The sequence below is a fragment of the Macaca mulatta genome, chromosome 2 (genome assembly GCF_049350105.2).
Source record: "Macaca mulatta isolate MMU2019108-1 chromosome 2, T2T-MMU8v2.0, whole genome shotgun sequence".
Lineage (NCBI taxonomy): Eukaryota > Metazoa > Chordata > Mammalia > Primates > Cercopithecidae > Macaca > Macaca mulatta.
The window spans coordinates 113,617,088-113,678,035 of NC_133407.1; the positions used below are offsets into that span (position 1 = coordinate 113,617,088).

The 60,948-nt window shown below is 56.3% G+C and overlaps 2 protein-coding genes and 2 long non-coding RNA genes across 12 annotated transcripts; 2 read left to right on the top strand and 2 right to left on the bottom strand.

Moving 5' to 3' along the window:
• Positions 1–10,505: 10,505 nt before the first annotated feature.
• On the top strand, positions 10,506–44,953 carry SEMA3F (semaphorin 3F). 5 transcript variants are annotated; one of them, XM_001103281.5, is made up of 19 exons: positions 10,875–11,012; positions 15,038–15,197; positions 29,173–29,333; positions 29,432–29,494; positions 29,595–29,714; positions 30,459–30,551; positions 32,131–32,224; positions 38,180–38,299; positions 38,537–38,676; positions 38,797–38,911; positions 39,079–39,148; positions 39,297–39,441; positions 40,448–40,670; positions 41,294–41,382; positions 41,517–41,558; positions 41,740–41,897; positions 42,112–42,179; positions 42,464–42,597; positions 43,575–44,953. In XM_001103281.5, exons 2-19 carry the CDS (start codon positions 15,086–15,088, stop codon positions 43,983–43,985), a joined length of 2,358 nt encoding a protein of 785 aa, XP_001103281.2. In that variant the 5' UTR covers positions 10,875–11,012; positions 15,038–15,085; the 3' UTR covers positions 43,986–44,953. The 5 variants fall into 5 exon arrangements, with proteins under 5 accessions (XP_077848958.1, XP_001103281.2, XP_014986354.1 ...); XM_077992830.1 differs by lacking the exon at positions 10,875–11,012 and adding an exon at positions 11,263–11,284; XM_077992832.1 differs by lacking the exons at positions 10,875–11,012; positions 30,459–30,551 and adding an exon at positions 10,506–10,595 and having other exon boundaries at positions 15,155–15,197.
• Positions 36,672–52,290, bottom strand: LOC114676350 (uncharacterized). The gene is made up of 6 exons (XR_013413966.1): positions 52,083–52,290; positions 40,435–40,820; positions 39,060–40,134; positions 38,461–38,944; positions 37,741–38,337; positions 36,672–36,898 (listed from the first exon to the last, which is right to left on the bottom strand). It is a non-coding gene; the product is annotated as an uncharacterized LOC114676350 (long non-coding RNA).
• LOC114676351 (uncharacterized) lies at positions 44,108–47,421 on the bottom strand. 3 transcript variants are annotated; one of them, XR_013413968.1, is made up of 4 exons: positions 46,676–47,421; positions 46,373–46,532; positions 45,724–45,851; positions 44,108–45,488 (listed from the first exon to the last, which is right to left on the bottom strand). It is a non-coding gene; the product is annotated as an uncharacterized LOC114676351 (long non-coding RNA). The 3 variants fall into 3 exon arrangements; XR_013413969.1 differs by having other exon boundaries at positions 46,664–46,958; XR_013413967.1 differs by lacking the exon at positions 46,676–47,421 and having other exon boundaries at positions 46,373–46,668.
• Positions 48,208–53,019, top strand: GNAT1 (G protein subunit alpha transducin 1). Of its 3 annotated transcripts, none has more exons than XM_077992833.1 (9): positions 48,208–48,313; positions 49,641–49,683; positions 49,773–49,914; positions 50,014–50,171; positions 50,254–50,382; positions 50,593–50,722; positions 51,000–51,153; positions 51,265–51,456; positions 51,782–53,019. In XM_077992833.1, the coding sequence occupies exons 1-8, from the start codon at positions 48,208–48,210 to the stop codon at positions 51,453–51,455; spliced, it is 1,053 nt and encodes a 350-aa protein (XP_077848959.1). In that variant the 3' UTR covers position 51,456; positions 51,782–53,019. The 3 variants fall into 3 exon arrangements, with proteins under 3 accessions (XP_077848959.1, XP_014986356.1, XP_077848960.1); XM_015130870.3 differs by having other exon boundaries at positions 52,906–53,019; XM_077992834.1 differs by lacking the exon at positions 48,208–48,313 and adding an exon at positions 49,297–49,468.
• The last annotated feature ends 7,929 nt before the right edge of the window (positions 53,020–60,948 follow it).

Consider the following 60,948-nt stretch of genomic DNA (forward strand, 5'->3'; position numbering starts at 1 on the left):
TGGGTGTGGTGGCACACACCTGTAATCCCAGCTATTCAGGAGGCAGAGGCAGGAGAATCGCTTGAACCCGGGAGGCAGAGGTTGCAGTGAGCTGAGATCACACTACTGCATTCCAGCCTGGACGACAGAGCGAGATTCCGTCTCAAAGAAAAAAGAAAAGAGGCCGGGTGCAGTGGCTCACGCCTGTAATCCCAGTACTTTGGGAGGCCAAGACAGGTGGATCACGAGGTCAGGAGTTCAAGACCAGCCTGACCAACATGGTGAAAACCGGTCTCTACTAAAAATACAAAAATTAGCTGGGCGTGGTGGCATGCACCTGTAATCCCAGCTACTCGGGAGGCTGAGGCAGGAGAACTGCTTGAACCCAGGAGGTGGAGATTGCAGTGAGCCGAGATCGTGCCATTGCACTCCAGCCTGGACAATGGAGCGAGACTCTGTCTCAAAAAAAAAGAAAAAGAAAAAAAGAAAAAAGAAAAGACAAGGCAGAGGGGCACAGGCCTCAGTTTCCCCTCAGGGACTATGAGGACTCCACCTGTCAGTGGTAGGGGGAGGGTGGTTGTCTCCCTCTGTGGCAGCATTGCCCCTCTGTGCCCTCTACTGGTGTCCTGGGCAACCTGGACCTGTCAAGGACTGGGTCAGCCAGGGCTGCTGCTTGAGCCCAGAGACTTCCCTGCAAGCTGTGACCATGACTTAGGTAGGAGCAGGGGGTGGTAAACAGTAGGTGCGCAGGCAGGTTGTGGCCACATGAATGCATTCCTCTGGGTGGCAGGAACTAGATTTCCCTGATTTAGTCTGTGGGTGCTAGAGCCAGGCAGGACAGAGTGTGAAGTCTGGATTTATGATCTCTCCCCATGCAGCCCTCCGCAATCCCTTCCTCACCCCTCCTCTGTCTCTTATCCCTCCATCTAGGTTGGTCCCTGCTCCTTCTGGCAGCAAACATGGGCTTTGCAGAAACTTGTTCTGGGATTAAAGCTTAAACTGCTGTCTTAGGAGAGTGGGGGAGGGAGACCAACCCGGTGGGTCCTGTGTTTGGGGTATATATGAGCCAGGGAGGAGGCCTCTCTCCCCACCTCAAAACTCCATGTCAGGCCCAATGGATGGGCTTCTAGGGAAGGAGGAGGGAACCTGGCCAAGTCTGAAGGTACCCAGTAGCAGCCCCTGTGCTCTAGGCAGACCCTGTTCTCTCTCTCCTGGATACTCACAGCCTCCTCTCTGGCACCCCAGTATCCAGGGGGATGTTTTAAAACCTGAAATCAGACATGGCATATGCCCCGTCACCCTCAAGTCAGCCATTGTCCTTTATTCTTTCAGAGGTTGCAGTCCAACATTCAAGGGGGTCCTGGCCTGGAATCCCCAACAAGGTCATCCAGTCCCTTACTCCTCAAGGTCTCCGCATTCCCCTCTATTAAATAGGTACACAATGATGTTCTGGCCAAGGTGAGCCTGAGGCCTAATTCTTCCCAGGAGTTCACAGATAGCACCTCCAATCCCTGGGTGAAGGGTCAGAAGTCAGGAATGGCCAAGGCCCCCACTCTGCCCAGTTACATTTGAAAATCAAATCCTAACAGGACAGGAAGGCACTAAAACCCCAGGATAGGAGCACAGACTTGTCCTCACTGACCTACCAACCACAACACAGGGAGCAAAGGGGTTCATCTTTTTTTTTTTTTTGAGACGGAGTCTTGCTCTGTCGCCCAGGCTGGAGTGCAGTGGCTGGATCTCAGCTCACTGCAAGCTCCGCCTCCCGGGTTCACGCCATTCTCCGGCCTCAGCCTCCCGAGTAGCTGGGACTACAGGCGCCCGCCACCTCGCCCGGCTAGTTTTTTGTATTTCTTAATAGAGACGGGGTTTCACCGTTTTAGCCAGGATGGTTTCGATCTCCTGACCTAGTGATCCGCCCGTCTCGGCCTCCCAAAGTGCTGGGATTACAGGCTTGAGCCACCGCGCCCAGCCGTCTTTTTTTTTTTTTTTTTTTTTTTTTTTTGAGACGGAGTCTCGCTCTGTCGCCCAGGCTGGAGTGCAGTGGCGCGATCTCGGCTCACTGCAAGCTCCGCCTCCCGGGTTCACGCCATTCTCCTGCCTCAGCCTCCCGAGTAGCTGGGACTACAGGCGCCCACAACCGCGCCTGGCTAATTTTTTGTATTTTTAGTAGAGACGGGGTTTCACCGTGGTCTCGATCTCCTGACCTTGTGATCCGCCCGCCTCGGCCTCCCAAAGTGCTGGGATTACAGGCGTGAGCCACCGCGCCCGGCCGTCTTTTTTTTTTGTTGTTTTTTTGTTTTTTTGTTTTTTTTGAGACGGAGTCTCGCTCTGTCGCCCAGGCTGGAGTGCAGTGGCCGGATCTCAGCTCACTGCAAGCTCCGCCTCCCGGGTTCACGCCATTCTCCTGCCTCAGCCTCCCGAGTAGCTGGGACTACAGGTGCCCGCCACCACGCCCGGCTAGTTTTTTGTATTTTTTAGTAGAGACGGGGTTTCACCGTGTTAACCAGGATGGTCTCGATCTCCTGACCTCGTGATCCACCCGTCTCGGCCTCCCAAAGTGCTGGGATTACAGGCTTGAGCCACCGTGCCCGGCCGGGTTCATCTTTCTAGATGGAGTGCTCAGGAGCAAGCACCAGGCTGGCCAGGGCAGGCCTGGCTTCCCACCCACCTGGCACCTGCCCTACGTCCCCAACCCTCCCCCAAAGCACTGAAGCCATATGCTGTAAAGACAAGATTCTCTGGAGGGAGCATCCCCCATTGGCCAGTCCCGGCACTGCTGTGCACAGAGGTCCTGCTGGTGAAGCCTCTCCAGTTCCTGGCTGGAGGAAGCTGGAGACCAAATAGGATGCTCTGGCCTCAGATCTCTGGTCTGAGATATGAGACAGTGATCTCATATCACAACTCCTCCTTGGGCATGACCTGAAACCAGGCTTAGGGAGGAGGGCCAGGATGGCAGGGTGCCCAGCATCTGCCCACCAGCTCCCCCCCTCCCTTCTGAGGGGCTGCCTTCATCTGGGCCCTACTCCCCTGCTGGGATTGAGGAACTAGGGGAGGCCACACCACCGCTGTCACGGAAGGGACATTCCCCAGTCATTTGGAACTAAGTAAGTCCAGATCCCAGCTTGCAGTCCTGGCTGCAGGACCCTCCTCGGGCCCCCATCCCCCAGGACTGTGGCCACACAGACACATGGAGGGAGTGTGTGCAGCAGATGCAGGCCTGGGAGGCAGCCAGAAACCTCCCAAGATCAGAGCCTGTCACCGCAGCTTTGTCACGGAGCTGCCTAGGTCTCTCCTAGTCCTGAGGAACACCTCTGCCTAAGAGATTATGCCTGCCCCTGGAGAGCTCATGGTTAAAGCTGCAATGCCTTTTAAGTTAAAGCAGAGTCTACCTTGAGTCCTTGCTGCTGCAACTTAAGACCCTCTCTCCTCTGTCCACCTCTTTAGCAGTGCGGGGAAACAGCAAATGGGCATCTCTCCATGCCCAATTCTCAGCTCCAGGTAAGGGTGAGACGGGAGAGCAGTTCACAGCCCCATCGAGTTATTCATTCAATACCTACCATGTGTCAATCTCCATTCTGGGTGCTGGAGAAGGAGCAATACATAAAACAGACAACAATCTCTGCATTCTTGGTTGGCAATTTAGCATGAAAATAAGTAAATTATATCGTATGTTGGGATAAGAAAAAGAGAGGGAAAGTGAGGGAAGGTAAGGGAAGAAAAAGAGAGGGAAGGTGAGGGGAGATGGAGAATGCTGGGGATGGTGGTGGTCAGGATGGGCATCACTGAGGAAGTAATATCTGAGCAAAGGCCTGAAGGAGGTGAGGGAGAAGCCATGGAGGTGTCTAGGACAGGCGTCCAGGCCAAGGTAACAGTTGCTGCAGGGCCCTGAGGCTGGAGTGTGCCTGGAGTGGTAGGAAGAGGGAGGAGGACACAAGTCAGAGAGGTGGGGAAGAGGCATGCAGGGTGCAGGGGTGGTGAGGACCACTCCAAGGATTGGGCTTTGTTTTTTGTTTTTGTTTTTGTTTAAGATGGAGTCTCACTCTGTGGCCCAGGCTGGAGTGCAGTGGCATGATCATGGCTCACTGCAGCCTCAACCTCCTGGGCTCAAGCAATCCTCCCGCCTCAGCCTCCAGAGTGGCAGGGGCCACAGGCGCACACCACCGTGCCCAGCTAGTTTTTTATAGGTTTTGTTTGTTTGTTTGAGACAGAGTCTTGCTCTGTATCCCAGGCTGGAGTGCAGTTGCACAATCTTGGCTCACTGCAAGCTCTGCCTCCCAGGTTCAAGCAATTCTCATGCCTCAGCCTCCCAAGTAACTGGGATTGATTACAGGCGCGGGGCCACCACACCTGGCTAATTTTTGTGCTTTTTGGTAGAGATGGGATTTCCACATATTGGCCAGGCTAGTCTTGAAATCCTGACCCAAGTGATCTGCCCACCTCGGTCTCCCCAAGTGCTGGGATTACAGACGTGAGCCACTGTGCGTGGTCCAAGGATTTGGCTTTGACTCTCAACAAAGTATGGAGAGTGATGAGTGAGAGAGGCAGAACCTGGCTTCCATCTTAACAGGGCCCCTCTGCTGGCCCAGGAAGCGAAAAGCGGCCACCTGATATTTCATGTGTTTTGAGGGTGAAGTTTAACGTATTTGCTTGGCCGGGCACAGAGGCTCATGCCTGTAATCCCAGCACTTTGGGAGGCTGAGGCGGGCGAATCACAAGGTCAGGAGATCGAGACCATCCTGGCTAACACGGTAAAACCCCGTCTCTACTAAAAATAGAAAAAATTAGCCGGGCGTGGTGGCAGGTGCCTGTAGCTCCAGCTACATGGGAGGCTGAGGCAGGAGAATGGCGTGAGCCCGAGAGGCGGAGCTTGCAGTGAGCTGAGATCACGCCACTGCACTCCGGCCTGGGCCACAGAGTGAGACTCCATCTCAAAAAAAAAAAAAAAAAAAAAAAAAAGGCCGGGCGCTGTGGCTCAAGCCTGTAATCCCAGCACTTTGGGAGGCCGAGACGGGCAGATCCCGAGGTCAGGAGATCGAGACCATCCTGGCTAACATGGTGAAACCCCGTCTCTACTAAAAAATACAAAAAACTAGCCTGGCGAGGTGGCGGGTGCCTATAGTCCCAGCTACACGGAAGGCTGAGGCAGGAGAATGGTGTAAACCCGGGAGGCATAGCTTGCAGTGAGCTGAGATCCGGCCACTACACTCCAGCCTGGGCGACAGAGTGAGACTCCGTCTCAAAAAAAAAAAAAAAAAAAGTATTTGCTGTTGGTTTGGGTGTGGATGAGAGAGAAAGAGAGAGTTCAGGCTGAAAGGATAGAGCCGACCCCGCTGAGCTGAAGGAAGCTGAGAGGTTGCTAGTGTGGGCCACCTGTTTGGGTTCCTGATTCAACGTTTATTCCACACAGGCAGGGGCTCCTCAGCCAGGTTCCCTCCCACTTCACCCCTATCACTTTCATGGCTGGGGCTGCCCAATCATTACTGACCCAGGGCCTAAGTACCCAGAGACAAAACCCCTGCCACTGCTCCCACCCCGACTCTTACTGGGGAGGCCTCTCCAGAGCCAGATACTGAGCTCTAGGCCCAGGACTGGGCTCCCCAGTGGGGGCCGGGCAGGCCCAAGGGAGTGAGGGACGGCTGTCTGGCCTCTGTCTAAACAGGATGTGCTCAGGCTGGCCGACAGTCACAGGTCACTTCGAAGCCAGCCTAGCTTAGGCCCACTCAACCCCGCCTCTCTTACTGTCCAACACACACATAGACACACACATGCATAGACACACAGAATGAGGGGTGTGGGGTAACAGGCAAGGATCTCAGTGCCCCGTATCCCTTTCTCTACCACTCGCTCTGAACTCACATGGAAGCAGTTGCTGATAGATTCATGTGGGGCCAACTGGGAGAACACAGAGGGATCTGGGTCCCCAGGGCAGGATCTTTTAGTGTCTGAAAAGGGGTGCAGGACCTGCAGGGGCCCAGTGAAGCTCCTGACCCAGCCATGAGGACTGGCTTCCTGGGAGATGATACCTGTCCAGATCTAGAAGGAGACAAGAAAGACATTCCAGGTACAGGGGAACAGCATGTGCCAAGGCCCAGAGGTGAGAGTCTAGAGCTCCTGGAAGAGGCTCGGGATGCCTGAGGGGCCCAGTGCGGGAGGGGGATGAAGAAGGGAGACTGAGCCTGTGCTGTAAAGGGAAATGTTTATTGGTGAAGGAGGCAGCCAAGGGGCCAGGTCTAGAGGAAACACAGGGTTTAGACTGGTGCTGAAGTCCGGGAAGAACATTCGTGGTAGAGGGACCAACAGCAGAGACAGCTTGGAGGCAGCTTTGGGGAGCGGCCAGGTCATTCCAGCTTTTGATCGGCTCACAGCCAGCCCCTGGGGCAGGCCGGGCAGGAGAAGACTGCACACGGAAACTCATCCTGGCCCGGGGCCACGGTGAGTCCCCATGGCCTGCCCCCTCCTGGTGCCGCCTAACCGGCTGCCCCGAGCCCCCTCTCCAGCCCCCTTCCCAACACTCCCCCTCCCTGAGATCCAGTTCCGGGTGGGTGGGGGTTGGGCCGGAGAGCAGGCAGCAGCGCCTGGGGCAGGGGAGATGAGAAAACCAGAAAGCGAGGAAACCTGAGCCAGCGACGCTGGGGCTGGGCGGGCCAGGGCCTGCTCGGCCTGCCAAGCCCGGGGAACAGGTTCCCCCCAAGACTGGGTCAGGGGAGGAGGTGAGGGAGTGCCAGTGTGGCTGCCACCCTCAACCAATGGGGATGGAGGGTCTCTGAGGCCCAGGCCCTCCAAATCCAGCCTTCGTGTGCGGAGGCCAGGAGGGCAGGCCCCAGTGCACCTCCAGGCTTCCTTCTCCCCACCTGATGTGAGCCATGGGGAGGCAGACGACAGGGACCTGCAGCAGGAGGCCGGAGGCTACAGTTCAGTCCCTATGCATCCTGGAAGAGCCAAAAGGAAGAGAAACAGGCACAACCACTGCCAGAAACAAAGTCCAGGCCAGGGTGAAGGGCAGGGTGTATTTGCGGGAGGAAACCTTCAAGGTTTTCCTGCCCATTGCTGGCACCATCATCCAGGTGGGGCCTGGGTCAATGACTCCCCAGTTGTAACCCTCACTTTTGGCTCGACCCCTCACAAGCTCCAGGACCTCAAGACTACGAAGTCCACCCTGAAGTGACTGGGGGACCTCTGTCCTGAATTCACCCAGATCTGAGTGCAGTGTCTCCCAGGCACCTGGGGCCCATCTGGGAAGGAGGAGGAGGCTGCCCCAGGAGGGGATTCCAGAGGCAGATTCAGTGCAGGGGCTGGACCTGGCCTAACCATCTATGTCTGCACACACCTCTTCACTTGTGTGACCAGCCTAGCACCAGGGTGGGCCATGGGGGAGGCTGAATGAGACCCAGGCCTAAGATCTGGATGTCCTACCCGACAGGAGGAAGGTCAGGCTGGCAGGAAGTCAGCCTGGCTGTCTCCCTTCAGATGACCCCACAGGGCATCCTGGGTGGTTCTCAGGTGGAGTTAGAACAGCGGAGTGGCTTCTGGAGAGGATGACAGAAGGATTATGGGTGTCAAGGAGTGCACATGGTGGGGGGCAGCCAGTTCAGAGGAGCTGGGAGTAGGGCAGGGAGCTGACTCCCTGACTCTTGGCTTCTTGGCTGTGTTCCTTCTCTGATCTGGTGCTGCAGGGATTTGCTCTCTTATTCATTTGATAAAGATGCATGGAGTTCCAGAAGCGCCCTGTGGGACTCCAGCATGCATCCAGCTCCTGTGTGCCTATCAGGGTTGCAGGCCCTTGGCTCCATGTGGGCCCCGCAGTCTGGCCATCCTCTCCTGGAGCTTTCCCACAGCCACTGAAAATGCCTTCTCCAGGCACCACAGCCTTGTGGCTCCAGGCCTCTCGCCACCCTCCCCACCTCCCCACTCTCCTCCCTCTTCCTCAATCAACTGTACAACGGGGACAACAGGGCCTGCTTTTCAGCCCAATTGTGAACCACCTGGGGGTGAATAACTGCAAAACTTGCTGGCATGGAAAGCCTCCCAACCTGGTATCCAGAGCTGGTTTCAAGGGGTCTATGGACCCCTGAAATTAAAGACAAAATTGTGAAAAGCTATGCAATATTCCCCTGATTAATATAATATACCTCGGAAATAAGGCGGGTTTGGTTCCAGACCACCACAAAAAACTCACATTGTAATAAAGCAACTCACAGATTTTTTTGGTTTCCCAGTGCATATAAAAGCCATGTTTACACTATACTGTAGTCTGTTAAGTGTGTGATAGCATTATGTCTAAAAAATGTACACATCTTAATTAAAAAATACTTTATTGCTAAACAATGCTAATGAAGTGAGCACATGCTGTTGGGAAAATGGTGCTGGCAGAAAGACTTGTTCAACACAGAGTTGCCACAAACCTTCAACTGCAAAAAACACAGTATCTGCAAAACGCGATAAACCACAATAAAATGAGCTCTGCTGATATGTATATGCACACACACGCACAAACTATAACAACATATTACAATGATACAAAATGCTCACCCCAGCACTGACACAGAGCAAGGACTCAGTGTGGATTCACTGCTGCAATAACAATTTTTTTTTGTATGATTATTCAGCCCTCTCGAATTGCTTAGGAAGGATTTGGCATTCCACCCTATGTAGCCAGGCTCAATTCTAGTTCTTTGCCCTGTTCCTGGCCCCCTTCCCTGGTCCACCTGCCATTGAAGGCCTCTGTGTGCTGGACCTATTCTGTGTGTCTGAGTGGAACTTCATGAACAGATCAACTGAGCCTCTTTCCTTCCCAACCCAGTACGCTGGAGTCTCTGGCAAGTCCTGACAGCTCTTCTGTGCTAACCAGCATGATGCTGATGATGCTGGGGATGGTGATAGAAGTGGCCAGGCTATAAGGAGACCATGGAGGCTGTGAGAGGATGGAAGGGATGGCGTTGGAAGCCATAGAGATGGTGGCCTAAGCTGTATTGGTGATGGTGGTGCAGTGGTGGTGACCTCAGGAGTGACCCCCATACAGATGAGTGGGGATGAGGAGAGATGGATTGTCACAGTGTTTTCAATAAGGTGTGATAAAGGGGAGAGGTGCATGTGCTGTCACGGCAGCTCCATAACCCCAGGCTGGTGTTTGCTCACCTCAAATGCCCTGCCTTTGCTTGGAGCATGAGGAAGCACTCATAAGTCCTGAGTCAGGAGACCCTCAGCAGGATCCCTAGTGCCCCGCTCCACCCTGCACTTGGAGTCAACCAGTCAATGGATCAGAGGGAGACAGGTCTTTTCCTGGAGGTCTTGCTAGCCAGGAAGAGAAGTGGGAGGAGGAAGAGGGCAGAGAGGAGGAGTGAGAAGAAAAAGAGAAAGGAGAAAGAGGGGAAAGAGCAGGAAGAAGGAGGAGGAAGAAGAGAAGGAAATGCATGGGGTGGAGGAAGAGGAGGGAGAGGAGGAGAGGGCAGAGAAAGAAAAATCCGGGAGAAGGGAGGAGAAGGAGGAAAAGGAGGGAGATGGAAAAGAGGGAGAAGAGGAGAGAGGAAGAGGGAGAAGAGAGGGGAGAAAGCAGGAGAGGCAGAGGGAGAAGAGGAGGAGAAAGGAGAGAGGAGAAAGAGGAAGGAACAGAAGACAGAACAGGAAGAGGATGAAGGAGAGGACAAAGGGCCAATGCTCCTGGGGGCCTCCGCAGAATGCCTGGGGCAGGGCTGAGAAGTGGTCCTGGTGGTGAGGCCATGACCTTGGGAAGTTCAGAGGGTCCCTTCCTAGGGTCACGGTAGGCCCTTCTTAGTTGCTGAGCCCTTGGCTCATCACCAGGCCATTTGAAAGCAAGTGTCCCCTTGAGGAGAGAAGGTGCTAGCTAATCTGGCCTCTCTAAGGTATGGAACTATAAGGAGAGTCTGTGGGAGCTGCTGGCCTGAAATAGGGGCTGGCGATTGAGGTGATCACAGGGAGTCGTTGAATGGCTGGACAGAGCTGTGTGGCTGGGCTGCCCCCGACCTGGCCTAGGCTAGAGGCTGAGCCCGCGGGAAGGTCCGGTGGTGTCAGCCGACCCAGGGGCTGCACCGCCACCTGCTGAGCAGCCCGGGCAGTCAGGGGTTCTGCGCCGCGGGGCCCACGCACGGGACCAGGGGCGCGCCGGCGGCGAGTGGGAATGAGGGGCGCGTAAGGGGGTGCTCAGGTGAGCGCAGGCTCGTTGCTCCCTGGCGCGCCAGCCCTTCTCGCCAGGGAGTTGGGTGCCCGGGTAAACACCAGGCGCGATGTGTGCGGTGTATTCACAGAGAGACAAAGCCAGGGCGGGGCGGGGGCGCCGCCCGCGAAGTGGGGGCGGGGGCGCGGGGTGCAGACTAGCCTCCCCCGGCGCGGGGTGCCCACAGCCTGTGAACCCTGAGCCCGGCCCACGGACAGGTGGAGCGGGGGCGGGGCGGTGGCTGGGCGGGTCCCGCCCCGGGGGTGGGGCTGGGAGGGCCGGGCGGGGCGGGGCTGCGCTATGCAAATATCGCCCACGGGCGGCCAATTGCCGGCGCTCCCCGCGCGGCTCTGAGCGCCCCGTCCCGCCGGCGGCTGCGAGACCAGAGCGAGCGAACGAACCGCGGCCGTCCGGAGAGCCCCGAGCGCAGCGCAGGACCAGGGCACGCCGCGAGGAACCGTGCAGCCCGGCGCGGCCGCCCGGCCGGGGTCCAGCAGCCGGGAGAGCGCAGCGCTTCGAAGCCGAGTGCGCGCCACCGCCCGCGCCCCGCGCTGGGGAATGCGCCCTCGGCGCGCCGGCCAGGGGGCGCCCGCAGCCCGCCCCGTGGGAGGCGGCCCCGAGCGCCCCTGAGTCTTCCCATGGCCCGGGCTGGGGCCCGGGCCCTCGGCTGCTGACGCGCCCGAAGCCCGCGGAACCGGTTAAGCCGCGGCCGCGGCGCCGATCCCGGCTGAGGCGCAGCGGCGAGAGGTCGCTGGCAGAGCCATGGCCCCGGGGGGCCGCTAGCGCGGACCGGCCCAACGGGAACCGCTCCGTGCCGCCGCCGCCGCCCGGGCGCCCAGGCCCCGCCGCTGCGGAAGAGGTGAGTGCAGCGGGAACCGGGAGGGAGCGGGCAGGCGGCCGGGCCACCCCGCGACCCCTCTGGGACCCGCGGCACTGCAACTCCGCAGAAGTGTCCGGGGAGCGGGGCTCGTCGAGCCGGGGGGCTGCCCGCGGACATAGAGGCGACAAAGCAAGGGTGGAATTCTTACCTGTCCTGGCGGCCCGGACCCCTTACCTACGGGGCGGCGTATGGATGTGTAGATGATGTGGCCTGCGGGGTCACCAATGTGCAAAGCAACTTTTTCCTGCAAGGTTCTGGATGGGTGCTTTCATACACCCCCTACCTTCACGCTTCTGGAGCGGGAGTTCCGATCCCCCTTCGCCTGCCTCAGCTCTCTCTCTCATTAACGCCTGAGGCAGCGCTCTTCCCCGTTGGTGCGCCTGCCCTACCTCAGTGTCTCTACTTGAGGACTGGTCAGCCCGAAGGGAAGCGCTATACTGGCAGTCCCCACGTGGGGGGTCTCCCAGATCAGCAGGGTGGGAGGACCTCCAGTCCTGAGGCATTTCTCCCAGCATTGTGCCAGCCCCTTGACTGCCAGCTGCCACCTTGGGTTTGCTTTTACAGCAGAGTACTGCCTGGATTAGGGGCACGGCTGTATGTAGGGTGTAGGTGAGCTTGGAGAGCCTGTGGTCAATCCCTAGTTTGAACCAGGGGTCCCATTGGTGAAGTGGGCAGGGGATGGCGGGGGCTTGGTGGGCTTGCCTCAGCAGATGGGACAGGAGGGTATCGAAGTGGCCTAGGAATGAGGCAGTGCTGGCAGGAGTTGGCTGGAGCTGGGGCTGGGGGCCCCACTAGATAAATAACTCCTAATTCTTGAGATAGCTGTGTTTTGCCACCAGAACATTACTGCTTGGGGGAGGTGAGGGACACTCCAACCAAAGACACTAGTATGTCCACCCTGAAGCTGGGCCAGGTTGGGGACCTCTGTCCTCCTGAATTCACCCAGATAGTCTCCCAGTAGTTGTTATCCTAGTTGCAGAGAAGGGAAAACTGCACCCAGGGGTTGGGAGCCTCATCTCAGCCCAGGGGGTTGAGGCCTCTTCCCAGGCTACCCAGGGGGTGTGCCAGGACCCCATAGGGTATAGTGTCTAAGCAGGCGGGGGCACAGGCACGCCTACTCCTGCTGCTCCCCCTCAGCTCCGAAGGAGCCAGGCCCGGAAGTGGGGAGGTGGGGGCTGGAGAGAAAGCAGGGGCCAGAGAGAAGGCGGCAGCCCAGCCTCAGCCACTCTCTGCTCAGCATACCTTGGGGGGAAGATGGAGCCAGGCTCAGGTGACCTTGACTGGGAAACCCTGGCCACAAAAGGGGGGTTTCAGTCCCAGCTATGCTGGGGTGGCTCTGCTTCCTGGTCCTTGAGGTGTTGGGGGATGGGGAAGCTGAGGAGCCAAGAAGGAGATAAAGCTCTTGTTGAAGCGGGGGAGGGAATCTGAGGGGCTGGGTAGTGGGTGGGGTGCTGTTAATAATCTCCCCATGTTCCCCCACGGCCCCTGTTCCTGCCTCCCTTCCATCCAGGCAGTCCTCAGCTCGGAGGAGCCAACCTCCCTTCCTGGAGGCAGGCCGTCCACCCCCACCCCCAACTCCAAGCCTGGGTGGTCTGGATTCCGCTGGACAGTTTGACCACCTGGCCCCCTGTCCCGCCCCAGGTGCCACCGGACTCCTTCCTCTGGCCGCCTCTTCCCTGCACCCCTTGCCAGCCCCAGCTCCACGTTTCTTTGTTCAAGCGTCTCTCCTCCGTCCCTCCCTCTCTCCTCCCTCTCTCCTCCTCCCTCCCGCCTGCCTCCCTCTCTTGCTCCCTCCCACCAGCTTTTTTCCCTCCTTCCCTGCTTTCCTCCTGGTGGGCTCCCAGGTGGCGGTGGCTGTTCCTCCTCTGTCCACTGACCTGGGCTTGGTGTGACTTGGGGGCTTTTCTGGGGCTGGGGCTGGATGACAGACATCTCGGGACTGGCAGAGGGGAAGGCACTCTGGGAGTGCCCTCCCTTTCCCTCTCTGTCCTTCTTCTCCTTTTCTTCCTTCCCTCTCCTTCTTTCCCCCACCTGCCAGGCTGCCCAAGAAGGGGGCTGGACTTGAGACTGAGGCCCCAGCAGACTTGAGCACCCCCCCATTCACCTCTTTAAAGGGCCAAAGCATTTGGATGGGAAGTCCCTGTAGGGACCCAGTAGAAAGACTCCCCACCTATCTGAACACATTGGGTGACTCCAATCCTGTCCTTGGTGACACTGACTTCGTCACCATGAACATGGATGCAGGAAAAAATGAGGTCATGGGGAGCGGGGAGGTGGGAGGCAGGTTGACACAAGCCCCGGATACATAGTATCGAAGCTCTCTGAGGGACTCAGACAGCATCTTGCGCCAGGACAGTATCTCCCAGCTCCCCTGAGCCCCACCCCACTAGCAGGTCAAGTTCTTGAGCAAACTCATGCTTGTAAGGACGTGTGTGGACCTGCAAGTGTGAACGTGTGCATATCCACAACTGTTATCAGGGCCTCCCAGGTGCACCTGGAGGGTGACGGTGGCTGCACAGCCATTTCTGCCACCTGCCCCCACTTCTCAGAGCCTGCCATTCAATCAGCACTAGCTTTGTGCCTCCCAGACCTGGGAAGGGGCTGGTTCTTTTTCCCCCCGTCCCCCAGTCAGCCTCCCCAGGAGGGAGCATATGTGATGGGGGATCTGGAAGGACCATGAGCAGCGTGCCAGGCCCTCAGGAGAGAACATACACACAGAGGGCACTGCATAAGGAGTGGACCAAGAGGCTGAAGCTGCACTTCCTGTCTGAGGAGCCATGAGTGGTTTGCCTTGGCAGGAGAGGCAAGGGCTGGGGGAGGTGGGTCTAGGGATGTCATCAGGGTCTGATGAGTGGGGCCTAAGAGTCAGACTGCAGCCTGGGCCTCTTGCCTCAGCATTGAGCAGCTATGGCAGCGGAGTCCCAGGCCATAGTACTGCCAACTCCCATCCCAGTGTCCTAGAGATGGGCCTGGGATCCTGCCTGCCATGGAAGAAGGGAGTACACAGGGCAGATCTGGGGGATGGGGCTCATGTTTTCAGTCTGGATGCCCCCACCCGCAGTGCATCCGGTTGGGGGGGATGGTAGGAGTTGGCGCTGGTTTGTGCCGGGAGGGAGCAATATGTTCTGACAACTGGTGCTGGGCTGCGTTTACCCAACAGCCAGCCTGCCTGGGGAGACAATATTTGAAAAACAGTATTGAAACTTGGACCTGCTGGGGCTGTGGAGGATTCTGAAGGGGGCAATGCCGCTGGCCCAGATCCAGCCCCAGGCCCACTGGCCATCCTCTCTTCCCTTGTTTGCCCTCTAGAGGCGGAACTGGAAGTTTTCCCTGGCAGGAAGTCCTTCTGCCTGTCTGACCTGGGTCTCTCCTGCTTTGATTTTAGTAAAAGTGGACTCTGCCATTCTCTGCCTTTCCTTTTCTGACTGGTGCTCCCTCTCTTCCATCTTGGGCTGTCTGCATGTGTTTCATTCCCCCACTCTCTCCTGTGCCTCCCCTCTACCGCAATAATCAGGTCCAGGTTTCTCTGTACTGGGAGAAGACCTGTGGCTGGAGCAGGCAGGGGTGCACCCCATCTGTTCCCCCATTCCTCCAGGTGGGAGGGAGAAGGAGTAACCCACTTTATTGGGCATGGATGCAGGGGAGAAAGGAGAAAGCATGCTGGGAGCTGGAAAGAGCACTAAGATCACCTAGTTGGGCTGGGCCCTGTGAATGGAATTCAGCATGCTATGAGGGGTAGGGTTTGAGTCTCTAGCAGCCCCCATCAGTTCTGGGGACCCCAGGCTGGGGCCCATCGGTACTATCTCCCCAGACAAAGGCAGGCCAAACAACGCATATGAGGTGTGCACACAGGGGCATTCATGGCCCCAGGCTGGGGGTGGAAGCGTGGAGGTACCCATCAACCTCTTTGTTCACCTTGGATAGAAAATGAACAAGGGAAATGTTGGTAGGGTCAGACTCCCCCGTCTGCCTCACACATTCCAATCTTTTTTTCCCCTTCCCAGGTGTCTAGAGAGTGGAGCCTGCCTTCTGGGCCCTAGGCCCCTCCCACAATGCTTGTCGCAGGTCTTCTTCTCTGGGCTTGCCTACTGACTGGGGCCTGGCCAGCCTTCCCCACCCAGGACCACTTCCCAGCCACACCCCGGGTCCGGCTCTCATTCAAAGGTAAGAAGCTGTTTTGTTCTTCCCCAGAAATCATCCTCTCTTTACAATAGCGCTTGGCTCCTCTGCACACGAGAGAGAGGGTGGGTCAGGACAAAACCAGGACAAATTGTACAGCCACATAGGTTGTAGGGGAGAAGGGGGACTAGGGAGGTGGTGACTTGCTGAGAAAGGCTAGAGAACTGACCCACTTAGACACTTAGCAAAAGAGTCCAGAGTGGGCATCTTCCGGAGTCAGACTGTGGGTTCCTGAGCTGGGTGGCCTGGGGTCTGTAGGGCATGTCTCTCTGTATGATAATCGGAGAGGTGGCAATGTCACTCCTTCCAAACTTGTGTCTGCTGCGGCCCCTCCTTGCCACTGCCATGCATCTGGTCCTGCCCTGAGCAGCCCCTGGGGTGGAACGTCAGGCAGTTGGGCAGACACTGGAGCCTCTGGAAGAGCAGGACCTGCTCTCTTGGGGTGTGGATGCTCCAGGAGCCTTCCTACGGTTTCCAAGTTGGAAGGGTTCCTAGAATCTGGGAGGGGACTATTGGCTGTGACTGGCAGGGAGGCCACCGGTGGGTTCAGGCAGAGTACATGCTACTGTTAGGGCCTGAGCTCCTGAGCTCCAGGAGCTCAGGAGAAGTCACTGGGAGGTTTCAGTGATGGGCTGGGGTCTGCAGAGTGAGAGGCTGGTCGCCCACTCCATCACCATTGCACTTAACCCACTGGGCAGGTGCACGCACACGGTACACACATGGGTGTACAGATGGCTCACTTGAGAGCCACTTCCTCAAGAGTGTGTGTCGTCTGAAGAGTCTACCCTGGGCCCAGGGTGAGGGGCAGTGGCCATGCTGGGGCCTGGGGGACCTGGGGTCATTGGGAGTTCTCAGCCTTGGCCCTCCTCTGGCCAGAGGTAACTTCATCCAGCCGCCTGCCCTGGGTGGGGTCGACTCAGCCCTGGCTGGCCAGATTTCCGGGCAGCCATATTGGGGTGAAAGGCTGGGGTGACCTTTCCTTCCTTGGGCTTGGCGGAGGCCCAGCCCCCACCTCACCATGTCCCCCAGCAGGGCCCCTCCCCTGGCCTCGTCCCACCCTGGCCCTTGACGGGAGGAGAGGGGGAGTAAGCTGCTTATCATCCCTCTTCCCAGTCACTGGTTCCTGGAATTTCTGAGGCTGTGCCTGGAAGGAGTCCCCTGCAGGGCCTAAGAAATGGGCCGAGAAGAGTTAATTTGTTTGGGCTGAAAAGCAGCCCCCTTCCCCGGCCCGGGAAGGTGAGATATTTATTCTGCTGATACCTCCACCCTTCCCTGGTGGAATTCTTCAGAGCAGATTAATAAATCTTGAAGGGGCCAGTTCCCCCGACCCCCTCCCTGGCCCAGGGTCTGGCAGTGAGAGTACAGTGTCTCCTCCCCCAACAGTGGAAGGGAGGGGTGGCTTGGTCTCCACAGCCCTGGGACCTTGCGTCCACTCTGGGTGTTGTTTTTGTCATCATGCAAGCAAGCAGGAGGGGCAAGGCAGAGAGAGGTCTTCCGTGTGCTCCTTCTAAGCCTCCCTGGACCTCCAGGGGCAAAGGCTTTTGTTCCTGTTTTCCAAAGAGAGAAACTGAGGCTCAGGCAAGGGCTGGGTCAAGGTCAGGCAAGAGGCAGAGGCAAAGCCAGAAATAGAACCCTGGTGTCCTGGCCTTGCCGGTGCCCACGTTGCGTTGGGTCGATTCCCTCTCAATTAGCTCTGAAGCCGACACCCGCAGTGACTAAAAGCTGAGCTCGCTGGCAGCCAGCCTGGGTGCTGCCTGTCGTGGCTGCCTGGGGTGGGGCTGCAGCGTGCCTGGGGCCACCCATCCCAGGGCCCCTGTGCCTTTGCACAGGCAGGTTCCCCTGCCCTGAATGACCTTCCCTGTTCCGACCTGGCCTTGTGTCCTAATTTTGTGCTTAGACGTCACTTCCTACTATATGGCAGGCCCCGTGCTGAGTGCTGGGGACTCTGTGGTGAACAAGATGGGGTGCTCACAGTCAAGCTGGCAGAAAAAGCAATGGACACCCAGTTGGTCAGGGCCACCTGGGAGCCCAGCACCTGCTGTGTACCAGGCCCTGTGTATCCCCACACACTGGGTGGTCTCAGCCTGGTTATGCATACATGAAGTGGCCCTCAGTGAGGAGCAGGCCCTCACCAAGTGTGTGTGGAGTGAGAATGGAGACCAACACTTCAAGAAATGGCTCCCACCATCTTCCTCCCAGGGTACACATGAGTGGCACAGAGAAGGTTACTCTCAGAAGCACTGCTGGTCACTGTGGCTCCGTGTCATAGTTATTTCATCTGTGCCTTGGATAGACACGGCAGTTGACACCCCAGGCCTACAGGAGCTCAGGCTGGGCACTCCCTGCCCTGCCCTGGGTCCTGCTGCAGTGGGGAGGTGCCAGTTCCCGCCTGGGTAGGGCTGGACCCTCCAAACTGGAGGTCCTGGCATAAGAGGCCATACTGCCCAGGGTAGATAAAGGAACAAAGGCAGGAACTGGGCCAGGCTTGGGTTTGCTGCCCGCCCATCCGCCTGGGCACCCCAGCCAGGTCTAGAGCCAGGAGGGTGTGAGGGTCAAGCAGCCCAGGGTTCCCTCAGATTAGGGGCCTCCTATGGCCCAGCTTCGGGGCTTCAGCAGCACAGCCAAGATCAGGCAGAAGTGAGTCAAATGGAAAAGATTTCCAGGAGCAGGTGAGGGGTTTGTTCATTCCTCACTCTTCAGAGAGTGGAGCCTGGGCTGAAAGCCTGGACAGACCCTCCTTCCTTCACCCATCCATGCCTGGGCCTGGAGTCCCCTTCACCCCAGAATCACTGCCAGGTCTTAGAGAAAAAGCTCTTCCTTCCCCCACCCTGAGATGACCCAGGCTCTGGGGCAACACCTCCTTCTGTGGCAGCAGCAGGGAGGTGTGAGGGCCCTGCCAGGCCCTTTGTTCAGCCTGGGGAGTGTTTACTTTTTCCCAGGAAGCTACCCCACGACACACTGCTGCTGCCTGGGCTGGGTTTGGCCAGGGATTGGGGCCAAGAGATGCTTGGTGGGGTTGAAGGACCCTGTGATGACATGAGATGGTTGTGCTGCTAGGGAAGCTGAGGCAGGAGTAGGGAGAGGGAGCAGAAGGTCACCCTGCCAGGGGAGGTCAGGAAAGATGAACATAATCGAAATAGTAGTAGGAGCCCACGAGGATAACCAAGCAATGGTCCCTCCAAGGCCTGAGGAGGGTCTGCCTAGGTTTCCTGTGAGGAAGGAGGCTTGCAGGGGCCGAGCAGCTTCCCAGGTCACGCAGGAGCAGGACTGAGATGGAGCCTGGATCTGCCTGATGCCTGAGTCTGTCCCAGGACTGAGAGTGGAGGGCAGGGATGGTGGTGGTGCTGGAGGCACAGACCTTTCGCATGAGCTAGGAACAAGGAAGATTCCAGTATTCTGCAGTTCTGGTTTAGCCTTCCTAGCCTCATTTCCCAAAGAAAGGGCTGGGGTTGCATTGGGCAGGCTCCTCATGCCCTCTGTCTGCTGAAGCAACAGAATTGGGGTTTGCTTATTTCCAGCCTATAAATCCAACCCTCCATCACTCCAGCCCTTCCACTGAGCCTCTCATGTCAGAGATGGAAAGCCTCTCATGTCAGAGATGGGAACACCAGGGCCTAAGAGAGGAAAGGGCTCCTGTTCCAGAGCAGCCTGGAGTTTGGGTCCTCTGGGCCAATGGCCCAGAACAGTGCCACTGCTCACATCATTTGCAGGTGGCATCAGAGGACCAAGGTTGTCAGGTTTGGAGATGATGAGGTTAGAGGTTAGGAAGGGTCACAGCCCATTGACTTCCGCTCAGGAGTTGGTGTGAGTTGAGGTGCCTCTAGCAAGCCTTGATGGGGCCTTAGCCCTCAGGCCTGGTGCAGGAGTAGGGGTGGGGCTGGAGAGCTAGAGGATCGGCTCTTGTCCCCCAGGGGCTCCTTGGCCAGCCAGAGCAAGGCATGGGCTTTGGTGGGGGAGGAGGCCCAGGAGCTTTGAGGCCAGTGTGGCACCAGGGAGCTGGGTGGGAGTCAGGAGGCTCTGGTAGCTACAGTGGGGGTTGGAGCTCACAAGCCAGGGAGGGTGGGTGTTCCAGGATGATGAGGGAGGAAGGAAGACTCAAAGCATGAACTTGAGCCCAGATCCCTTGAGCCCAGATCTGGAGTTTCAGTTTTCTGGAAATGGGAGCTGCCTTACTCCTGAGAGACTTGGAAGTAGCCGCTTTGGAGTTGGGAGGTCCTGGAAGCTGCCCATCCCCCAACTGGCGAGGAATTGGTCTTTGGAGAGAATGGAGATAGGGTCCTTGTGCTTGCCTGAGAACCTGCCTGACGCCCAGCCTGGGTCAGCCAGGCCAGGCGCTGGGGCTTTCAGATGTGGCCTTCCAGATCCAGTGGAGCTTCAGATGGGACCGCCACTGGCTGGGCCTCCACAGCACAGGCCTTGTCTCTGGTTCCCTGGCATGATGCCTGCCCCTCCCTCCCTGGCTCCAGCTTCCCTTGGCACTAATCGAGGAGCTGGTGCATGCTCAAGGAGTAAATCATGTTCCTTGGCAGCCCCCGCTGCTTCGTAATCGTAAAGAATTTAAAGAGAAACCGCCAAGATAAAAATCTCACCCCAGCCCATAAAGGCATCTTTCACCCTGCAGCTTGGGAGACAGTGAACCTCAGAGTGGGCTCTTGGCTGTCTGCACCTGTGTGTATGCACCTCCGGCCCCTTGACCCCTCCAGAGGTGGTAATAGCTTAGAAGGTGGCTTTAGGGCCATGGGTACCTGGTCCTTGACTCCTGGGAGACCTCCATCTCCTCACTCAGGAGAGTGGAGTGCTTAAATTTGGTGTAATGCAGAAGTGGTGGTGGTCATGGTTGAGCTGGCTGGTCTTAAAGGCAAAACCCAGTTCTACCAGTGTTAGCTGTGTAAGTCCAGCCAAGTGACTTAGCCCCTCTGAGCCCTGGTTTCTCCTGTGTAAGGTGGGAATGGCAGTGGCCCTGTGGAAGCAGCATCATGAGGGCTCAGACTTGCTTGCATCCTGGCCGCTGGTAGACCTTGCTTGGTGAACATCATTCTATGTTCCCACTGCCTTTTCTGGAAAATGGGAGTAAGAATAATACTGGCCTCATTGTGTTGTCGGGAGGATTAGCTGTGTGAGTATGGTCACTGTGGAAGAAATCTCAGTCACCAGGAGCGATCCTAAGGCTGGTAGGCAGGGGAGGGCAGGTCCAGGGGCACGCCCCAAAGAGTCCCGGACTACCTCACCCCTTCCTCCAGAATTCTAACTTTTGGTAAAGGAGATGTTATTTGGAAATGATTCCAGGAAGGACCCTGAGCCCTGTGGGGTGGGTAGAGTAGGGTCAGGAGGAGGAAAATTCCTACGATGGGTATCTGGGCAGGCTTCTTGGAGGAGGCTGCATCTCGAGCAGGGGAGGGGAGGTTGTGGGGGAGGGAAGAACCGGAGCACAGGGAGGGTGCATGTGGTGCAGCACCTGGGGAAGAGGACAGACGCTAGATGCAGTCTTGCTTTTGGGACAAAGATGTGGAGTTATACTTTCTGTTTCTGGTTTTTAAGCTCTTTTTCCTCATGGCAGAGGTACTAAATATGTATTGTGGAAAAATTCCAGTGATATGGATGCATTTGGCGGGAGTGATGCCTTGGAAGTAGCTCCCTAGAGACTGGCTCCAAGGCCTGGTTGGGGTGCACAGTTGGCTGCAATAACTCCTTCTGTGAATGCTGCTTCAGCTCCTACCGTGTGTGCTAGGGGTGACCAGACCTGGGCTAGTCACTCAGGCATCTGCAGGGCTGGGCAGAAAGCATGTTTGCCTGGCTTGGCCTGGTGCTATCCTGGGAATCTGAGCCCAGCCTCAAGGAGCCCTGGGAACTTTGGAGAAGCAGAGAGGATTCCTGCTGCATTTTTCTTAGAAATAGCAAGAGGGCCTTTGCCAGAGGCCTGGATGCCAGAAGGCTATGGTCTGAATCCAAAGCCTAGCTCACGTGGGTGCCAGAGCTTGGCAGGCCTACAGCCCCCCACCCAGGCTGCTGGGCAGCCCCAGGGAGTGGGTGGAGGCCTCCTGGGCTCCAGTCCCTGACCACTAGTCCTGACCCAGCAAAGAATGGGGTCTGGGCAGTGGCTGCTGGCCTAGGATTGGGGGGCTAGCCTGTTGGGGAAGAAGCAGGGCTCATCCGGGCTGACGGGCTGGGCTGACTTCTGGCACTCTCACCAGGCCGAGAGGAGCACTGGCTATCTGGTGCATCTCTGCAGGGCAAAGACAGACCCAAAGCAACCGGCCCCTCCGAGGATCAGGAAGCCTCAGCTCCGGATCCCCCTTCCCCCACTCTTCTTCCTTCCTTCCTCTCCCTACTCCCCCTTGCCTCCACCCCTCCCTTTGCCACCCCTCTTGGCTTCCTACCCGGACATGCTCTTTCCTCAGACGTCTCTGTACCCAGCCAAGAGCCTTGTTCCTTCCCACTTGGGGCTCGGTGCTGATGCCCTCATTTCCCCCCGGCCAGAGTCCACTGCCTGGTGTATCTGCTGTTCCGCCAGCACGGTTGCCTTCTAAGGGTCATACACTACGATTGGCAGAGCAGCTAGAATTTGGGAGCCCTTTGGGCTTCTACAGCCCCAAGGCTGAGTGGGTAGCACTTCAGGGGGCCTCTCCTGGGGCTGCCTGTACTGCCATTTTTATCAGCGCTGTCCTGGCTGGGCCCGAGGCCTGTGCAGCATGCTGACTGCCTGCCCTTGACTGGCTACCAGCTGAGTCCTGCTGAGGTCCTAACCCAGCCTCACTGCATCCTCCAAGGCTGACCCCAAGCACGCACCTGTCTGCCCTGTACCTTGGTTTCTCCATCAAAATGTTGGGGAGGGGCTAAGACTATCTGGAACATCCTGGAAATCTCTGGCTGGGTGATGTGAAGGGGCTGCAGGGACCACAGGAATCTGAGGAAGGCTGCAGAGATGGGGGCTGGGCCCGGGGCAGGGGGAGGGTCTTGACACCCACCAGCCTGTTGGTCCCATCCTGGCCTGTCTGTCTGGGTGATTTATCAGAGTAAATGAGCCATGGAGAGTTTGTTGTCTTTTGCAGTCATGGGGAGGAGGAGGTGGTGGAGGAAGGAGTGAGGGGTTTCCGGGCCAGGTCTGGAATGTGGGAGGAGGGGGTGGGTCCCCTGGGGGTCTCTGAAACTGGAGGCACTCACTGAATGGCCTTTTCACTCTCCCCACCTGAGAAATGGATCAGTGCAGCCCTCCCCTTCAGAGCGAGCCCCTCTTTCCACCCCGTTCATACTTCTTGGGGCACATTCCTGTGTGATCTGCTTGTCTGGTCACCTCCTCCCACCCCCTGCTCAGGGCCAGGTCTCCATCACAGTGTCCTTCCAAAGCTGAGCCGGAGCCCTGACTTGCCCAGCTGGTGAATGCCCAAATGTGTTCTCACAGGCAACCATGCATGCTGTTAAGTTCCAAGTGGGACGTCTAGGCCTCTGGAACTACTAGCCCAGGCCTAGGATGGTCAGGTGCATGGGACCATGGCGAAGGCAGGGTTCAGTGGAGGTGCTGAGGCCAGAGAGCCCCCATCTTTTGGGACAGAAGGTCAGAAGTCATTGGGTGTCCTTCGGGGATGAGGCGTGGACCCCTGGTTCTGGGCTGGCGAGTCAGGGAGTGATCCTGCTGCTCCATCACTTCTGGCTTTTCCTGGTTTGAGGCTGAGCTGTGCCCTCAGCCTATCCTGTCCTGGGCGGAGTAGGTGAGCGCTGGGGCGGAACGGGCGTGGGAACAGCATGCCTGGACCTGCTGGCCCCAGCCCCCTGCCCTCAGCCTTCAGTCACTGAAATGGGAGGGAAGTATACAGCAGCATTTTGGCCCAGCTGGGCTCTTACCCCTGTATGGTGTTTGCTGAACAGCTGGGATGTTTACAGTAGCCCTTGCAAAGGAGTCCCTTGTTCCAGGGGATTTCCCATCTTGAGGGTCCCTCTGGGGCTCTTCTGACCTCACCAACTCCCTGCACCCCTGGGATAGATGTGTCAGGGATACAGAGACCATAACCATCTCCACCCTTGCCATAGCCAGTGGCGTCTGTCCCCTTGGCCTCTGGCCTTGGCGTCCCTCTGCCCTGGAGGAGCCAACATTTCCCACTGCATTTCCTAGAGTGGCAGCTCTAGGTGGTGAAATACGGTAACTGGGTCCCCAGTTCAGACATTTAAATTAAATTCAGTCAGAGCGATTATTGAATAAAAACATGCGGAGTCATTTACATGTTAATTATGTTGAATGGACTACTAGACCATAATTAGTTGCTAATTGGGTGAGAGTGGCTGTAATTGGTTTTGTTGGCACTGACCTGGCTTACCTACCTGGGGGGAAGTGGGGGTTGGTGTGGGTGGCTCCTAGGGAGGCCCTCTGGGTCTCCAATCTGGAAGGCCTGGCTAGAGATGGTATGGGGGGGTCAGATCTCGAGGGGCTTAGGGTCAGAGGAACCTGGAACCTCTCCCCGGGGAGGGTACAACTGGGGTCTGGCTTGTAGGGTTCACATCCAGAGCATGGAGGGAAAAGGGGGAACTGAGGGAGCTACCCCAGATCAGGCTCCCCTGCCCAACCCCATGTGGGACCTGGGCTTGAACAAATGGTGAGTGCCCAAGAGTGGGTCTGTGGGAGCACAAGGCAGGTGTCACTTGGGTGTATCTCTGCACATGCTGGGCCCTGGGTTGGCCTGATCAGGGTGTCATTGGGGTGTAAGTGGGTGTGCCAAGCAGGGGGAAGGTACATGCAAAGGCATCTGGGCCTCTCTGCCCTCCCCACTTAGCTTGGCTGGGGTTCCCGGGGTTGTAGGTCTGTGGCCATGGACTGAGGCCTTCCGGCTGGCCGCTCATTAAAAGAGGATTAGGCTGAGAGCCAGGGGGCCAGCCCAGTCCCCAGGCCTTCCTCTGGGGCTCCTCACAGCTTTGGGGGAGTGATAAAAGGGCTCGGGCCACCCCTTCCTGGATCCTGTGGGAGTATCCAGTAGGAACCACCTGGGCCCTGCCATGCCTCTTGCTGCCACTGCTACCATAGCCTTGGCTACCTCAGTTTCCCTCCTCAGAAGGTCAGGAGGTCTGTCTTTCTGGTGGATGAAACACTGACAAAGACCCAGGCCTGTGCCTCCCCTTGGCCCCCAGTCCCATCTCTCTTCAGCTCAGGGATTAGGGCTGTACTGGCTCACTAGAGGTCAGAGGTCTGAGCTAGGCTGCAGGGATCTGTCTATCACCCCCAGTCCCCATCACTGCTGGGGGAGGTGATGCTGTCAGTCAGGGCCTGTTGCTTTGTGAGGCTATAACCAAGGGGGCGGGCTGCCCACCTTTGCTCCAAGACCCCTTTTTTGCAGCAGCCCATGCCTCATTGGACACAGACCTGATGTCCTGGAGACCAGCAGCAAGGGGTAGGGGCTGCCCACTTGGGGTCTTCGGGTAAGGGCTGTGGACATGCCTCCTCAGTGCCTGTCCTCCCCTGCCCCCACCTTTAAAGTAAGGCGTCACCAGCTGCTTCTCAGAGATGAGGGACCAGGGGTCCCCCAGGACCCAGCCCCCTGTGCCCTGAGAAGGTCCCGCCTCTGGACCTGCACCAGGCTGCTTTGGGCCAGGACCCCAAGTGCTTGACGGCCACGAGAGAGTCCTAGAGGCCAGGAACGGCTGCGGAAATGAGGTGTCTGATGCCAGAAAAGGCTCTTCCTTCCCGATGACGGGAAAATCTTTCCCGGATGTCACCCCTCCCAACCTGTGCCCAGCCTGGGTGAGAGTATGGGGGTGGGGAGCCCTTCCCAGGAGACAGCACCCAGGCACACCACCCTTCCTTCCCCTAAGGTCAAAGCTTATCCGGGCTGGAGTCCTGATCCCCACAGAACCCTTGATCGTGCCCAGCCCCTCCCTCAACGTTGCCATGGCATTTGAGGAGGCATGGCGTTCCTGCTGCCAGAGCCGGGCGTGGGACAGGTGGAGCAGATATGGGGACTGGCCTGAGGATATGACCAGACTGGGTCTGCATCAGTCCTGCCCCCCATTGATGCCACCTCAGGTCCCAGGTTCCTTTGTTCCTTCTGTCCCAAGTCCCTGTCCCTTAAGGGAGCTGGGGCCTGGTAGGATCTGGTCCCTGCCGACGGCAGGTTTTAGAGGAGGATACACAGGGCTACTTGCCCACCCCCTGCTCTGATCCAGGCTTCTTGGAGGAATGAAGGCTCCCAGTTCCTTTGCCTCATGGTGGAGTGGGGAGCAGGGGACAGGACACCAGTTTTGCCTCTCACCCTGTGACCTGGGGTGAGTACCACTCTCCTTTGGGCCTCAGTCTTCCTGTCTGCAGCTGGGAGTACAGGGCTGTCACAGGGCCTCTTGTTTCAATTTTCACGTACAATCTGGCATGAGTGGGATAAGAAGTCCAGCTGTGGGTTGAGAAGGCTGGAACTTTATACCTTCTTTGCTCTGGGACCCGGGGAAGTTCCCACCCCTCTCCACCTTGGTTCCTCTCTGGTAGTCTGGGTTTGGATGAATGATTTGGGATTTAGCTCTACTCCTGTAGGTTGGGGTTGGGGTAGGGACACCCTGGAGTTGGGAAGGCTGGAGCTGAGTCCACAGGAGGCCCCTTCCTGCCTTATAGCCCTCTCTGCTCCCCAGTCTAGCACTAGGAAATGGGGTAGCTGGGGTGGGAATGGGGGTGAATGTCCTACAAGAGGTAGTGACACCTGGAAGCCTGCTTCCTTGGGGAAGGACTTGGGACCGCATCCCACTGTACTTTCCCTGAAAGACAGACACCCATGAAGGATGGTTTGGGGGAAGACCCGAGGAATGCCAGGCTGTGAGCCTCTCTCTGAGATCAGAACGGGGTCACTGATCCTCAGGGTCACTGTGTCAGTACCAGGAGGGCCTGAGAGATGGTATAGACTGGAGAATGAGGGTCAGAGAGCGAGAGTGCCCCCACCTCAGGTCATGAAGCTCACCCAGAAACTCAAGCCATAGCCAAGGATCCCTGACCCTGGGTCCCACCCCTTCCCCACCATGCACGGCCTCCTGGGGTTCCCCTCTCCCCCCACACTGTTTTCACAGTGATCAAAGCATCACGTCCTGTGACACCAGAGCCATTGACGCCATATCCCGTGGCCACTGGGAGGGGTCCTGCAGGTCCTGAGTCATGTGCCCTGTCCATGGGGAGCGAGTCACCTTCCGGCACTGGCCCTCCTGGCAAGCAGTCTCTACCACCAGGACTGGCTTCCCCTGGGCCTCCCCCTCCTTCAGCCATGGACCTGGGTGGGAATCCCACCCCCAAGCACTCTGGCACGTCACCTCCCTTCCCTGTGCCCTTGGTATTGTGAGCACAGGGCTTTGTGCACAGCGGGTATTTGATAACTGAGCAAGGGGCTCCCTCCACCCCCACCTCCACTAAGGGGCAGACTGGGGGCAGGGGGCAGAGAGGGTCAAGGCTAATCTCTTGCCCCTAAGCTGGGACTCAGTTTCCTCATCCTCTGAGTGTTCTCTACGGCCTTTCTCACAGAGGGAGCTGGAGCCTGGGAGTGCTGGGGCTTTGCGAGAGGGTGGGGGACTCAGACTTGGGCCTTGGGCTCTGGAAGTCATGGTACAGGGTTGAGATTGTAGAGGCCCAAGGCTGGGCAGGATTGGAGCGGGGGGATTATGGCTGATTGGGTTACTGGGGACTTGATGGCTGAAGCTTCCCCTTATCCGGAGTGCCTGTGTCTGAAGGCACCCACTTAAGCCTGTACCCCCTCCCCCTGCCATTGCCCCCAAAGTGCCCCCTAGCCCAGGGGACAGGTAAGGGCACGACCGAGCCATGCCCCCAGCCAGGGTATAAATAACCCGTGGCGGGCTGTCCCAGCCTGGGGGGCCTCCACTGGCAGCCCCACTTCCTCTCTGGCCACTTCCCAGCCCTCGGGGTGGGGGAATGTTTACTTTCCTGTTGTCACTGTGGGTGAGTGGCCAGGCGGTGGACTCCGTGTGGCCCAACAACAGGTGCAGGACAGGTGCCCAGGCCGCCCTGCCCAGGACTTCAGAGGCGCCGCCGGACAGGCGGGCGAGGCCATCGCCAGGCAGGATCGGCCCTTTGATCCCTCGGCGTCCCTACATCCCAGTGGTTGACCAAGGTCATCACCTGCATTCCCTTGTCACCGCATTGTCAGGGCCAGGCAGGGCAAGGCCTTTCTTTACCCGGTAGTTTCTCAGAATGAGGTCCTGGGACCAGACATGGACTCTGGGTCAGCTAATGGAACCCTCTGACCCCAGCCCATCTCTGCCCCACCTTCAGGCTGTGTCTAGGGTCTCAGATCCTAGCTGTTCTCCCCTCCAGGTGCCTTGGGGCCTGGCCCAGGCCTCTCCCTTGACTGCCCCACCTGTGAAATGGGTTACCAGCTGGGGAGGGGAGATGAGACATGTGCAACCCCCTTGGTGAGTGCCTCATGTGTGGCAGGACATGTGTGCGCCGTGTGCATGCCTGTGCCATGTGTATACACGCATGCGCTCTTCTCTGTGCTGCTATCTTAAGCCCCCTTTGTGTGTGAATATTCATCATCCTCATTACAATGTTCCCTCTTCTGCTGAGCTAAAGATAGCTGGGGGTGGGTGGAGAAGGGGCTTGCCAAGGGGACCCCTCGGCTCTCCCTCCCCTTGGAGGCAGGTTCCCAAGCTTCTAGGAGTCCTTTGTCTGTCATTGGCTGAGCCCCCTCTTGTCCTTCATCCTTAGGAAGGACTTTTCCCCAGCATCCTGGAGTTGGAGGGCCAAGGCTGCTGGACTCATGTAAAAAGGAAACTAGAGGACCCAGTTGAACCCTGACCCCAGGGTTGTAGCACTAGGGAAAGAGCCTCTTTCTCAGAAATGACTATCCTGGATCATTCAAGGTGGCCTGAGAGTTCCACCATTAGCAGCCTTGTAGGGTCTGGGGGAAGCTGGGGTCTGTAGGGCAGTACGTCCAGCAGGGCTTTCTGGTCTCCTGGCTAACCTGCTTCAGACCAAGTGAGGACCTTGCTGTGCACCAGCTGTGCCCTCTGCCTGGTGGGCAGCCAGGGTAAGAACAGGGCATCCAGGCTCCATGCCAGAGTCTGCAGGCTGTCCCAGATATACCCGGCCACACCCCATCTGCTCATTAACCCTTTTAAGCCCCTGTGTGAAGCTGGCCCCACCCTGAGCGTGGGAGCATTAACCCCCACCTGAGCAAAAACTCTTTGATGCTGTTGCGTACCCTGGCCCGCACCCACCACCCCTTTCTTTGGGTCCCAGAGACTAGCTAGGGCTGTCTATGAATCAGGGGTTTAGCTTTGGGTGTGGTGCCTTCCCTGGCCTGCCTACCTGTCCCACTTTGTCCTCCCAGTCTGTCAGGGACTGAAGAGGGAGCTGAGAAGGATCCAGGAAGGGAAGCTGGAGGTTTAAGACCACTGTGTGAGCTGGGCACAGTGGCTCATACCTGTAATCCCAGCACTTTGGGAGGCTGAGGTGGGTGAATCACGAGGTCAGGAGTTCGAGACCAGCCTGACCAACATGGTGAAACCCCATCTCTACTAAAAATACAAAAATTAGCCAGTCGTGGTAGGGTGCGCCTGTGATCCCAACTACTCAGGAGGCTGGGGCAAGAGAATTGCTTGAACCCGGGAGGTGAAAGTTGCAGTGAGCCGAGATTGTGCCGTCACACTCCAGCCTGGGCGACAGAGTAAGACTCCGTCTCAAAAAGCAAACAAACAAAAAAATAAGCTGGGTGTGGTGGCTGACACCCGTAATCCCAGCTACTTGGGAAGCTGAGACAGGAGAATCTCTTGAACCCAGCAGATGGAGGTTGCAGTGAGCCACAGTCTCGCTACTGTACTGCGGCCTGGGCAGCAGAGTGAGACTTGATCTCATAAAAAGAAAAAAAAAAAGACCACTGTGTGGTGGGGGTCCTGAGGGGAACCTCAGGGCCTCAGTCTCCCCTTTGTCAGAGGGGGTATGGCTGGATGGTTTTCTGAAGGTCCTAATTGGTGTCCTGCCCTCCACCTGCAGAGTTGAAGGCCACAGGCACTGCCCACTTCTTCAACTTCCTGCTCAACACAACCGACTACCGAATCTTGCTCAAGGATGAGGACCACGACCGCATGTATGTGGGCAGCAAGGACTACGTGCTGTCCCTGGACCTGCACGACATCAACCGCGAGCCCCTCATTGTAAGGGCTGACCCTGATGTGGGACGTGGGGTGGGCATGGAGCCCCAGGGCTCAGGGCATGTCCAGAAGGCTGCACCCTCTGACTCCCCTTTCTGCAGATACACTGGGCAGCCTCCCCACAGCGCATTGAGGAATGCGTGCTCTCAGGCAAGGATGGCAACGTGAGTTTGGTGGGATCCACAGGTGGGAAGGGGGGCAGGTGACTCCAGTGAGGGTGCAGGCCTGGCCAGGGCACCTATGCAGCCTTCCCTCTGGCCCCAGGGCGAGTGTGGGAACTTCGTCAGGCTCATCCAGCCCTGGAACCGAACACATCTGTATGTGTGCGGGACAGGTGCCTACAACCCCATGTGCACCTATGTGAACCGCGGACGCCGTGCCCAGGTAAGCCCCAGCCACCCTGGCCCTGTGTTTCCCCTACTGGTGGCTGCATCCCAGGGTCCTGATGGGAGGAGGGGCTTCAGCTGCAGCCCTGCCACTTCCAAGCCTTGTGATCTTGGGTGAGTGACTTCTTTCACCTCGCTGAGCCTCAGTTTCTTCACTTGAAAATGGGGCTAACCGCTGCCTTTCTCACAGGTCGGTGCGAGGAGGAGGCAGTGAGCTAAAGCTCCCAAAGCTCCTAGCACTGTGCCTGGCACATAGTAAGCACTTGCTCCATACGTGGCGACAGCTCTCTTGGCTATGCCTGTGGACCGTGCCCCCACGGCTGAGTCAGAGGGCCTGGTGGGGGCCTTGCAACAGGAGACTGGACACCTGGGTCGGCTTCTACCATGTGGCCTGGGGGAGAGCTGCCTTCTTCCCCCAGGGCCGGGGTTGTGGGGAGCTACCCCTTCCCCAGCTCTGCCCCTTCTTGCCTGCTTCCACCCTTTTCCATTTCCATGTGGGCATGTGTGTGAGCTGGCGTGAACTTGTAGGGCATGTGTGAGAGTGACTGGATCTGAGGGGCACCTGTGTGTGCAGGAGTGTGCCAAGCCTGTGTGTATGTATGTGCACATGCATAGAGGTGCTCTGGGGTCCCACGTGTTCAGGTGTGTTCCTGGCCTGTGTGGTGTTAGAGGCTGGCAGCCCGAGCCCGCTCCCCCAGCCCCTGCCACCCTCAGCTCTAACCCCTGTTCCTCATCTTCTCAGGCCACACCATGGACCCAGACGAAGGCGGTCAGAGGCCGCGGCAGCAGAGCCACAGATGGTGCCCTCCGCCCGACGCCCACAGCCCCACGCCAGGTGGGCCTCATCCCTCCAGGCCTTTGCCAGGCAGCACTGCCTCTGAGCGGAACTCACCCTGGGGCTGCACCTGAGGCCAGCCTCCCCAGGGCCTCCCCTCTACCTCTGTGCCCACACCCTGTCCCCATCCCTTCCCCTGAAGTGCCCTCAGGCTCAGAAGCCATGCCCAACTGGACTCATGTCAGCCTCAGTGTGACCCCTACAGGCAAGAAATAATGAAGCCGCCAGGTGGGGAAGACAGGAGCCCTGGGGACAGCCATGCCTTAGCCCTCAGAACCCATGCGTGTAGACACACAAGAGCACACAACAGTGTGGATGTGGGCCCTCCTCACTCAGCACCCAGAGTGGAAAGTGGCACATGAGTGCAGTCTGACACCTTACTCCCAAGTGTCCGTGCCCCATGCCTCCCATGGGTCATCTGTGGACACAGGTGTCCTGCACACTCACGTGCTTGGGGCGCTCTTCTCCTGGGCGGTATCTGTCCGCTAGTCATGACCTGGGTCTGGTCTGGGAGAGCTGGGGCTGGGCAGGGGCGGGCAGGGGGGCATGGGCTGCCGGCGAATGACAGAGCATGTTTGTGGTGGAGAGTGCAGAAATGCAGGATCATGTGGATTCTGTGTGTGTGTGTCCACAGTGTGAGCAGAGGGTTCCGTGTGCTGGCAGTGATACGTTCAGAGCTGTGTATGCACCCCTGTGTGTGCAGGAAGTCACGTGTGCAGAGTGTAACTGGACGTAGGCCTGTGTGCACCTTCCCATCGCCATCCTGCCACCTGCTGCCACCTCCTCCTGCCTCTGTTCCTCTCCTTGCCCCTTTCCCTCCCTCTGCCTGGCTTTCTCTTGTGGCCTGTGTGCTCACCCCATCCTAGTGCCTTTTCCAGCCTTCTTCCTAGCATCTTCCAGGCTGGGCTGGGAGGCATGGGGGGGCTTTGTGAATTCCATGTGGTCTGGGCTGGACTCCTTGACTCCTGGCTCCCTGGGGAGACGTGGAGCCTGGGGGCTCTGCTGAGGGGCAGGAGAAAGGTCATGGCCCATGGGTCCATCCTGAGGACTACAGGTAGGACACAAAGCCTGAGGATACAGTAACCTTAGAGCTCTCTGGCCTGGCCAGACCTGATGGCAAAGGGCAGGACCCCAGGCCCTTAACCAGTCACTCCTACCCTGGCCAGGTCTACAACTCCTTCTTGACCCAAGACAGGCAGCCACAGCAAAGAGCTGTGCCTCTGTAGCCCAGGGGGTCTTGGCCAATGTCTTTGTGAGCCAGTTGGCATGGAGGGGCTTCAGCCCCTACAAGCCCACTCCATGTCCATCTCATAGCCCCCAAGGCAGGGCCCCTTGAGACTTGATCCCCAGGTCTTCCCTAAGACCTGGGACTAGGAAGCACCTCCCTTGGAGCCCACAGCATGGCTCTGCCCTGGGAGACCTGCCTGGATGGAGTTTAAGGCCAAGGAGCTCTGGGGAGTGTAGGGGGTGGGCTCGGGGTATGCCTGGGGGCTCATTCTCACCCTGGAAGCCTGGTGACCTTACACTTCCTGGCTGAGGGACTGGCCTGGATCATGCTGAACCCCGCTCTGCCTTGCAGGATTACATCTTCTACTTGGAGCCTGAGCGACTCGAGTCAGGGAAGGGCAAGTGTCCGTATGATCCCAAGCTGGACACAGCATCGGCCCTCATCAGTGAGTGCCCCCCAACCCCGCTCTACAGTCTCAATGTGTGACCTCTGCCCCTGGAGATGGGGAATGGCACCAACACTTACCCAAGGGCAGAGACCATGACTAGGCTGTCCCTGAACTCCCCAAAAGGCCCCACTTAGCAAGGGGGAGAGGGTGCAGGCCAGACCCCATTGTGAGTCAAGGGCAGCGACTGGGTGGTAGAAGCCTCCGCCTGGCCCCTTTGGATGGGGGACCAAGGAAGCCAGGTCCTGCCCTGAAACACACAATGTGGTCCATGCAAAGTCCAGAACCCTCCTGACCACAGGCTTCCTAGAAGAGAATATAAGCCGAGTGCATATTGGGGCTGGTCTGAGAGGCAGTCCCATAGCATGTTCTTGATGTGTCTGAGAGGCTGGGAGAGCCCTGTAGGGAAGCACCAGCGGACAGTTCTGGCCCTGTGATCAGACGAGGAGAGCATATTTCTGGTCTGGGTAGGTGTCTGGGAGAGTTGGGGGCTGTTCTCTGAGTAGTGGTCCTGCTTGGGGTCTCAGGAGCAGCTGCTGCCCCTAACTGCAGGTTGGATGAACCCACCAGTGACCCTGGCTCATGCATGCTGCCTGTTTTCTGATTGTTCAACACAGTCTGCCTCTCAGAGCAGCTGTTGGGCACTGTGCCGCCTCCAAGCCTGGGAAAGGCCCTGGGGTCAAGGGGCAGACATTATCCTCCCACTCTTGGCAAGTGAGAAGGTCCTGATGGCAGAGCCCAAATCAGTCTGATGAGGAAAGACAGGGCCTGCCCTGGGGGAGCCTCAGATGTGGTATGTTAGAAGCAGGTATATTATTAAATTTTCAGGAATTTTTTTGAGCCACTTGTTAAAGACAACTATTATTAAAAGTTAAGGCCGGGCGCGGTGGCTCAAGCCTGTAATCCCAGCACTTTGGGAGGCCGAGACGGGCGGATCACTAGGTCAGGAGATCGAGACCATCCTGGCTAACACGGTGAAACCCCGTCTCTACTAAAAAATACAAAAAACTAGCCGGGCGAGGTGGCGGGCGCCTGTAGTCCCAGCTACTCAGGAGGCTGAGACAGGAGAATGGCCCGAACCCGGGAGGCGGAGCTTGCAGTGAGCTGAGATCCGGCCACTGCACTCCAGCCTGGGCGGCAGAGCGAGACTCCGTCTCAAAAAAAAAAAAAAAAAAAGTTAAGGCCAGGCTCAGTGACTCACACCCTCACACCTATAATCCCAGCACTTTGGGAGGCTGAGGCGGGTGTATCATTTGAGGTCAAGAGTTCGAGACCAGCCTGGACAACATGGTGAAACCTGTCTCTACTAAAAAATACCAAAAAAAAATTTTTTTTTAATTACGTAAGTTTACAATTAAACATTAAAACAAAGGTAACAACAATAAAAAGTAACAAACACTCAAAACTAGCCGGGTGCGGTGGCTCACACCTGTAATTCCAGCACTTTGGGAGATGGAGGCAGGCGGATCACCTGAGATCAGGAGGTTGAGACGAGCCTGGCCAACATGGTGAAACCTTGTCTCTACTAAAAATACAAAAATTAGCCAGATATGGTGGTGGGTGCCTATAATCCCAGCTACTAGGGAAGCTGAGGCAGGAGAATCACTTGAACCCGGGAGGTGGAGGTTGCAGTGAGCTGAGATCGCGCCACTGCACTCCAGCCTTGGCAACAGAGTGAGGCTCCATTTCAAAAAAAAAAAAAAAAAGACTTGAAAATTGAAATTGATCTATGGGCTACAGAATGGATGTTGTGTTAGCAGGCATGAAAACAACATGTGTCTCCTTGCACACCTCCATCAGAGCTCTGATGGAGACCAAGTGCATTGTCAATGAGCAGCAATATTTTGAAAGGAATCTTTTTTTCTGAGCAGTGGGTCTTAACAGTGGGTTTAAAATATTCAGAAAGCCAGCCAGGCATGGTGGCTCACGCCTGTAATCCTAGGACTTTGGGAGGCCGAGGTGGGTGAATCACTTGAGGTCAGGAGTTCGAGACCAGGCTGGCCAACATGGGTGAAACTCTGTCTCTACTAAAAATACAAAAATTAGCCAGGTGTGGTGGTGTGCACCTGTAATCCCAGCTACTTGGGAGGCTGAGGCAGAAGAATAGCTTGAACCTGGGAGGTGGAGGTTGCAGTGAGCCAAGATCACTCCAGTGCACTCCAGCCTGGGCAACTGAGTGAGACTCTGTCTCAAAAAAAAAAAAAAAAAAAAAGGGCCGGGCGCGGTGGCTCAAGCCTGTAATCCCAGCACTTTGGGAGGCTGAGACGGGCGGATCACGAGGTCAGGAGATCGAGACCATCCAGGCTAACACGGTGAAACCCCGTCTCTACTAAAAAAAATACAAAAAACTAGCCGGGCGAGGTGGCGGGCGCCTGTAGTCCCAGCTACTCGGGAGGCTGAGGCAGGAGAATGGTGTAAACCCGGGAGGCGGAGCTTGCAGTGAGCTGAGATCCGGCCACTGCACTCCAGCCTGGGCGACAGAGCGAGACTCCGTCTCAAAAAAAAAAAAAAAGAAAAGAAAAATCGGTAAACCATGCTGTAAGTCGATGTGCTGTCATTCAGGCTTTATTGTTATTTATAGAGCTCAGGCAGAGTAGATTTCGCATAATTGTTTTTTTTTTTTTTTTTTTTTTTTGAGATGGAGTCTCTCTCTGTCACCCAGGTTGGAGTGCAGTGGCGTGATTTCAGCTCACTGCAAGTTCTGCCTCTGGGGTTCACGCCATTCTCCTGCTTCAGCCTCCCAAGTAACTGGAACTACAGGCACCTGCCACCATGCCCAGCTAATTTTTTGTATTTTAGTAGAGATGGGGTTTCACCATGTTAGCCAGGATGGTCTCAATCTCCTGACCTCGTGATCCACCTGCCTCTGCCTCCCAAAGTGCTGGGATTACGGGCGTGAGCCACCACACCTGCCCCCATTTCGCATAATTCTTAAGGACCCTAGGGTTCTTGGAATGGTAAATGAACATTGGCTTCAACTTAAAGCCACCAGCTGCATTAGCCCCTAATAAGAGAGTACACCTGTCGTTTGAAGCTTTGAAGCCAGAAATTGACTTCTTGATAGCCATGAAAATCCGAGATGGCAGCTTCTTCCAAGAGAAGGCTGTTTCTTTCTTTTCTTTCTTTCTTTTTTCTTTTTTTTTGAGATGGAGTCTTGCCCTGTTGCCCAGACTGGAGTACAGTGGCACCATCTCGGCTCGCCACAACCCCTGCCTCCTAGGTTCAAGCGATTCTCCTGCCTCAGCCTCTCAAGTAGCTGGGATTACAGGCACATGCCACCATGCCTGGCTAATTTTTGTATTATTAGTAGAGACAGGGTCTCGCCATGTTGACCAGGCTGGTCTCGAACTCCTGACCTCAAGTGATCCTCTCACCTCTGCCTCCCAAAGTGCTCAGATTAGAGGTGTGAGCCACTGGCCCTGGCCAGAAGGCTGTTTTATCTACATTGAAAATCGTGTTTAGTGTAGCCCCCTTCATCCATAATCTTATCTAAATCTTCTGGAAAACTTGCTGCAGCTTTTCCATCAGCACTTGCTACTTCACCTTGCATGTTTATGTTTTGGAGATAGCTGCTTTCCTTAAACCTCATGAACCAGCCTCTGCTGGTTTCAAACCTTTCTTCTCCAGCTTCCTCTCTTCTCTCAGCCTTCACAGAATTGAAGACAGTTAGGGCTTTGCTCTGGATTAGACTTTGGCTTAAAGGAATGTTGTGGCTGGTTTGATCTTCCACGTAAACCAGTAAAACTTTCACCATATCGGTGATAAGGCTGTTTCACTTTCTTATCATTTGTGTGTTTACTGGAATAACCCTTCTAATTTCCTTCAAGAACTTTTCCTTTGCATTCACAAATTGGCTAACTGTTTGGTGCTGGCAGCCTAGTTTTGGACCTGTCTCAGCTTTCAACATGCTTTCCACACTAAGCTTAATCATTTCTAGCCTTTTTTTTTTTTTTTTTTTTTTTTTTTTTAACAGAGTTAACACTCTGTCCCCCAGGCTGGAGTGAAGTGAAGTGGCATGATCTCAGCTCACTGCAACCGCCACCCCCCCCACTCCCCGCCCCCCGGTTCAAGTGATTTTCCTGCCGCAGCCTCCCAAGTAGCTGGGATTATAGGCGCCCACTACCACCCCTGCTAATTTTTATATTTTTAGTAGAGACGGGTTTTGCCATGTTGGCCAGGCTGGTCTCCTGACCTCAAGTGATCCACCTGCCTCAGCCTCCCAAAGTGCTAGGATTACAGGCGTGAGCCACCGCGCTTGGCTCATTTCTAGCTTTTGACTTAAAGTGAGAGATGTATGACTCTTCCTTTCCCTTGAACACTTAGAGGCCATTGTGGGATTATTAATTGATCTAATTTTAATATTGCTGTGTCCCAGAGAATAGAGAGGCCCAAGAAGAGGGAGATGGGGGAATGGCCAGTAAGTGGAGCAGTCAGAACACACACAACATTTATCGATTAAGTTCACTATTTTATGTGGGTGAGGTTCACAGTGCCCCAAAATAATTGCAATAGTAACATCAAAGATCACTGATCACAGATCACCATAACAGATAGTTTGAAATATTGCAAGAATTACCAAAATGTAGGCCAGGCATGGTGGCTCATGTCTGTAATCCCAGCACTTTGGGAGGCCATGGCGGGTGGATCACCTGAGGTCAGGAGTTTGAGACCAGCCTGGCCAACATGGCGAAATCCCGTCTCTACTAAAAATACAAAAATTAGCCAGATGTAGTGGTGGGCACCTGTAGTCCCAGCTACTTGGGAGGCTGAGGCAAGAGAATTGCTTGAGCCTGGGAGGAGGAGGTTGTAGTAAGCCAAGATGGTGCCACTGCACCCTAGCCTGGGTGACAGAGACTCCGTCTCAGAAAAAAAAAAAGAAGAAGAAGAATTACCAAAATGTGACACAGAGACACAAAGTAAGCATATCCTGTTGAAAAAATGGTGCTAACAGACTTGCTTGACACAGGGTTGCCACAAACCTTCCTTCTATAAAAAAAGCAGTATTTGCAGCGCACAAAGCCCAGTAAACTGAGGAGTGCCATGGTGTGATCTTGGCTCACTGCAACTTCCGCCTCCCGGGTTTAAGCGATCCTCCTGCCTCAGCCTCCCGAGTAGCTGGGACTACATGCGTGCACCATCACACTCAGCTAATTTTTTAATATTTTTAGTAGAAACGGGGTTTCACCACATTGGCCAGGATGGTCTTGATCTCTTTGACTTCATGATCCATCTGCCTTAGCCTCCCAAAGTGCTGGAATTACAGGCATAAGCCACCATGAGCAGCCTCTTTTTTTTTTTTTTTTTTTTTTTTAAGATGGAGTCTTGCTATGTTGCCCAGGCTGGAGTGCAGTGGCATGATCTCGGCTCACTGCAACCTCCGCCTCCCTGGTTCAAGCAATTCTCCTGCCTCAGCCTCCCGAGTAGCTGGGATTACAGGCCCCCGCCACCACGCCCCGCTATTTTTTGTGTTTTAGTAGAGGTAGGGTTTCAGCATCTTGGCCAGGCTGGTCTCCAACTCCTGACGTCAAATGATCCACCCACCTGGGCCTTCCAAAGTGCTGGGATTATAGGCATGAGCCACTGCACCCGGCGTATTAGCTATGCTCTTGAGGTGATTTACATTTGTTGTGTCTGTGGGGTAGAAATACTGTACAGTGGTGTTGACAGCTCTTCCTGATTTTGCTTTCAGTGACCTCAGGTTGGTAGCTTGAAATTAGTCATGGCAGGAGTATTCACACCACAGAAATGGGCTATTGCTACTAATCAGAGCTGACTGTTACTAATCCCAACCCCCCCAGAGCCAGTGGTGAAACACTGACCAGCACTCCATGGAGATAAGATCATGCCCCAGGGAGCCTGAGCAGGGAGATAAGGCCCTGCCCTGGAAGTCATCTGAGCTGTGCCCTGGCCCTAGCAAACAGCAGCCCTCTGACTGACCCACTGGCCCACCCACAGATGAGGAGCTCTATGCTGGTGTGTACATCGATTTTATGGGCACTGACGCAGCCATCTTCCGCACACTTGGAAAGCAGACGGCCATGCGCACGGATCAGTACAACTCCCGGTGGCTGAACGGTAAGCGCAGCTCCAGGAGCCCTTCCATGGCCATGTGTCTGGGATGCGGCAAGGAGGTTGCAAAGAAGCACATGTCGGGGAATTAGGGACATATTTAGCCTATGACTACCTGGGGCAGGGGTAGTTTCTTATCTGGAGAGGAGTTGGGGGTGTTCTTGTACCTGGCTGGGGATGTTGGAGAACATCAGGGGCATCATCAGAGTAGGGGCTCACCTAGCTGACCCCTGCTATCTGCAGACCCATCGTTCATCCATGCTGAGCTCATTCCTGACAGTGCGGAGCGCAATGATGATAAGCTCTACTTCTTCTTCCGTGAGCGGTCGGCAGAGGCACCACAGAGCCCCGCTGTGTATGCCCGCATTGGGCGCATTTGCCTGGTATGCATTGGCAGAGCCACCAGGCTGCCTCCTCCACCAATTCTGCCTTCATCAGCCCTGCTTCAGCCAGGGTGTGGGGTCAAGAGCTGATCTGACCTGGCCTCTTGCCCCACCCCTCAGAATGATGACGGTGGTCACTGTTGCCTGGTCAACAAGTGGAGCACATTCCTGAAGGCGCGGCTCGTCTGCTCCGTCCCGGGCGAGGATGGCATTGAGACTCACTTTGATGAGCTCCGTGAGTGCCCAGCAGGCAGGCAGGGTGCTCTGGCTACAGCAAGAGGGATAGAGGCTGGATGGGTGGTCAGGGTGCCTTTGGTGGGCCCCCTCCCCTGTGCAGGAGTGGGTGAGGCCCAGGGGCTCCCACCCAAGGCACCCTCCAATACCTTCTCCCTCTGTTCCCAGAGGACGTGTTTGTCCAGCAGACCCAGGACGTGAGGAACCCTGTCATTTACGCTGTCTTTACCTCCTCTGGGTGAGGCTGGGTTCGGGGCCAGCAGTGACAGGAAGTGGCCCCGTTGGGGGATTATAACTCGTGTAGGACCCTGGCACGGTGGTGAGCCGTGGGGAGGGGGCATTTGGGGAGGGACTCGTCCCGCTCAGAGCGCCTCCTGTGCCCACAGCTCCGTGTTCCGAGGCTCTGCTGTGTGTGTCTACTCCATGGCTGATATTCGCATGGTCTTCAACGGGCCCTTTGCCCACAAAGAGGGGCCCAACTACCAGTGGATGCCCTTCTCAGGGAAGATGCCCTACCCACGGCCGGGCACGGTAAGAACCCCACTCATCTTGCCTCTCCCCTTCGTCTTCTTCTAAGAGGCCTCTGGGTCAGGCCCTCTGCAACATGGACCCCACCATCATGGCCCTCCCAGCCAGCAGAGGCAGTGAGCTGCAGTGCACACAGACAGGCCTTCACACACAGTTCAGGCTGTGGAGGTGCTCAGCCAGGATTCTGGGACAAAGATGGTGTGCTGGGTGCTCCTCAGAGGGTCCTCTGTGGAACTGTCTGGGAGCCAAAGGTTGGAGGGAAGCGTCTTCCCGGCGGATACTGGAGGCAGGCTGGAGGTTGGCTCAGCTGAGGAACAGGAGGCAAAGAACTGGGGAGGGGCAGGGCTAGGCCTCAGGCAGGGTCTCAGAGGTCACAGAGGTGTGTCACTTTATCTTGATGTGACACTGGGCTGATGCAGGAGTCTAAACAGGAGAGCAGCGGATCTGATCAATGCACTCTGACTCCATGTGGTCAGGACTGGGCTGGGGAAGCTGGTCTCAGCGGGGGACAGGGGAGGCTTCCTTCCAGAGGTAACCTGGAGTCAGAAGGATGGGCCAGATGTAAGCTGACCATGGTGGGGGCAGGCTGAGCCCAGGCTCAGGTGACAGCTTCAGGAAGGAGGAGAGTGAGCCTGGTGTGTGACAAGGACGTCAGGGCCTGTAGTCCAGCTGTGCAGGAGGGAGACGAGTGAGACCCTAGGAACAGCCAGAGAGAAAGGAGATGACAGGGTGGGGAGGGGACGTGGAAGGGAGTGGTCTGCTTGGCCAAATGCTGCCACGAGGTCATGGCACATGAGGCCAGGGAGGTGGCTGTGGCATTTGACCACGTGAGACTTTGGCCGGAGCAGGACCTGTAGAGGTCAGGTGCAGGGCAGAAACCTGGAGAGGGGCTTTGGGGAGAGGAGCAGGTTGAGGTGGTGGGGACAGTGCAGCGGCCTCTTCTGAAGCTAATGGCTCCAGCCTGCACTGCCCAGGCAGCCTGGGACTGACACTTACCACCTGTCCACAGTGCCCTGGTGGAACCTTCACACCATCTATGAAGTCCACCAAGGACTATCCTGATGAGGTGATCAACTTCATGCGCAGCCACCCGCTCATGTACCAGGCCGTGTACCCTCTGCAGCGGCGGCCCCTGGTGGTCCGCACAGGTGCTCCCTACCGCCTCACCACTGTTGCTGTGGACCAGGTGGATGCAGCCGACGGGCGCTATGAGGTGCTTTTCCTGGGCACAGGTACCCACTGCTGCTCCCGGCCTCTCCCACGCTGGGCCCACCGGGTGCGGGGTGCAGATCCTTGGGGCTGGGGCTTGCCCTGCTAGGGCTTGCTGCAAGCTCATCAGAGTCACCTCTTCATCTTCATCCTTTGGTGCCTTCTCCCTATTGCTGGGATAACAGAGGCTAGGGGTGAGAAAACCCCATTCCCATTTCCATCCACAGGGGCCCAGGAGAACAGGGACACTAGGCATCTGGAGACCTATGTATGGCAGGAAAGGGGTGGAGACAGATGTTAGACACCTCCAGGATACACAGGCCATACACATGCTCATGTGTGCACACACATGACACAGTGCACCCCCTACAGTTCCAGCAGCCCAAACACAGGAGAATGCATGTCCCAGTGTCCTGTTCTCAGTAGGGCCCAAAATCAGTGTCTGGATTGGTGGGGGCAGACCCTGGCCATGACCCCCTATGTCCTGGGCCAGTCCCTTTGACCTGGGGAAACTCTTCCACCTTGGCACAGAGCTCCAGCTCCAATGCCCTAGGGGGGTTTGGGCCCTGGTGGGGGAAGGGGCTGAGGCTGGTACCCCTTCCCCAGCATCCCCAGCCCCACTGAGGCCCTGCCCGGCCCGTTCCAGACCGCGGGACAGTGCAGAAGGTCATTGTGCTGCCCAAGGATGACCAGGAGATGGAAGAGCTCATGCTAGAGGAGGTGGAGGTCTTCAAGGTGGGTGTGACACCACCCAGTCCTGACCTCTTCACCTTGACCCTCCCCCGAGTCCCAGCCTCTGACCCAAGACCTCTAGGTCAGGGCAGGGAGGGGGTCCCTGGGGTCCCAAGCTGATCTTTATCTTTTTCTAGGATCCAGCACCTGTCAAGACCATGACCATCTCTTCTAAGCGGGTAAGTCTTTGGCCAGGTGGGCCAGGGATGGGGACAGGGCCTGCATCCCCTCAGGGTCATGCCCTTGGCACAGGAATGGGTAAATTGAGACATGGAACAGGGAAGAGGAGCCCGGCCTAGGTGGCTATTGGTGAGGCTGGCTGTGCGACAGGAACTGACAAGGCCCTACCCTTTGCCCTAGCAACAACTCTACGTGGCATCAGCCGTGGGTGTCACGCACCTGAGCCTGCACCGCTGCCAGGCGTATGGGGCTGCCTGTGCTGACTGCTGCCTTGCCCGGGACCCTTACTGCGCCTGGGATGGCCAGGCCTGCTCCCGCTATACAGCATCCTCCAAGAGGTGTGGATCCCTAGACACCTGGGATTTTAGCAACCAGACCCAGGGCCCTATCCTAGGGGATTGAGGGTGCATGTGATATTACCCTCGGGGAGTCTTATGGGTAAGACATCACTTCCCCAGGGAAAAAGGGCCCTGCCCTGGAGTCATCAGGGATACAGGGACCTGGGGGGGCAAGCTTCCTGGGAGTACTCCTTCAGGGGCTATCCCCATTCAGGCGGAGCCGCCGGCAGGACGTCCGGCATGGAAACCCCATCAGGCAGTGCCGTGGGTTCAACTCCAATGGTGAGTATACTGGGCCTCATCGTGGGGTGCTGCTCACACTGCAGAGCGCCATGCAGCCCACGAAGCTGCTCACAGGGCCCCCACTGTAAGGATGCCCTGATGGCTAATGGGGGGTGGGGGCTAATGGAGATGGGATGTCCCTAGTTGCCCCCTCAAGGAATGGAGCCCCATCAACACAGAGCTCTACATTAGTGAGTGGGTTCCCCTTGGTGCCTGCCCCGAAGCAGCCAACAGGCTGCTCGGAGGTGATGCTGCTTTTGCTCAACCCCTCTCTCACTCTACAGCCAACAAGAATGCCGTGGAGTCTGTGCAGTATGGCGTGGCCGGCAGTGCAGCCTTCCTGGAGTGCCAGCCCCGCTCGCCCCAAGCCACTGTTAAGTGGCTGTTCCAGCGAGATCCTGGTGACCGGCGCCGAGAGGTGAGTGCCTGCGCCCAGTGCTGCACTGTGGATGTGAGAATCCTTGTGCAGTGGTGAAATGTAGTAGAGGAGTGATCTGGAGCAACTCTCATGCTGTGAAACCCCTTCCAAGTTCCCTTCGCTACATGCAGATCCTTTGAGTGAAAACAGTTATGTGGAAACTCCATGGGACTGGCCGCATTCTATGGGAAGTGTTTCTAGGTATGCCTCTTCACATGAAAATTCCATATGCATACCACATTGGGGGTGTATCTTCTACAAAAACATCATATGAGTGAGCTCCAGTATGTGGAAATTCTGTGGGACCCTCATTTTATGGAAATGCCCTATGCCCTACAGGTGTCCCTGTTTACATGGAAGTTCTATGTGGTTATCCCAGTTGCATATTCTCATTAAATGGAAATTCTGGCTGGGTGTGTGGTGGCTCACGCCTGTAACCCCAACACTTTGGGAAGCCAAGGCAGGCAGATTGCTTGAGGTCAGGGGTTCGAGACCAGCCTGGGCAACATGGTGAAACCCTCTCTCTACCAAAAATACAATTAGCTGGACGTAGTCATGCATATGGTCCCAGCTACTTGGGAGGCTAAGGTGGGAGGATGGCTTGAGCCTGGGAGGCAGAGGTTGCAGTAAACTGAGATCATTCAACTGTACTCTAGCCTGGGCATCAGAGCCAGACCCTGTCTCAAAAAAAAAAAAAAAAAAAAGGGAAATTCTGTGTGCGCTTCAAATTTTCCTCATTGTACAGAATGTACAGACCATACCTCCTTATGGTCATCCCTCCTGAAATGGAAATCTGTACAGATGCCTTATTCAAATATCTCTCATTATGTGGAAACTTCATGTGGTTTTTGTGGCATATGGAAATCCCACATGGGTGCCTCTACACAGAATGACCACAAAGGTGGTCTGATCTGGTCACTGGTTAGGGCCTTAGGGTGGTCACAGAGCCTCTGAACCCCCTCTCCTTGCCCCTGCAGATTCGTGCAGAGGACCGCTTCCTGCGCACAGAGCAGGGCTTGTTGCTCCGTGCCCTGCAGCTCAGCGATCGTGGCCTCTACTCCTGCACAGCCACTGAGAACAACTTTAAGCACGTCGTCACACGAGTGCAGCTGCATGTACTGGGCCGGGAAGCCGTCCATGCTGCCCTCTTCCCACCACTGGCCGTGAGCGCCCCGCCACCCCCAGGCGCAGGTCCCCCAACGCCTCCTTATCAGGAGCTGGCCCAGCTGCTGGCCCAGCCAGAAGTGGGCCTCATCCACCAGTACTGCCAGGGTTACTGGCGCCATGTGCCCCCCAGCCCCAGGGAGGCTCCAGGAGCACCTCGGTCTCCTGAGCCCCGGGACCAGAAAAAGCCCCGGAACCGTCGGCACCACCCTCCGGACACATGAGGCCAGCTGCCTGAGCCCTGCCATGGGCCAGCCTAGCCCTTGTCCCTTTTAATATAAAAGATATATATATATATATAAATATATATATATAAAATATCTATATTCTATACACACCCTGCCCCTGCAAAGACAGTATTTATTGGTGGGTTGAATATAGCCTGCCTTAGTGGCAGCATCCTCCAAAACTTAGACCCATGTTGGTCAGAGACGGCAGAAAACAGAGCCAGCCTAAACAGGCCCAGCCAGTTGGTGGGGCCAGGCCAGGACCACACAGTCCCCAGACTCAGCTGGAAGTCTACCTGCTTGACAGCCTCCACCAAGATCTACAGGACAAAGGGAGGGAACAAGCCCTGCTCGAATGGGGCACGGACTGTCCACCTTTTCTGATGTGTGCTGTCACTGTCAACCTGTGCTGTGGCATAGACATGGATGCGAGGACCACTTTGGAGACTGGGGTGGCCTTAAGTGCACTCAGAGAAGGGAAGAAGGGGCCATCACAGGATGCCAGCCCCTGCCTGGGTTGGGGGCACTCAGCCACGGCCAGCCCCTTCCTGGGTATTTATTCTCTATTTATTGGGGATAGGAGAAGAGGCATCCTGCCTGGGTGGGACAGCCCCTTCAGCCCCTTCTCCCCTCCCCGCCTGGCCAGGGCAGGGCCACCCCACTCTACCTCCTTAGCTTTCCCTGTGCCAGTTTGACTCGGAGGCTGGGAGCATAGCAGAGGGGCCAGGCCCAGGCAGGGCTGACGGGAGGCCCCAGCTCTGAGGGGAGGGGGTCCGTGGTAGAGGCCTGGGGCCAGTAGAGGCTCCCCAGGGCTTATGTCCACCACGTCAAGCAATGGGTGTGGATGTAATTAGCTCTGGGAGCAGTTGGGTAGATGGGTGGGGGCTCCTGGCGGCCTTCTGCTGCCCAGGCCACAGCCGCCTTTGGGTTCCATCTTGCTAATAAACACTGGCTCTGGGACTAGACTTTGGCTTCTCTCCTTCGTCGGGGGATTCACAGCCACATGTGGTGGGCCTGGGGAGCCAGGTGGGGGACTGGGAAGGGAGTAGATTGGCTCCATTTAAAGAAACCCAACATGTAGAAACCACATTTAGTTTGACAAACCTGGGCTGCTGCACCACCCCAAACACTTGGGCAGTGCGAAGGGCTGCAGAGCCCTCCCAGGGCCCACTCACTCCTCAGGGTCAGGGAGGGTGGGTGGAGCCTGAAGGCTGAAAGTGGCACAAATGAAACGGCCTCACTCCTGGACAGATCCCCATCATCCAACAGGGTGGGTGTAGAAGCTGCCAGCCTGTGGTAGGAGCCAGCATTCACTTCCCACGCACACTATTTAGAGATAGCCGTTAGTGCTCGGTGTCTGGGGCCCCAGCACCCCCTTGTGGTCTCTTGAGTCTGTGGCAGAGTTGAGTGCTGAAAGGCAGCCAGGTTCCAGGGAAGCAGTCCAGCCAGGAAGCTCAGGGTGCCTGAAGGAGCCTTTGAGAGCCCAAGATTTGGGTTTTCCTATGGAGGTTGAGGGTGGGAAATCTCTAGAACCTGGGAGCTCAACACTTTGGGCTCAACCTAAACAATTTCTGCCCAGCAGTGAGCCCTGCACCTGAACAGAGCACCAGACCCCCTAAGCTGAGGCAGGCAGGCCCTGGAGATAAACTTAGGCAGGCCTCGGCACACCCACATCAGAGAGAGCAGGAGCAGGATAGGTGAGCCCCATTCCTCCATACCCCAGGGAACACCATACCTGCTCTGGGATGCAATTTCTCCACCTGACAACAGGCCTGCAAAACATTGTCTGGAAGAGCCTGGCCACCTCTGCAGATCAGAGACTTTGTTGCACCCAAATTCAAGTGTACATATAGGCACAGGCACCTGCAAGCATGCATGCACACACACAGTCATACACAGGCAGAGATGGACACGCAAGGCACACACATGCTCAGGGACACACAGGCATGTTCACACCCCTGCATATAAGCAAGTGCACACGTGCAAACCTACACAAACTGCAAAACACACAAGCTTATGTGTGCATGAAGAGAAGTACACAAAACATTCACACATGCATACACGTGTATATACACGTGCACACATAAGCATGCACACAGGCACGGGATTCCTATAAGCACACGCACTCACAAAGGCATAAACACATAGGCACACATGTACACACAGGTATTCATGCACAAACATGTCAAGTTATTGCTCACTTGGTGCCAGTAAAAGACACACCCATGGCCGGGCAAGGTGGCTCACGCCTGAATCCCAGCACTTTGGGAGGCCGAGGTGGGCAGATCACAAGGTCAGGAGATCGAGACCTTCCTAGCCAATATGGTGAAACCCCGTCTTTACTAAAAGTATTTTAAAAATTAGCTGGATATGGTGGCACGTGCCTGTAATCCCAGCTGCTTGGGAGGTTGCGGCAGGAGAAGCTTGAACCAGGGAGTTGAAGATTGCAGTGAGCCAAGATCGCGCCACAGCACTCAAGCCTGGTGACAGTGAAACTCTGTCTCAAAAAAAAAAAAATGCTAGGCCGGGCGCGGTGGCTCAAGCCTGTAATCCCAGCACTTTGGGAGGCCGAGACGGGCGGATCACGAGGTCAGGAGATCGAGACCATCCTGGCTAACCCCGTGAAACCCCGTCTCTACTAAAAAATACAAAAAACTAGCCGGGTGGCCGGTCACGGTGGCTCAAGCCTGTAATCCCAGCACTTTGGGAGGCCGAGGCGGGTGGATCACGAGGTCAGGAGATCGAGACTATCCTGGCTAACATGGTGAAACCCCGTCTCTACTAAAAATACAAAAAACTAGCTGGGCGTGGTGGCGGGCGCCTGTAGTCTCAGCTACTTGGGAGGCTGAGGCGGGAGAATGGCGTGAACCCGGGAGGCGGAGCTTGTAGTGAGCCGAGATCACACCAGTGCACTCCAGCCTGGGAGACACAGCGAGACTCCGTCTCAAAAAAAAAAAAAAAAAAAAAAAACTAGCCGGGCAAGGTGGCGGGCGCCTGCAGTCCCAGCTACTTGGGAGGCTGAGGCAGGAGAATGGCGTAAACCCGGGAGGCGGAGCTTGCAGTGAGCTGAGATCCGGCCGCTGCACTCCAGCCTGGGTGACAGAGCGAGACTCCGTCTTAAAAAAAAAAAAAAAAAAAATGCTGGGCACGATGGCTCACGCCTGTAATCCCAGCACTTTGGGAGGCCACGGCGGGTGGATCATGAAGTCAGGAGATCGAGACCATCCTGGCTAACACGGTGAAACCCTGTCTTTACTAAAAATACAAAAAATTAGCCCGATGTGGTGGTGGGCGCCTGTTGTCCCAGCTACTTGGGAGGCTGAGCCAGGAGAATGGCGTGAACCCGGGAGGCAGAGCTTGCCGTGAGCCAATATCGTGCCACTGCACTCCAGCCTGAGCAACAGAGCTAGACTCCGTCCAAAAAAAAAAAAAAGACACATACACCAAGGCACACAGAGAAGATATGCATGCCCACCAGAGTCCGCTGGAAGCCGAGGACCTCTTTGGGGTAGCTCCAGCCTGTGATATGGGATTATGGGATGAATGCAATGCCCACTGTTTCCCTCTCTCTGGATTCCCTGCAGGTCATAAAATCCCAGTCCAGTGTCACCCAGCCCTTCTTAACCACTTCCTCCTGTGTGACGCTTTGAGCCTCTACTTCCTCATCAGTAAAATGAGGCTGATGACATGGGCATCTATCCTCCAGGGCCAGTGTGAGCTTACAACAAGATAAGGAGTGGTGCTGAGCCCGGTGCTGGGCAGGCAGCAGGCATGTTTCTCCCAATTATGCCCTCTCACTGCCAGCTCCACCTCCATCGTCCTCACCCCCAGGGCTCAAGGTTCTGCCTTCCCCTTTCTCAGCCCTGATCCTACCCACTCCCAGGCAGCACCAGGGCCTCTCCTGAAGGGTGGAGGGGGGCAGAAGGACAGCAGGAGTGCAGAGTCAGCGGTTGAGGGATTGGGGCTATGCCAGCCTGATTAGAAGGGTTGGGGGGGCTGAGCTGGATTCACCTGTCCTTGTCTCTGATTGGCTCTTGGACACCCCTAGCCCCCAAATCCCACTAAGTAGCCCCACTAGGGACTGCACAGGTCCGTAGAGAGCCAGTTGATTGCAGGTCCTCCTGGGGCCAGAAGGGTGCCTGGGAGGCCAGGTTCTGAGGATCCCCTCCATCCAGAAGAACCACCTGCTCACTCTGTCCCTTCACCTGCTGCTGGGACCATGGGGGCTGGGGCCAGTGCTGAGGAGAAGCACTCCAGGGAGCTGGAAAAGAAGCTGAAAGAGGATGCTGAGAAGGATGCTCGAACCGTGAAGTTGCTGCTTCTGGGTAGGGGTGTGGGCCCTGGTGGGGCCACTGCCACCAGATCATTGGTCTGGAGGCAGGCAGGCAGCCCTTCTGTGAAGCAAGGGTTCCCTGGGAAGCAATATGAGCCTGCAACAGAGTAGGGCACAGGGTGGGAGCCCTGGCCATGCAAGGCCAGGCCTGACAGGTGGTGTCCTATTCCCCCAAGGCTGGACATCCCATGAAGCCCCTCTCCAGACGGCTCTGCCTCAGGTGACCCACCCTCCAGAAGTGCGTGCCAACCACACTCTTGCACGAGTGTGTGAGGCTGACTTTTCTGTGGCTGGGCTCCCACAAGCGTCATGCAGCCTTTGGTTTGGTAGGCCTGCTGGGCAGTGCTCAGAAGCCAGGGGCCTCACTGGGAGCCCGTTATTGGGCTGCTACTTTGGGAAGGGGATGGTCATAGTCCTCCTGGGGGTGGGGAGTCTCTAGAACCACCCAGATCCACAAAGAATGGCCCTCAGGTGCCAGAGGGCTGTGGCTGGTAGACCTACAAAGCAGCCAACGGGTCTGGCAGGTGCTGAGGCCCAGTGGGAGTAGATAAAGCCGTGTCCACCAGACCGTGGGCAGTGAGAAGAGACGGGGCTGATCCAGGCCTGCCTCAAGGTCACTGTCTGACCTCTCAAGGGGAAAGAGCAGCTTCAAGAGGGCCGGGCAGGCTCCACCCAAGCTCCCCAGAGTCTGGTCAACCAGCTGGAGGTGGGTGAGGGACCAAGCCAGTCCCACTTTCCCCCAAGGCAGAGAGGCTAAGCCGGAAATCTCATTAACTGTGCCCAACGCCCTCGCAGGGGCAAGCTCAGAAAGGATGTCAACTCTGCCCTCCCTGCTACCCAAAGGCGCTAATTCCCTCTGAGCCTCTTGGAGACACCCGCATCCCTTCAGGTGAAAAGCAAGGGATTTACCCGCCTCAAATAACCCAGTGCATGCGGTGCCAGAGGCTCCCACGAGGTGGCGATGGCGCTTCGGGATTTCTTCATTGCAGTCTCACAGCATAATAAAGGCTGCCTGTGTCGGTGTCTTGGGGCCTCCCAGTCCCAGAACAGTTGAGGTCGTTGATTCCCCTCGTTGGCTTCCTTTCTTCACTTTCCTGACATTTGCAAACCTTGTGCCTTCAGGGTGTCAGGACTTACTTTGGACGGGGTGGGTAGGTGTGGCTACGGGGTGGGTAGGTGTGGCTACGGGGTGGGGGCTGACGCTCAGGCCTCTTCGCTGCCGGTCCACCCTGACAACTCGGGAGGGCCCGGTCCTCCCGGCCTCCTTGGGGGAGGGGGCAGGCGGTCAGCGCAGCTCTGAGGCGCCGCTTCCCTTTCAGGTGCGGGTGAGTCCGGGAAGAGCACCATCGTCAAGCAGATGAAGTGAGTGCCCCTGCCTGTCCCGAGGTCCCTGGGGCTGGGTCCTTCCCCACTTCCCCACGAGGCTCTGACCCTGCTCGCCTCGGCCTCAGGATTATCCACCAGGACGGGTATTCGCTGGAAGAGTGCCTCGAGTTCATCGCCATCATCTACGGCAACACGTTGCAGTCCATCCTGGCCATCGTGCGCGCCATGACCACACTCAACATCCAGTACGGAGACTCTGCACGCCAGGTGTGCCAGGAGGCGGGCTGAGCGGGCCTCTGGGGACTCGAGGCTCGTGGCTGGGCCCGAGTCCCTGGCCGCCACCAGCCACTCTCACCCTGCCCCCAGGACGACGCCCGGAAGCTGATGCACATGGCAGACACCATAGAGGAGGGCACGATGCCCAAGGAGATGTCGGACATCATCCAGCGGCTGTGGAAGGACTCCGGTATCCAGGCCTGTTTTGAGCGCGCCTCGGAGTACCAGCTCAACGACTCGGCGGGCTAGTGAGCGCGTGGGCAGCGCGGGGCGCGGGGCGCAGGGGGCCCTCCACGCCTCCCCACCCACCCACGGCCCGGTCTCGCGCAGCTACCTCTCCGACCTGGAGCGCCTGGTAACCCCGGGCTACGTGCCCACCGAGCAGGATGTGCTGCGCTCGCGAGTCAAGACCACTGGCATCATCGAGACGCAGTTCTCCTTCAAGGACCTCAACTTCCGGTACGACCCACATGCCAGCCCGGGAGGTCACTGCCCCAGGCCCCGTCCTGCCCCGGGGACCCCATCCCTGCGATAGACCCTGCCCCTTCCTGGATATCCCGCCAGCAGAAAGGGTAGTAGTCCCAGCAGAGAGCTCACCGACCAGCACAGGGCGAGGGGATGCTCCCTGTTAGGCCCAGGGCGCGGGTTCAGGCCCCCGCGGCCCCGCAGGATGTTCGATGTGGGCGGGCAGCGCTCGGAGCGCAAGAAGTGGATCCACTGCTTCGAGGGCGTGACCTGCATCATCTTCATCGCGGCGCTGAGCGCCTACGACATGGTGCTGGTGGAGGACGACGAAGTGGTGGGTGCCAGGCAGGGCCTGTGTTCCAGGGGCGAGGAGGAGTTGCTGGCCCCTGGAGGCGGAGACGGCTCGCTGGGCGTGGGGAGGGCCCGGGAGGGGATGCTGGTCCCGGGCAGCCTGAGGAGGCCGGTAGGCGTTCAGCAGGCCCATCTGGGGCAGTGCGGGGCGCCCTCTGAGAGCCAGCTTAACAGGAAGCCCCACGTGCCCGGGAGCCCAGAGAGCAGGGGCTGCGGGTCGGACGCGACCCCCGGTGCCCAACAGCTGCTGCCCTCCTCAGAACCGCATGCACGAGAGCCTGCACCTGTTCAACAGTATCTGCAACCACCGCTACTTCGCCACGACGTCCATCGTGCTCTTCCTCAACAAGAAGGACGTTTTCTTTGAGAAGATCAAGAAGGCCCACCTCAGCATCTGTTTCCCGGACTACGATGGTGAGACGTCCCGCACTGTCGCCAGGCTGCGCCCCCGCCCCACGATCCCGGCGCGCGCCCCCGGCAAAGGGAAGTAAGGGCTGGGCCGAGTGAGGGCTCCCACCCCCGCAGGACCCAACACCTACGAGGACGCCGGCAACTACATCAAGGTGCAGTTCCTCGAGCTCAACATGCGGCGCGACGTGAAGGAGATCTATTCCCACATGACGTGCGCCACCGACACGCAGAACGTCAAGTTTGTCTTCGACGCTGTCACCGACATCATCATCAAGGAGAACCTCAAAGACTGTGGCCTCTTCTGAGGTAGGTCGCTGCCCTCTCCAGCCCCTTGCCTCAGTACTCCAGCCCCGCCCCAGCTCCCCACCCCACACCGCGGCCTGGCGTCTCACCCCCAAATCCTGGAGCCCACTGCCTCTAGGCCCCACCCCAGCTCCTCAGGCTCCACCTCACCGCCACAGGCCCCGCCCCACCCACAAGTCCCGCCCATTGAATTTATTTTGGCCCCGCCCCAAGACCTCAGGTGTCACAGCTTCCAGGGCCGCCCCCCCAACCCACCACACACACAATGCCTAAACCCATTTATTTTGGGTCTCAGGGATGCTGACTGGGTTTCGTTTTCTCTTCACAGGTGCCTGAATTCATGCGTGTCAGTCACCCTGAGACCTGGTAGCCCTAGCTGCCTTGCAGCCCCAACCGCCAGGACCCTATCAGCCCCCAGGACTCCCAGGCTCCAGCCTGCCACATCACCAAAGCTCTGAGCCCTGCTAGCTTTGAGGCACGAATCCTCCCCCATACCTCCCACAGTATCTCAGCACCTCATGCCCCCAACCCCAGCCCTGCCCTTCACCGCCTGGCTGCACTGGCCTCTAATATTCACAGCAGCCAGCCCCAGCTAGGAACGGGTAGGACTTGGGGCAGCTGAAACTCACCGTGACTCAGCAGTCCCCAGCTGACCAATCTTCCACAGCTCTCCTGCCCCTGGGGGCCCACGACTCACCTGGTGGGCCTGGGCTCAACAAACAGCTCTCCCTCCCAGCATTTCATCAAGGACAGGGAATACCCCTCCCACACACAGGCCAGCTGCTCATCCTGCCACCTCCATGTGACAAGTTTGACACCAGTCTACCCAGAGACAGTGACTGTCCCTCCCAGCAGCCTCCAAAGGGTCCAAAGTCCAAGTTAGCTCCGGCCTGTGCGGTCCCCACATAAATACATTAGTGGGGAGGGGGCAGACCTGGGGGCCCTTGGGTGCCAGAGTGAGAAAAAACAGGACTCTTCCCCAAATACTAGGCTCAGAGCAACCTCCAGCCTTCTCCATCAGGATCTGCTCCCTGTGTCCTTGGACACCAGATCCACACACCACTTCCTCACCCAAACACAGTACCCCGGGCTAGCTGGACAACAGGATGGCCTGTTAAGGGAGGGTACTGTTGACACCAGCTGTAGCCAATAGCCGGGCTGTCCTGAGGGGTGGCTGGGGACAGAGTCCAGCTCCCTTTGATTAGTCCAGAGGACTCAGGATAGGACAAAGGCCCTGGCTGTGCCCAAAGGGGTCTACCTCAGGTGGGGTTACAAGCAAACCTGGGTGACCCTCTTGTCCCTACCAGCAGCTTCTCTTGCCCCCTCCATTCAGGGTTCCCTGGCAGGGGAAGCTGAGAGCCATGCCTGAACTATCAGGGACAAAGGCCCATGTCCCCACATCCCTGCTCCCTCCTTCCTCATCCAGCACCAAATCTTTGCTTATGTCCACAGGCCAAGGCCTGTGCTGCAGTTGGGGACAAGGAGCTTCCATCTGGCAAGGCTGGGGCACAATTTGCACTCCCCTCAGCTAGATGTGCAAACTCAGCAATAAACCTTTGCATCAGGCCCCAGCTGTCCTTTCTTGGTGGAGGGCTTAATTATCACAAGTCATGGGCATTTATTAAGTGCCCGGTGCTGGGCTGGGCATGAAGTGGGAAGATGGCCCCTCCCAGGAAGAAGTACCTGGCCTGACAAGGTGGGGCACTCTTGTGGGTATGGAACCAACTCATGGCTTTTGATGGGGGTTGAGCAGAGAGGAGTTGTGGAAAATGTTCACTGGGACAGTCTTGGATCAAGAGGGAGTTTTGAGGTGGAGGCTCATTCTGGCAGGGACAGTAGTTGTACCAGCCCTAGAAACATGGGTTCATGGCCACAGGAGTTCAGTGGAGCAAGAACAGGGGAGGAGAGACGTGGACAGGTACCCAAAGCCAGCTGGAGGGCCTGGGCTTTCTCAGAAGGTGATGGAGAGTCTTGGAAGCCCTCAAGGCAGGAACATAATTGCAGGGCTGGCATTAGGGTGAGGGAAGTGAGGCACACTCACCTCGTGTGCAAAATTTAAGGCAATGTCAAAAAATTTAGTAACCAAGATAAATAATGTTAGTATATTTTTAAAAATCAAAATGAATGCAAAACCTCACAAGGAATGAAATATCAAAATCCAACAGAGGATCCAACAGAGGCATGCTAAGATATATTGGGGCCTGAAGCAAAGGGAAAACTATTAGTTGCTATTATGTTTGTAGGGATTTTTTTGCCAGTTTTAAAAATACATGTATCATAAAGTTTACTATCTCAACCACTTGCCAGTGTACAGTTTGGTGGTGTTAAGTACATTCATAACGTTGTACAACCACCACAACTGTTCATCTCTAGAACTCCTTTCCTCTTGTAAAACTGAAACTCTGTACCCATGAAAAAATAACCCCCCATTCCTGCCTTCCCCCGGTCCTGGCACCCACCATTCTACTTTCCTTCTCTATGAATGTGACTGCTCTAAGTGCCTCAGATGTGTGGGTCCATGGAGTCTTTGTATTTTCGCAACTGGCTTATTTCACTTAGCATCATGTCTTCAAGGTTTATCCATGTGTAGCATGTGGCAGAATCTCCTTCCTTTTAAAGGTTGTATATATTCCACACTTTGTTTATTCATTCATTTATTGATGAATGGTTACATCTGCCTTTTGGCTATTATGAATAATGCTGCTATGAACGTGGGTGTACAAATCTCTCTCCCAGCCTCTGTTTTTTATTATTTTGGGTGTATACCCAGAAATGGAACTGGCAAATCATATGGTGAATCTTTTTTTTTTTTTTGAGATGGGGTATCTTTCTGTCACCAGCATGGAGTGCAGCGGCACGATCTCGGCTCCCTGCAACCTCCACTTCCCAGGTTCAAGCGATTATCCTGCCTCAGCCCCCTGAGTAGCTGGGACTACAGGCGCATGCCACCACGCCCAACTAATTTTTGTGTTTTTAGTAGAGACGGGGTTTCACCATGTTGGCCAGGATGGTCTCAATCTCTCTTGATCTCAGGTGATCAGCCCGCCTGAGACTCTCAGAGTGCTGGGATTACAGGTGTGAGCCACTGCAACCAGCCTCATAAGGTGAATCTATTTTTATTTTATTTTATTTATTTATTTATTTAGAGATGGAGTTTTGCTCTTGTTGCCCAGGCTGGAGTGGCAATGGCATGATCTCGGTTCACTGCAACCTCTGCCTCCTGGGTTCAAGCAATTCTGCCTCAGCCTCCCAAGTAACTGGGATTACAGGCATGTGCCACCACACCTGGCTAATTTTGTATTTTTAGTACAGATGGGGTTTCACCCCCCTCTGTTGGGACCAGGCTGGTCCTGAACTCCCGACCTCAGATGATCTGCCAGCCTCGGCCTCCCAAAGTGCTGGGATTACAGGCATGAGCCACTGCGCCTGGCCCCTTTTTTTTTCTTTTTTTGAGATGGAGTCTCACTCGGTAGCCCAGGCTGGAGTGCAGTGGCTTGATCTCAGCTCACTGCAATCTCTGCCTCCCGGGTTCAAGCGATTCTTCTGCCTCAGTCTCACGAGAAGCTGGGAGTATAGGCACCCGCAACCATGCCCGGCTAATTTAGTAGAGATGGGGTTTCACCATGTTGGCCAGGCTGGTCTTGGACTCCTGACCTCAGGAGATCCGCCCACGTAGGCCTCCCGAAGTGGTGGGATTATAGGCATGAGCTGCTGCACTCGGCCTACATTTAATATTTTGAGGAACAGTTTTCCACAGCAGCCGTACCACTTTACATTCCCACCAACAGTGCACAGGTGGTCCACCTTTCTCTACATCTTTGTGAACTCTTGTTATTTTCTGGGTTTTGTTTTGTTTGAGATGGGGTCTCGCTCTGTCACCCAGGCTGGAGTGTAGTGGTGCAATCTCGGCTCTGCAACCTCCGCGTCCCAGGTTCAAGCAATTCTCCTGTCTCAGCCGCCCAAATAGCTGGGACTACAGCTTCACGCCACCACGCCTGGCTAATTTTTTTTTTTTTTTTTTTTTTTAATTGAGACGGAGTTTCACTCTTGTTGCCCAAGCTGGAGTGCAATGGTGCGATCTTGGCTCACTGCAACCTCCGCCTCTGGGTTCAAGCATTTCCTCTGCCTCAGTTTCCCAAGTAGCTGGGATTATAGGCATGTGCCACCACATCTGGTTAATTTTGTATTTTTGGTAGAGACGGTGTTTTTCCATGTTGGTCAGGCTGGTCTCAAACTCCCGACCTCAAGTGATCCACCCGCCTCGGTCTCCCAAAGTGCTGGGATTACAGGCATGAGCCACCGCACCTGGCCTATTTTTCTTTTTTAATAGTAGTATCTCTTGGTAGTTTTTTTTTTTTTTTTTTTTTTTTTTTTTTTTTTTTTTTTTTTTTGAGACGGAGTCTCGCTCTGTCACCCAGGCTGGAGTGCAGTGGCCGGATCTCAGCTCACTGCAAGCTCCGCCTCCCGGGTTCACGCCATTCTCCTGCCTCAGCCTCCCAAGTAGCTGGGACTACAGGCGCCTGCCACCTCGCCCGGCTAAGTTTTTGTATTTTTAGTAGAGACGGGGTTTCACCAGGTTAGCCAGGATGGTCTCGATCTCCTGACCTCGTGATCCGCCCGTCTCGGCCTCCCAAAGTGCTGGGATTACAGGCTTGAGCCACCGCGCCCGGCTCTTGGTAGTTTTTATTTGCATTTTCCTACTGCTTAGTGATGTTGAGAATCTTTTCCTGTGCTTATTCGCCATCTGTATATCTTCTTTGGAGAAACGCCTGTTCACACCCTTTGCCCATTTTTGAATTATTTTAATGTTGTTGTTGAGTCTTAGAAGTTCTCTATATATTCTGGAGAATAATTCCTTATCAGAGACAGGATTTGCAAATTTTTTCCCCACTCTGTGGGATGCCTTTTAAACTCGTTTTATGTATTTTTTTTTTTTTTTTTGAGACGGAGTCTCACTCTGTCTCCCAGGCTGGAGTGCAGTGGCCGGATCTCAGCTCACTGCAAGCTCCGCCTCCCAGGTTTACGCCATTCTCCTGCCTCAGCTCACTGCAAGCTCCGCCTCCCGGGTTTACGCCATTCTCCTGCCTCAGCCTCCCGAGTAGCTGGGACTATAGGCGCCCGCCACCTTGCCCGGCTAGGTTTTTTTTGTATTTTTTAGTAGAGACGGGGTTTCACCTTGTTCGCCAGAATGGTCTCGATCTCCTGACCTCGTGATCCGCCCGTCTCGGCCTCCCAAAGTGCCGGGATTACAGGCTTGAGCCACCGCGCCACGCCTGTTTTATATATTTTTAATGGTTATTTTTTTTCCAGAACATTAAATAGTTGAAAAAACTTGAAAAAGTAGGTATGTTAAAACTCACATTATTTTAAGTTTAAATATTTTATTTATAACTTAAACAGAATTTTTTTTTTTTTTTTTTTGAGACGGAGTCTCACTCTGTCACCCAGGCTGGAGTGCAGTGACGCAATCTCAGCTCACTGCAAGGTCTGCTGCCCGGGCTCACACCATTCTCTTGCCTCAACCTCCTGAGTAGCTGGGACTACAGGCGCCTGCCACCACGCCCGGCTAATTTTTTTTGTAGTTTTAGTAGAGACGGGGTTTCACCATGTTAACCAGGATGGTCTCGATCTCCTGACCTCGTGATCCACCCACTTTGGCCTCCCAAAGTGCTGGGATTACAGGCGTGAGCCACCACACCCAGCCTTTTTTTTCTTTTTTCTTTTTGAGATGGAGTTTCACCCGTGTTGCCCAGGCTGGAGTGCAATGGTGCAATCTTGGCTCACCGCAACTTCTGCCTCCTGGGTTCAAGCGATTCTCCTGCCTCAGCCTTCCGAGTAACTGGGATTATAGGCATGTGCCTCCACACCTGTCTAATTTTGTATTTTTAGTAGAGACGGAGTTTTTCCATGTTAGTCAGGCTAGTCTTGAACTTCCAACCTCAGGTGATCCGCCTGCCTCACCTCCCAAAGTGCTGAGATTGCAGGTGTGAGCCACTGGCCCAGCCAGAATTTCTTATAATTCTATTTTCCTGGGTTTAATGGAGACAAAAATAACCAATAATATTTTCAAAATCTGCTTCTTGAAAAAATAATTATTAAAAGTTTTCGGCCGGTCGCGGTGGCTCAAGCCTGTAATCCCAGCACTTTGGGAGGCCGAGGCGGGTGGATCACGAGGTCAGGAGATCGAGACCATCCTTGGCTAACATGGTGAAACCCCGTCTCTACTAAAAATACAAAAAACTAGCCAGGCGAGGTGGCGGGCGCCTGTAGTCCCAGCTACTCAGAGGCTGAGGCAGGAGAATGGCGTGAACCCAGGAGGCGGAGCTTGCAGTGAGCCGAGATCACGCCACTGCACTCCAGCCTGGATGACAGAGCGAGACTCCGTCTCAAAAAAAAAAAAAAAAAAAAAAAGTTTTCATTAAGGCTGGGCGTGGTAGCTTTTGAGTGTAATCCTAGCATTTTGGGAGGCAAAGGGGGAAGAATCACCTGAGGTCAGGAGTTCGAGACCAGCCTGGCCAACATGGTGAAACCCCATCTCTACTAAAAACACAAAAATTAGCTGGGTGTGGTGGCACATCCCTGTAGTCCCAGCTACTCGTGAGGCTGAGGCAGGAGAACTGCTGGAGCTGGGAGGCAGAGGTTGCACTGAGATTGTGCCACTGGGCGACAGAGCGAGACTCTGTCTCAAAAAAAAAAAATTTTTTTTTCATTGGAACACGTATATAGGGGCACATATTTTTCCTGGAGCCAGTGTGAGTTTGGAGGAGGAGAGGAGTGTGGCTCGGGTCCCCATGAGGCATAGGTTATGTCTCCATTATCTGACAAAACCAAGGCTACAAGGTGAGGGGCTCAGTGACATGGGTTGGGGTCTGAGCGGTTGACCAAGCACAGGCAATGCCCCCACCAAGCCCGTATTGCAAAGGGGTGTTGGATGGGCTGAATTTGCAGGACCTGTAGTGCTTGGGAGAGATGCCCAGGAGGCTGACTGATACTCAGTGCTGGACAGAAAGCTAAGTGTAGGCGACATCCTCAATGTCCAGGTGGTGGGGAGCTGTGAGCCTGTGGGAGGCTGGAGAGGGGAGCATGAGGGCACCCAGGCCTGAACACAGGAAGAACACTGGATGGGGTTGGGAGGCCAGCGCACATGTGGGCAGTGATATTGGTGCTGCTCAGAAGACTGGGCATGGCGGGGGGATCTGGCCAGTGGTGCAAGACCCCTGCTGGGTGCTGTTGGCCTGGCTGAGCCAGGGCTGTTCATCTCTACTAAGGACCCGCTCCCCAGTTTGCTAGAGTGAGGTGGGATGCAGGTAGTGACAGAGGGAGGTAGTGGGCATGGGATAGGAGGCCTTGAGGAGCTGGAAGTGTTAGGCTTGAGAGGGAGGAAGCTGTCAGGAGAGGTGACTTAGTGGGGCCTTCTGCATAGCCACCTTGTCTTGGCAGAAAGGTAATGTGCTCCCCAGCCTTCCTGGGCAAGGGACAGAAGAGCCCCAACAACATGCAGGGGCTGGACCCTGCCCTCCAGATGGTCCCATCCACATATGCTTCTGACCCTGGGGTCTGGGATTCAGGGTCGGTACTCACGGATTCTGTGAGTTGGGGACACTGCCTGGCCTCAAACTGCCCTGTCCATGGCCAGCAAGTGCAGAGAGGCCCTGAGTCTCCCAGCCTGAAACCTCCTTAGCCCTGCTCACCACACCAGTGTAATTACACCCTAAGGAGCAGGATCAATGGGTACCTGATGCCTGATTCATAGTCCAGTGCAGAGGATCAGAGAGCACTGGCCCAGAGTCAGCACAGTGGCCACACCCCAGTCTTGTAAGTGGGGGGCATTTACTGTGGTCACCTCAGCCACCACCATCCCTACCTGACCTACAACCTCAAGGTGCCCCTGAGGGCCCCCACAGCCTTCAGCTCTGGCTCTGGCGGGACTAACCTGGCCCGGCCACCAACCAGAGATTAGACAAGCCTGGTGGACAGTTAATGCCGCTGACGTCAGGGCCTGGCCGGGTGGCCAGTAGGGGTTTGGGCCCTCCCCACAGGCAGTAGCACAGTCCATGTGACCAGGGCTCATTAAGCCGCTTCAGTGGCCAGAGAAGCTGGGGGCCAGATCTCAGGAGAGAGAGGGTAGGCACGTCAGGGCTGTGGGGATGAGGCCTTAGCCATGAGGTCACCAGTTCTGGGGACCCAGGCCAGGGAAGGGCTGGATAAGAGGGTTGCCTATGGGTCCCCTCCATATTTCTACACTCTGTGTTGTGGCAATAAAGCCCTGTTCATGCCCAAAGAGTAGCCTCCCAGGCACCAAACTGAGCAGAGCAGAGTCAGCAGCTGAGATGTAGTAATAGACCTTGAGGTATAGGGGTGAGAACCACCTTCTCCTGAGGATTTCAAACTCCCGATCATGAGCCCAGAAGGAGCGTGCTGCCCTGCACGCAGCCCTCCGCCCACCAGGGCTAGCCTGACGCCCAGGCTCCTTTTCCCTCCAGCCGAGCTCCTTTCTCCATCCACGGTGCCCTTTCCCTCCCCACCCTGGCTTGTGCCTTCTTCCCCTTGGCAGAGCAAGTCCGTGGGTTGCTTCGCCATCAGGCTCTCCTTGATTTGCGCCCTCCAACCTTGCAGGCGCTTTCACTTCTAGACCACCTGGAGATAGTGCTTGGAGACACTAGGGCTGGGGCTGTGTGGGTGGGGTGACAAGAGCAGCAAGAGCAGTCATTGTTGGACTAGCTGGCTCTTCACGATGACTCAAGCAGGGTTCTCAGAGGTGATCTATGAGGGTGATGAAGGACAAGTAGGAGTCTGCCAAGGAGGTGGGACAGGGTAGGGAAACTTCAGCCCTGGGAAGTACGAGGGCAGAGGCACAGGAGCATGAAAGCTAGCAAGTTCTGCAAAGAGTAGGAACATGTACAGCGAGGCCAGCCAGGCCTGGGAGAGGTGGAGAGGCCTGCTGGGAGCAGGTGGGGAGATATGAGTGAGACCAGCCAGGTGTGGGGGCAGGAGCTGCAGGGGGTCTGAGGAGTCAGGGGACACAGATACTGGGCTCTGGAAGGGCTGGGTTGGAGGCAAAGATGGGGCATTGCTGTTGGAGATGGTCTTGGGGCACTGTGTGGACAGCATGTTAACAGAGGTGGTGGCATGGTGAAAACAGGCGGCCTAGCTAGTGGCTAAGAGTTAATTACTAGAAAGGAAGGAGGAGAGCCAAGGGCTATCGGTGCCCTGGAAGGAGGATGTGAGTGGTCCCTGAGCTCTGCTGCACAGGTCTGGCAGTCTTTCAGGCCTGGGTTTAAGTTTGCGGAGATGGGGCAGTGGAGGTGGAGGCTGGGCTGAAGCCTGGGATAAAGCTTCCCCCATCCTCCATTCCAAGAGGCCGCCTGCAATCCTGCGGTTGCTCGGATGGACATTCCCTCCAGCCTCTGGGAGAAGGCGACCAGCAGCTCTCAGAGCCACATCCTAGCTGTCCAGCTGTCCGGCCACCACTGGCTGGGCCGGGAGATTCGGCAG

Bases quoted from the DNA above. Each gene is read 5' to 3' on its own strand.
- SEMA3F (XM_001103281.5), top strand. From the start codon at position 15,086: ATGCTTGTCGCAGGTCTTCTTCTCTGGGCTTGCCTACTGACTGGGGCC. The intron at 15,198-29,172 runs GTAAGAAGCTGT...CTCCACCTGCAG, and splicing joins GGTCCGGCTCTCATTCAAAG to AGTTGAAGGCCACAGGCACT. The intron at 42,598-43,574 runs GTGAGTGCCTGC...TTGCCCCTGCAG, and splicing joins CTGGTGACCGGCGCCGAGAG to ATTCGTGCAGAGGACCGCTT.
- GNAT1 (XM_077992833.1), top strand. From the start codon at position 48,208: ATGGGGGCTGGGGCCAGTGCTGAGGAGAAGCACTCCAGGGAGCTGGAA. The intron at 49,684-49,772 runs GTGAGTGCCCCT...CCTCGGCCTCAG, and splicing joins ACCATCGTCAAGCAGATGAA to GATTATCCACCAGGACGGGT. The intron at 50,723-50,999 runs GTGGGTGCCAGG...TGCCCTCCTCAG, and splicing joins TGGTGGAGGACGACGAAGTG to AACCGCATGCACGAGAGCCT.